The 72,089-nt window shown below is 26.3% G+C and overlaps 1 protein-coding gene across 2 annotated transcripts; it reads left to right on the forward strand.

The window, feature by feature from the left end:
* The first annotated feature begins 1,841 nt into the window (after window positions 1–1,841).
* On the forward strand, window positions 1,842–35,132 carry LOC111681581 (putative uncharacterized protein DDB_G0282133). 2 transcript variants are annotated; one of them, XM_046950699.1, is made up of 8 exons: window positions 1,842–1,995; window positions 7,496–7,738; window positions 7,842–7,967; window positions 8,920–11,973; window positions 14,573–14,707; window positions 28,064–28,222; window positions 28,668–28,951; window positions 29,141–35,132. In XM_046950699.1, the coding sequence occupies exons 1-8, from the start codon at window positions 1,974–1,976 to the stop codon at window positions 29,900–29,902; spliced, it is 4,785 nt and encodes a 1,594-aa protein (XP_046806655.1). In that variant the 5' UTR covers window positions 1,842–1,973; the 3' UTR covers window positions 29,903–35,132. The 2 variants fall into 2 exon arrangements, with proteins under 2 accessions (XP_046806655.1, XP_046806656.1); XM_046950700.1 differs by having other exon boundaries at window positions 7,845–7,967.
* The last annotated feature ends 36,957 nt before the right edge of the window (window positions 35,133–72,089 follow it).

Below are 72,089 nucleotides of genomic sequence, written 5' to 3' on the forward strand. Positions count from 1 at the left end.
CAAAATTCTAATTATTTGGATTTAAATAATGGATATAAATCAACAAATCCGTGTCTCAAAGTAATTTAGAGAAAAGCTGCATTGAGATAGCAGATGTTATTTTCTTTTTTCTGAAATCCGAAAGTGCAGTGTAATATTAATAATACGTATAAGCAAATTATTTTTTACTTAGTGATAATGGGTAATATACTTGGAGTATGCTAGACAACAAGTACTGCAGGGATATTACAAACATAAAAATTTCAGCTGAAAATGTAACTGTATGTAATGTGTTTTTATGTATAAGTATGTATCCATGTAAGTGTAGCTACAAGTGAACATTGTTGCATTTTCATGTTCATGGGTTTGGCACAATGCGTGTATGGCAACTTAAACAACTCTATAAAATTTACGATTATTACAATGTTAACTGTATAAAAAGGGGCGTTAATACGTTTGTATGGTTGGCTAAAGAATTTAATGAAACTTAAAATAGCAACAAAAAATATAAGTAGATTTATGAAACAGAAAAGTGAGTTTTAGGTTTAAATAAACTTTACACACAGGCCTATTATATTCTAAGATAAGCATACGTATTTAAATTAAATTAAAACGAAGAGGTTCTTGGTGTAGAAACCCCCAGAAAACACAGCTTTAACGTTTTTGCAAATTAAATTTTACTATACATTACCTTTTATTTCTACTTTCTCTTTGTTCGCATTTCTTTCTCACATGCTTGCTGCTTTAAATAACCTAACATGGATGAACCGTTATTATAATGTCAAACCGAAAACGGTATCACAAACAATCACTCTAACTTCCGGCTGACATGTTTGTCAACATATGTGTGTTTGTGTGGATGTATGTAACATGTTTAACATGACCTTACAATAAAAATGACAATCATGATAATCAGATCCACCACAAGTAACATTGTCATTAGGCTCAACATTGAAACCGGATGACATTAAAGAAGGCGATGATGTTTATTTTGAATGCCATATTAAAGCAAATCCTAAGGAACATCGTATCACTTGGTCACATAATGTAAGTATAATTTTCAACAATTTTCTACTCACAATCCATATATATGTATATGTACTCGTCTATCTATACTTCATACCACTGTAAAAGCCTTATAAATATTAAATAAGTTTATCTTTGATTTGAATGTGGTTGTAAGTTAATAAATACTAATGATTTTAATAATGCCAATACAGTTACAAGTATACTGTTTGCTTGCGTAGTCCAGTTTTATACACTAGATATCTTATTTTGAATTTCAATTTAGTTATCTTTATGTACATATTCTATGAAACCCTAATCATGTTAGTGGTTATACCATTTAATATTATTGCATACATATTTATATTTGAATCTAATTTGCAATACTTATACATAATATAAAGTTGTTTAGTTAAATGTATAGAAGATCGTTAATGACACTTAAGAATTAAACTAGAACTGAACCAGAACTTTACTAGAACTGAACTAGAACTGAACTAGAACTGAACTAGAACTGAACTAGAACTGAACTAGATCTGAACTAGAACTGAACTAGAACTGAACTAGAACTGAACTAGAACTGAACTAGAACTGAACTAGAACTGAACTAGAACTGAACTAGAACTGAACTAGAACTGAACTAGAACTGAACTAGAATGAGACCCATTTCAGCAAAATTCATTTATTTTGGGCACATCTAATATACATAAATTACATATGTATGTAAATGTCTTTTCCAGACACTTTATTTAAATTTACTTATTTGTAATATATTTTGTTTCGTTAAAATATATTTACTAAGTAAAACAATTTTTTATACAAAACTTACGTTTGCACCTTTTTTTCTGCAGGGCGTTCCAGTTACCCAGAATGTATCTTGGGGCATTATTATTTCAACACGTTCTTTGGTATTACAACGTGTGGCAAGAGTACATGCTGGATTGTATGCATGTTCAGCAGCAAATGATCGTGGCGAAACAACAAGTGCCATGGTGAATCTAAGAATAAGATGTGAGTTAACAAAAAGTTTTTTTTGTTATTTAACGAAAATATTTAAAAAAATAATGAGAGATATACCCGCAAGTAATTTGAACGATATATTTATTAAAGATTGAATAATTATTTTATTTTTCATATTCTATTACAAAAATTGTAATTAATTAAATATTTGCATTTTTACTTAATACATACATATATAGATATAATAATTATCTTTATTATTTCGTTATTTATTGAAACGTAAATGAGCATCGATTGTAAACATTTGCATACCGTTTTATGTTATTGGTTTATGCAAAATAACATCATGCATAATACATACATATAATCAAACATACAAAATACAATAAAGGGTGGTCCATTTGTAAAGTACTTTTATATGGAGCCCATATATGAAATATGTCATGTACTCATATGACGTCAGAATATTAATTTCTCGTAGTTCAATAATTCAAAACTTATATTTAATATTATATTAATTTAATATTTAATTTTTCACCTTAAATTAATTTTATACTGTAGCACTAGCGAAAATAAAATTTCATAAGTGTTTAAACATTCAAAAAGTTAGTCTATTCTCTACATTAGAGTAATAACTTTTTTTGGGTGGAAAAATACCACACCAATATTGTCCTGACAGTAAAAGGCCATTTTTTGATGAAAAAAACTTTCCAAACCAAAAGCAATTTCCAAAATGCTTTTGTTTGTTATTTTTACTAAAATAATTTTAATTCTTTTCTGTAACGATTATCATTATCTGTAATGTTTATTTTATTATTATTATTATTTATTATTATTATTATTATTAATTACAAGAAATTTGTTATGGATATATGTACATGTAAAAATTAGAGAAGAAAAATACTTACACATATACATATGTGTTTAGTTTTCAAAAATTTGAAAAAAAGAAAAAGTTAATATCAAAATAAAAAGATTATATTGTTAAAGAAAACAAAGAAAAAATTAATTCAAAATCAAACCAAAAATTCATAACCGTATTAATTAAAGGTTAAAATGGTAAAGGCGTTTTTGCATTGTTTTTACCTAACCAACCTTATATATAAGGAATACTTTTTGAACATTTTTGCTCCCTCTTTTTTTCGTTCGAACTTTATTGTGCTTTCAAAAGAATGACATACGGACATACTTTATTATGGAGCTGGAATACATATATACTTTGTTAACTAAACCCCATTATCTTTTGAAAAAAAATATGTTGAGATTCAAAAAGTACATTGTCGTTATAAAATCCGACAAGTAGAGTTAATAGTTATGGCAATTGTAGTGAACCATTTAATAATGATATGATCAAGCTATTCCATTCTAAAGTAGACGGAAAACATAATACATGCAACAATATTAATTTAGTAATTTTAAATTGTTAAAATTAAAAATTCACTATTCTTTATACTGAAATTTTACATACACTCATAGTTGTGTATTTTGTAACACACACTTGCATAATATATGCATTATAATAGTTGTGATAAAATTAAAAATTCATAAGTATAATTGAATTGATATTTATGGTGCTATAATTATTTATGGTTTATTAGCGATAATTGGCATAAATAGCAGCGGATATAAAATATGTAGTTTGAATATATATTTTATATTTTTTATATAGTTTAAGTACACCATATAAAAATAATTATAATACATTTATACATTAGGATTGCCAAGTTGGTATGATGTTCCCATTGAATATTAAAGTTTATACATACCATTTACAATTTTCTCCTATGCTCAATATTTGATAAACTGATAATAAAAAGTTTCTCTTTTAAGGTTTTTATATTTCATACAAGAATGATAAGATTTTATCATAACTTTTGTATAAATTTTACGTTTCATTGTTTATGGTTTATTAATTATTGGTTCCTCCTCTATTTTATAGGCCTTACAATAAGTAATTAAATCGTATAACTACAATAGTTATTATACAGTTATTATATATAAAAGAAATTTATTTTTTATGATATAAACAACTTTAATCAAATTTACATTTTCCTCAAAAATATAATATTTATTCATATTTTGTAGTCGCACATAATTGTTTAATATAATACCGAAAAATTAAGTATATTTTCTTATATTATCCATCTATCCAAATTGTCCTATATAAAACTTTCGAAAATTTTTATCGTAAAATTAAATAAGTTCTTATTTTCGGTTGGAATATTAACAATTTTAGTTTTTGGGTTTTCCTAATGTACAAACATCAAAATCACTTTGTATAGTTTTGTAGTTATATACATATACACATAGGCAAGAGAAATATGTATCGATAAAAATATGTATTCATAAATAAGTTTTGAGTTGATATATATTTGAGATTACAAAAATACTGACATTTATTAAATACTCTTTCTCTTACTTTTGTACATATTAGAGGTATAACCAATAGTAATGACCAGTTTGTAATTATATAAAGACATTTTTTAACTAATTTGAATACATATTTTATTTTATCCAGTGTTGTCAATGACATTTTAAACCCAGTAATGAGCATTAATGGGAAACTTATATGTTAACTATGGTCAATTAAGCATGGATTGTATTATAGTAAACATATTTGTTCAAGAACAACAATTGCATATAATATAGTGTTTTCACTCATTAATCTGAGTTGAGCCAAAATATTGTTATATATGTATACATATGTATATAACTAAGAAATTTTATTACTACCTTATTATTCACATGCATATACATAATTAAGTTTGTTTTCATAAATATAACAACTATGACATTCATTATTATTTTTTATAATTATTGCATTATAGTTATGGACAACAGACAGGAAGGAAATGTCAGCCATCATTATTATTTTAAATAATCATCATAAATGTAATATGAATATTTTATTATTATTAAAGATGTATATTATTTCATAGTTAGATGTTTAAAGGCAAAATACTTTTGAGAATGAGTAAATGATTATTCTTAAAAACAACTTTATTTTAAAAAGCAGTAAGATGTAAGCACGATATTTAAAAATAATGTTTTATTTAATAGCAATTGAAGATGCAGTTACGAATACATTTACGAATACATTTTCTTTAAATTTACAATTGCTCTTTAAATTTTTAACTTTAAAAACACAACTTTATCAGAAATTAAATGTTATCAATTGTTGCCAAATAATTTTTGTTCTATTATACAAATTGAAAAATATATTTATTAGAGTATTCAATTATTCGCGGTTTTGTTTTATTCGGTTTATTCGACAAATAATTATTTGAAGTTTAAAGTTGGCCGGTTAATAATCGGATAATTCAAAATTATTCGGTTAATCGAATAAAAGGAAAGTGGATGTTTTTTTTTCTACAATATTTCTTTTCTACAATATTTTTCTTCCCATAACACACAAAATTATAATTTTCAACTTCTTCAAATTCAATTCTTTTAAAGTTTGTTAATTAAATTTTTTAAAATATTAGAAATATTTTATTTTCATATGAAATCCTCTTCTATATAAAGAAATTAATTTAATTTATGTTTTTGAGATTTATCAACGAGTTCCAGAATTCATACGCTGAAGAAATTTGTGGAAATACTTTAGTAACACAACACTGTTCTCCAAAAATTAGATGTAGAAGTAAAGGCAATGTCACTATTTTAAAGATTTCTTTTTAGTAACTTCTAGAAGTAGGTAAATCAGAACAACTTATTATAATGTATTGATATAAAAATCATCCAATAAATATTCTTCATTATAGAAAAGAAATTAAGGAATTAATACATAAAAAATGTATTATAAAAATATTGAACTCTGTATAAGTATACAGTAATTTTACGGTTAAATAATAAGTTTTTCTTAATCTGTTATATGTTATTAATTATTCGGTTTATTCGTTATTTGAAATTTGGCAATTTTCTTTTATTCGAGAGATTAATCGTCAGAAATTAATCGATTAACCGATCGACGATTAATCGTTTGAATACCCTAATATTTATGTATATATGTTTTCATTCTATTATACGTTGCTACTACCTTATGTGATATTTGCTACTTTTATTGTCAACACATTATTCCAACAATATGCTGTCGGTGATGACAGCAACACATCATATGCTTGCATACACCCATTCTCATCCAAATAAATTAATTCATGATTTGTATGTTGTAGTTCTTTTCGTTGTTGTTATCTGCTGACAATACTTCAAGCGTAAAGTTTCCTTATGATTTAGTTGGGTGTTGAAATATATTCATAAGAAATATTCAAGTTGAACGCATGAAGAAAATTCGAAGAAATGAAAAAGTTAACAGTAAATATAACATTAATATTAGAAATAATTTTTTATAAATTTATAAAATTATTAAGACTTTAACCTACACAATGTAGAAAATGAAACATAAACACCGAAAAACCGGGATACATTAACTAATAATATCCCTACCGTGACGAAATTTCGAATTAAGGGCTCGTTTTTTGGCAACAAAGTGACAAAAGTGGCCCAGATTTAGATTGAATTAGTTTCACATATAATTTTTTTGGACTCGAAGCATTTGAAAGCTTTTTATTTAATTATATCATATAACTTATTCACTTCACTGTATTCATAAAATGCGAATTTGCACACAAAAGTAATATTTGCTCAAATTGTATTTTCATAAATACACAAATATACAATTTGATGTTCATATGTGTGCATAACTGTAAATGTGAATATGTATGAATGAGTGTTTATATGTATGTAGTATGTCAGTATTATATCTTACTGGTACTCATTCAATAGAAACTTAAAAACTTTTCAAATATTTTTTAATAAATTTCAAAACAATATGTTTTTTCCTGGCAATTCTGTTTTTTCACAGTAAAATGATAAAGTGTGAGAAAAAATGTATACCATATACTACCGGAAGCACTTGTGAATATATATATATATATATATATATATATAATATATATATATATATATATATATATATATATATTATATATATATAAATATATATATATATATATATATATATATATATATATATATATATATATATATATATTTTATTTATTTTTTTATTATTCATATAATAAGTTGACGAAGAGAGTGAGAAAGGGAGCATCCATAGAGGAAAAAGTATTTGCATTGTTATTTTATTATTATTGTTGGGATACATATTTTGAACATATGATCCTTCCAAAGTATTTTATGAAACGTTTGTATCTGTGTATGTATTTAAGCATCTTTTTAACGGAAATTCATTCATATATGTATGTGTGTAAAATGATTGTAATAAAAATAAGACAAAAATGAAAAGAAAAACTTATTTTTTCAAGCTCAATTGTTTAGAAATAAAATGAATAAATTCCGTTTCTTTATTGTATTTTTCTACATATATCATTTAATGTGTTCCTTTAAAGGAAATATTGTTTCTTGAATCAGGATATATGAAAAATAAGAAAAAATAGATGTCTATAAAACTATTACAATTTAATTTTGTTTAACGGCTTTGATAACCTCTAAACACTTAAGCAATTTGAAATTTTTTCCCTTCCAATAGATGCTCCTGTATGTAGCACGAATGCCGTGATTGTCATTGGTGCTTCACTAGAAGAGGCTGTACCCATACCCTGTCGCGTTAATTCAGACCCACCAGAAATTGACTTTGAATGGACTTTTTCAAGTAGTGGTGAACATTTTGAAGTACCTTCTGGACATTATGCTACAATACAAGAGGCTACTACAACCGGTGATATACATCGTACCATTGTTGAGTCGAACGACACTCATTTTGAAACTTATGGTAAATTAATATTAATTTTTATTATTATTTTTTCTCTATCATAAAGACTTGAAAAAAACTTTTAAAATTATTTTGTTTCTTAATTTTTTGTACTTCGTTATAGTAGAGACTGTTAGTGAATTGATTTATACACCAAAAGGCGAACGAGATTATGGTACATTGGCTTGTTGGGGTAGAAATTCAATTGGCAAACAATCAGAACCATGTTTATTTCAAGTTGTACCAGCTGGTAAGTTTACCAAAAAATAAAAATACACACAAACTTATAATTGAAAAGAAAGAAAATGCATAAGAATCTTTGTTAATAATTTAAAAAAGTTTAACATATTTTCTCAGCAACATTATATACGTACATGTTTTTCAAATTTATTTCTTCTTCATTAAGTTAAATTAAAGTTGGCAATAAATTTGATAGAATATGTTTAATATCTCCACCACCATCAGTGGTGATAGAGGGTATATATAAGTTTGTCATTTCGTTTGTTGCATCAATAAATATTTTTCTAAGACACAACAAAGTAATATTCCGTGGTCTTATGAAACTATAAGTCGATTTAGTTATGTCCGTCTGGCTGCCTAAAAACAGCTCACGTTAAATCTAAGCAAAGGAAATCAATTTATTTCACTAAAAATATTCATTATTTTCCTAAGCAGTTTAGCGTAAAAATCGGAAAAATCAATTGTCAAAATATCGGTATAGTAATACAAGGAAACGAAATGAGATTTTACAATTTTCGTCCGTTTTATAAAAATTTATGTATTATAATTTATCAAACTAGTATTATTTCAAAAATTTTCATCGCAAACACAATTATGCTTAAATTCTCTCTCACACACAACTAAGGCCCACTATTTAGTTACAATCTCATTATACAAACTGATACAAAAAATTTAATTCCAATAAATAAATTCCACAAAAATAAAAATCAAAATAATATCTATAGATTTTCAAACAAATTGAGTTAATAACAATCAAAATATATTCAAAGGGAAACCAAAATCATATAAAAATACATAGATTACAAATTGGTATTGATGAAATTAAATAAAAATAAAATCCAAATTATAAATAATGATAATGTTTTTACCTATTTTCACATGTCTTTATCTATCCCTAAATAAACATACAAAAACACTTAAACGCTGGAATGGAATGCTATGAATGCTTTGAATAAATGTAGCAAAACCTGGAGCTTTGCGTAACTGTACACTAAGGCCATATGTAGTGACCTCAGCATCGTTAAATTCATCGAATCAAACAACAATGCATGCCAATCAAATGATGATGCCAACACAATATGGAAGGCACGAAACAAATTTCCCGCATATGGAATATGTACGTGAGAGGAATAATGAAAAGAAACAGCAACAACAACCAAATCGAAACGGTAGTAACAATAGTAAACATGTGATCAACAACAATAATAGTAATAGTAGTAACAACAAAAATCATAACAAAATTTACAATGATGGTATTAAAGGGACAAACAAAAAATCGAATAATAATAATGGTAGTGGCAATGGTGCTGGTTCTGCTGTTGCCAGTAATAATAAACGAACTAACAACAATATTAATCAACAGCATAATATACAAAAACAGCAACATGAACAACAAAATTATAAGCAACAAATGATTGTGCAAAAATATCGCATTCCCTTAAATCCGCAACAACTGCAAAGACTAAAAAAACGTACTTCTTTTACACCCTCCCAAACATTGGCTATCATTAAACGGCAGCAGTTGGATAAGAAAAAACAACAACAACAACAGCAACAAAAACAACAGAAATCTAAAAATGCTAACAACCACGAGCAAGACGAAACTTCAGTTGCAGATGATGATGGTGATGGCAACAATCATAGTAACAACAATAATAGAAATAACAACAGCAATAATAATAGTATAAAAATGATGGGGCCACAGGCAACCGTATCAAAAGCATTTATCAATAATCAAAGTGATGGATTGTCAGTGCCAACAACAAGCAACTTAAAAATGAACATAAATACAGTAGTAACAGCAACGAAAGGAGGGACATCAGCAACAGCAACGGTATCAGCAATGACAGCAAAGAAAAAAGTACGTACAAAACGTAGTGCCAAAGATAAAAACCACATCAATAGCAAAACGGTATCTGCAACCACACCAGTATCTAAGAACGATAATGACAATGAGTATGATGACGCTGCAAGAAGTTCAATAACAACTAAGGAGAAAGATCACAAATACCGCCAGTCACAGCAGAACCAGGAAATGAAAATGAGTAAAAAACATTATCCCCAACATCAAGGACAAACCCAAAAACTTTCAAAGAGTAAAAAGGAAAAATCTAATTTATCATTGCGTTTAGAGAAGACAAACAAAAAACTAACTGCCGTTGTTAATGCAATATCAGCCACCACAAAAAAGGTATCATCAACTAGCAGCAACATAAACGACAGCGATAGGTATCACAATAAACAACATAACAAAAACACGCACAAACGTGATAAAAATACAATGAGAGTAATTCATCATCATCAGCTACAGCAGCCACAACAGCAAAAACATGAACAACGCCAAGAATTAGGAAAAGTAACACATACACCGAAAGCAATAGAAAATGCCAATAAAACAAAACAGCAAAGAGTGAGCTTAGAAAAAAACAAGCAACAGAAACGTGTGACAAAACGAGATGTTGCTGCAATAGCTTTAGAGAAAAATCAAAAACTTCCATTAATACATCAGGAACATGAATCTGACGATGAATCTGAAAATGCTTCAAGCCTACAAAGGCGAAATTTAAATGACAAAGCTAATGAAAATTATGGCTTACAAAATAGTGTAGCAAATAATAATACAAACATTAAATGTGATCATCATTATCACACTTATCAGAAAAACATCAAGCGCTCGGTTACGAAAAACAAATTGCATAATGACAAAAGACGTATACGCAAATCTCTAACTCAAAAAGAGCGTTATTTTATCAAAATAAGTAGCAACAACACACTGCATACCAATAATACTTCCAGCAACTACAACAATTTACATTTACAGTTTAATGAATCAACAATATCAAACCCTAGCAATAGTATAAATAGACAATCAAAGATACTACCCCCAAATAAACCAGAAATCACCAATAAACCTTTGCAACAGCAAGAAAATCAAAAGCAAAAATTACTAAAACAGGTGGAGACCTCTTTACAACCTCTAAAATCCTTATCTTACGAAGACTCCAGTAAAGACACATCATCAGACTCATTAACAGCCCACACCGCAGCTATAGCATCGTCATATCAAAATGAAGATGAGGACGTTGAGGTAGGAGATGATGAGAATGAAGCTGATAGTGATGACGATGAACAACAATTGGAAAATTTAGAAATATTCGAAAATAACAACTCAATATACAATCAAGCCAACAAAAATAACTACACTGATGAATTAACAGCCTTAGAAGAAGACGAAGATGACGATGATGAAGATAATGGGAGTACAACAAATTTGGAAGATGACGATTTAGATGAGGTGGAAGAGGAAGAAGATGAGGATGATGCTGACTTATTAGCCGAAATGGTTGATGATTATTCATTAAATGATTCAAAAGTCTTGGATGAAGTTATTTCAACAATAGACAATGCTTTACAAACACAAATGACTTACAATACAACTGAACAATATCCAACAGCAACACTTACACAACAGCGAAATCAATACAGCAAGATACCACAACACTCCAATAATAAGCCAGGAAATGTCGATGAAGTTCGCCACAATAATGAAATCAACAGAAACCATATCGATGATAATACTTTAGGTAATAATCATGTTGATAACGATGAAAATGGCAATGACGATATTGAAGATGATGACGACGAGGATGCTAATAATGAACCGCATTTTGATTATTCACGTATGGAATATAATTTCCATAATGGCATTGCCACCCACAGTCTTATTAGTCCGTATGGTTCTTCAGACCTAGGCAATAATGGTTACAATAATGGTGGAGTATCTGGTGGTGGTATTGCCAGTATTTTAGGTGGAACTGGTGGAGGTGGCACTATTAATTTTGATAATTATGATAATATTATTTATTCGACAATGGAATTGGAATGTATGCCAGGGTATGATGGTGGTCTGCAGCAGCAATTCTATTTGGAAGCATATGATTCGAAGACAAAGAAATTGCGCTTAAATACATCCAGCACATATGCAGATGTGCCAATATTTCGTGTGGACTTAAGTGGTAAGTACATAATTCTGTGGTAAAGAGGCGAAAGTATAAATGTAGTTTTATTATTGTACTATTCAGGATAAATTTTTAAAATTAAAAAATTCAATACAAAACTTGAGTAAAATACAATTAAAAAGTTCAATATTTTCAAAAGTTCTGATCCGATTTTTATGAAAAATAAACACAATATATAGATATGTACCTTTTCATTGTGCCACAAATTTTTTGTATGTACATGTATTTTACTTAGAATCTAAAATAAAATAATTAATTACTAGAACTAATTATAAACGAATCTTATTTATATAATTAATAATATTTCTTTAAATTTATTAAATTTATCTTGGATATACAAATCAATATTATAGTCTGAAATAAGTGTGTGTATTAATCACACATGAGTGATTTCTGTAATTTACCGATAATTACCTTTTGATTTGATTGTAAGTTGGTGGCAGTGTTCAATGATATACATTAATTAGTTGTGTAATTAGCAAAGTAAATGTAACGTCAACAAACTGAATTTCAAAAGAAAATAAAAAAGTACAATATTTACATTTATACCAGCAGAAATGGTAAAAATAACTGTTTTTTTTGTCTATGACAAACAAAAACTTTAAAATTCGCAAATAACTAATTAGTATTTGTTTTAGTAATACTTGAATACATGTAAAAATCAGCATTTTTACCAAACAATTTTTAATTACAAGATTTCATTAATCCCTCGGAAATGTAGGCTGCTGCAAAAAAGAAAACTACCTATCATCACCTCAGACTAAGAGACACTACTAGTCAAAATGTTTTTCTGCCAAAAATAAAAATATCTAGGTGTATGTAATAGTATATGTAACAAACTTTTTAGTTGGCAAAACTATTCAGAGCTTGTTAAATGAGCCAAACTTTGATTATTAAAGTTGTTTTTAATACCAATTTGTTTGTTTGCTATATATATACTTATGTATGTGCGTATATTTTTAAGGGAGTAAAGAACTCCATGAATTTTATATGAGATTTTTACTGATACTTTTTGCAAAAACATATACAATATACATCTGAGTATGTAATTACATCTGAGTATGTAATTAACTAGCTAACTAAATAAGGACTGAAGCTAGAAATTTTTTTAAACTAAATACGAAATTTTTATACAAAAATCATAATATATGGCTATTTATGTTAGCATATAAATGCCATTTTTTCAATCGAACCAATACTACAGCAAATATTTTACATTCCCTAATTAGTAGAAGTTATGTTTTGATGTTTTATTTTTTCATTCATCATAAATTTACATATGCATACATGAATACATACTTTAAATTTTGTGTATATTTGTATATTTCCAAACATTATGCTAGTTAGCTACGTGATTATGTATGTTTATATACATATTAGCAAATATATGAATAGTACCCAACAATTTTAAAAAAGACAAAATGTACCCTTTTATACACGCCTAATGAAACGAGACATATGTCAATTTATGACATATTCTGACTAATCTAATATTTAAAACAGAGAAATTTATCTTCAACAGAGCCAAATTATACAGCAATTAAAGTTAAGCAAATTATAAAACAAAATATAAAAATTCCCTTGGTAGGTGTTACACCAAATGGCAAACGAAATCGCTAGTCCTATAAAGCCACCTCGAAACACAGAGAAGTAGTCTATCAGAAATCAAATATTAATTTAAACACATACTTATACTTTCTGCTTTAAATGCATACGTAGATAAATGTTAATATGTGTGTATCTATGTGGAATTTAAGTGTTAAGTTTAATACTAATGCATCTATGTATAGATGTATATAGTATTTTTTAGCGGTTTGTTTGTAGAACGTAACGAAGCATAAAGTTACGATTAGTTAAACAAGCGCGTTAAGCTGTTTCAGCACAAATTTCAATCTATTAAACTTCCATAGTATTTTCATATTATTCTACTGCCAATAATTTCCTTATAGTTTTAACTTGTATGTGTTTTTATTGTAAAACAAGTAAATAAGTAAACGAACAAAGAGAAAATACCAAAATAAAAAAGTATTTCTAAAATAAACAAGTATTTTGTGAGTTAAGTTATATGGTACATGTACACTACCAAGTTAATTTCATGCAGATTATGGAACTTGGAATTAGTATATGAATATATGTACGTATAATTGTTATTAAACAACTAAATAAAACTTATACGTAGTGGTGTAATAAAAATGAGTAGTGAAAATCACAGAGTCGAATGTAGTCGATCGGTGTTGCAGAAATATTCTTTGTGATTTTCAACAAATTTTACTAAGAATTTAATTTTAATTTTAATTTCACCCTAAAATTTATTTTTTTAATGCAATAGAAACTGCGAAAAGAATTAAATAATCGACGTTTCAATAGAAAATAGAAAAAAGTGGAGTTTGTTGTATAAAAGATAATTTTTAATTAAAAGCATAACTTTCAGTAGAATATCATATGAATACTTTTTTACATTATAATCAAATATACAATAAAAAACATAATATTGTTAAAGGCACACCTAAAATGATTTAATCTTAACACACATTAACTCTTTCATGCCTTGTTATGTTAACTTTTAACTTAATTTTTTTGCTTTTCATTTGCACAGATTTAACACCCATGGACTATTACCCAGATCCAAATCCAGCCTTACATCTTGTTGTCTACAGTGTTAATCAAAAAGGACGCTCAGAGGCAATTGTTTTAGAAAACATACCAATTAATGAGGCAGAAAAACGTTCCGGTAAGTTTCTCTCTAACATTTATGTTTGAACTTTTACACTTTAGTTGGTTGGAAGGTAAGTAGTAGTAGCACTATAGCCAAAAGAGTCATTCGTTCATCCATCCATGTTGGTATGCACAATGTTTTATGCAAAAATTTGTGTGTATAATTTTTATATGTAAAAACAAACATCAAAGTGTAATACCTACAAATTCTGCACTAAATTTTCTTTTCTATGTTGTAAACTTCAAAATTTATAACATTGTTGAGGGAAACACAACTGGCAGCAGATAATTCGTATATATCGCATAGACAAAGGTTGTACAAAGATAAATGAATAGTTACAGATGTTCTTGTAAAATATACATATAAACAAGCACATTTATTAGGAGAACGAAGTGTAGTAAGTAAGTTTATGGCTTTTCTAAAATGTTAGGACTAAAATATTAGTAGATCAATGAAGCAATATAACATTACATTAATTTATGTAGAATAGAAATAAGTTACAGGTTTATAAGAAAATTAACATTTTACCTACTGACCTCTACTAAAAATTTTAATTAAAAAGACGCCAAACGGATAATTTTATCTACAAATGTATAAAAAATATTATGCTTTTAAATTAGAAAATCTTTAAAAAAATCCTTAAAATAGTTACTTATTCAGTTGGTCATTTTTATCAGCAATATTTTAAAAGTTTTCTAACTTAAATTCTAATCAAACCAGAGATTCCAAAAACTGTTATAATCTCATTTTATCCTATATTCTCATAGTGTTATTTCCAGTTTTTACTTCATAAAAACTTCAACGTTGCTTTAAAATTTCGAATGATTTTCTTTTCTACTTTTGTTCGTTTGTTTATATTGTTTTTTACTTTTAAAATACTGTTTTCTTTCTATCCACTTTTGTAATTTTTAGGTAATTTCCTGTCGATTAAACATCTTCTGCACAACTTAAATAGAAAAAGGCAAAATCTTTTATGGCGCAAAATATAAAAAATGAATTGAAAAAGTAGAAAAAGGATCATTTAAAGAAAGACAATAAAAAATGTTAAAACAGTAACACAAATAGTGTAATTAGGGATAAGATATTGGAGTTTTAAAGCAAAACAGTCGGTCAATATGACTAACAATAAATGAGTTAAAATAGAGGAAGTGCATACTTTTGCTAAATTGTTTTGTAAAATTATTAGAAATAGTACCAAAAAATTATTTTACTTTTCTAACGTAGTTTAAATTGTTCACATATAGGATTTGAGAAAAATTAAAAAAATGGAATATTTTGACTTTTAAAATTTTTATATCTATTTTGGTAGATTTTTTATGTTTTTCAATAATAATAAAAATTGGTTAGGTTATACTTTCTTATTTAGCCTGTAGAATGAAAACATTTTAGCATTTTTATTATATATTTAAGAATTTATAATAAGTACATCTACAAAAGAATTTGACAATTTGATCATGTTTTTAAATAAACTAAAATTTTAAAGAAATTAATTTTAGATTTTTATAAATGCACTAAAAAAGAAACTTTATAGTTTATGGTAATTTGTAATATCCATTATTGGAAGACTATATACCGTAATATTGAAGTAAAATCTATTACATTTAAACAATTTATTGTCGTCAGGCTAACTTCGGGATCTAAGAGCTAATACGAACAGATATTCATTAAATTTGCTGAATTTCATCACGGTATTATTTTTTATAACTTGATATTCAAGTATCTTTAGGAAGGTAATTTTATATGAGGGCTAGGTTCAAACAGGGATTCGACCATTACAAAACATCTCATGCTCATCAGTGTTTGTAAAAACCCATAAAACATAGTTTTGTTTTTGTACGAGGAACAGGTATATTTAACTCAAAAGATTTTTGGCAACTAGAAGAAACCATGGACCGATTTCAACATTTTCCATAGGATTTGTCCTGCCATAATTTTACAGAATGATTTTGTCCTTTTTTATCTAATGGCATTCCAGGACTTTCGAAAATTTAACCTTATTTAGCCTTATTTATTTCCACTTTCTGAGTCGATTTAGCTCGCAATGAAGTTTTCCATAAATTGCTTTAATGTCATTGTTAAACGCTCTACAGAAATGTATACGGATAGACCATATTTACCTACCGTTAATCTTTTTGGCAAAAAATTTTTTAAAATATTTCGGAAATAATGTAAAATGCTTTATTATAGTAAAACATCCACATTTTTAACATAATCACTGAAGTAGGGTATTTTATGATCTGCATGTTCTGGCCTTGTTTAATATCCGAAAAAGATGTTTATTTCTGCAGCTCGTAGTAACACTTATAAAAAGTTGAAAATGTAACAGAAATATTTGAATTTAGCCTTGCTTTTTAAGTTTGCTCCAAGTTTATCAGAAAATATAAGTTTTATAAATTATTTATATTTCTATATTTTTACTGTAATAAAATTGTGGCTTTTTCAATGAAATACATTTAAAAATAACTTTCTGAGTAGAAAAAAATACTTATGTATTCTATTAAACCACAAATATATCTTCTTAAATAAATAAAGAACATAAAAATACGTCAGTAATAGTATTTTATATAATTCTTACAAATATATACTTATGTACATAAAGTATTAGTAAATTTATGATTCTATGTATAAACAAAAATATTATTACTTGTTTATATTAGAAAGATACCTTTGTTTGACTTATATACATATGTATGTTATATTATTTTATTTCAGAATACCCTGCAGTTCGGGGTTCTTTACTCAACTTTTGCGTCTTTTTACTCCATGTAAAATTCAAAAAATAATATTTATTTGAGTATATCATTTCTAGCCACAGTAATATATGTACATACGTGTATATGTATAATATTATTTATGTACATTTAAGTATATATAGTTTAGTTAATAGAAATATACTCAGAAATATTAAGTTAAGAACCCACGTGTATATCATTTTCCTAAATATAAAGATGTATTTATTTTAAATATATATTTTCTTACTATTGATATTGTTTATTATTTTAATATTAATTTATTATGATAGACTACTTTAAAGTAAATATCTTTACAAAATTGTCTCTACATAAGGAAAAAATACATTACATACATATTTTGGAAAATGTATATACATATGAGAGAAATTGATATAACTGGAGTTTATATTAATCAGACAATTGATTAAAAGTATTTTCATAGACTGAAAACAAAACACGTTTATATATGAAATATCCACATTAATAATTGAGCCTAAAAAAAATAAAAATAACACTGAATAATCTCCAACCTAATATTTTTTTATAGTTGTCAAAGAAAAATGATCATAAATATGATTTGAAATCAACATTCTTCAGCTTTTTAACATTTTAGAAAAATAGTTTCTTTAAATTTAAAATAAGGAAAACTCAAATGCAAAATATAAATAAAACATTCATAATAAAACTTTTAAAAATGCAAATATTTTTTACAACTGCTTTCACTAACAACAATTACATACACACAAACTAACATAGAAGCAAAAAAGGCAATTACTATTGCTTTAAATTCTTTGAAACTAATGTCGTTAGTATAGAAAGCAAAAAATGTACAATTGTACTTTTGAATATTTTGTTGTTTTTTTCCTCTCTAACACTCTGTGATTTACAAGTATTTGTGTATGTTTCTCCTACAAGTGTTAGTGTTGGTAAAGTAAGTAATACCTACAATAACAAAAACAGCAGTAACCAGAATAGCAACAACAACAAAAGGTAAAAAATACAAAAACCCTTAAGAATATGCAAATACTTTAACGACTTTTTAAAGGTGAAATGAATACTCGAAACAAAAGTAGTAACAGAAAAAAAAGAAAAACATGATGATGAAAATTACATGAGAAACAAAAAGAGCTGGAGACCAGGATTTGATAGAGGCAGTCGATAAAAGGTAGGAAGAGAGAAGGAAAGAAATATGTAATTTGATTTTTCTTTGGGGAATTATAAAAATAAACGAAAGGATAAAAAAGTTGTAATAAATGGAAAAATTAATTTAATATTATTTGTTACCTTTTCGCTTTGTAGAAAATAAAGGTAAATATGTATGTAGCTACATACAATTGTTTTAAATGTGAATTAAATAATTTTCATAATATTTTTCTTTACTTAAATCAATTAGATTCATTGGAGAAATATATTAATAATGCTAATCGAGTTATAGAAATAAGAAAAATTGAAACAAAATTTAACATTGTGGACTACAGAATAAATATTTTCCAATTCATTTTTTTAATATTTACATAGTTTAAATATAGTAAAATAAGAAGAGTGTTGGAAATAAAAACTAAATTTAAATTATCTAAGAAATTTAACGCCATTTAATGATAGCATTGAAATAATAGAAATTCCTAAACTACTTAACCTACTGCAGCTGTAATTTATCAAACATAAATTACTCGTACTAAAACGCTCACACACATTTATAGGTAATGTAGAACGCAATGCGTGTATCTATAAATCAAGATGTAAAACTTACAATCTCACTCTATAAAAAAAGATTTTAGTAAAGACGACTTGCTTGTATGTGTATCTAAAGAACGTATTTTACTTACTGCTCGTACATTGTATTTGTATTTAAACTTACAATTGTAAATATGTACGTACTTATATAGTGCGAGTATTGTAAATATTTATGTTTATGGCTTTTATTCTGCTGTTCAGCTGTTATGTACACCCATATCTATTGATACTTTTAATAGGTTTATAGTTACCATTACTTCGTAATATATATGTAATAATATAGAGGCAGTTATATAGATACTTTTACTTTATCTGTTTATTTATTTGTCACCAAGGAATATTTAATAGGAAATATATGGTTATATTATGATTATCTTTATTATCATTTAGTGTATTGTTTACAGTTGATGAAGATATTGAGCTTTGAATAAAGAAAAAATAAAATATTTGGGTTGTATTAATAATTGTATAATGTCAGTTTTTATTTAAGTCTTATTATGGTCAAACAGTTTTAAGCTGTTTTTATTTTATTTTTAATATTTGTTTTGATTTGAATTATGATCCTTTAGTTGCCTGTAGGCAAAAAATATATATTTTTTATTAAATATCCGGCATCTATGTATTTATTTATGAAAGTAAAATCATCTGTTGAATTTCTCATTTATGTACACTGCACAATATTGAATTTAATAATATTTTAATATGTGTATGTTTTTATACTAGTATATATGTATATATCAGGATTGGGGCGTAATAATTGCATTTCCAATTAAAATTACATTTGAAGTAATTGCAATTGAAGCTTTACAAATTAGAATTACTATTAATTATAATTCACGTTTTGTCAATTAAAGTTATTTGTATTTGTAATTGAAGTTTTGCAAATTATAATTACTTGTATTTTTATATAATTACATGTAATTTGTTATTAGTGATACCCAAACTACAATTACAGGAAATTGTAATTGGAAAATTCAATTACAATTACAAGTAACTGTAATTGTAATTGTCAAAACTTTAAGTGCAATTGTTAGTAATTGTATTTGGATTTTGCCAAATTACAAATAATTGTAATTAAAAAAAAAACTTGAATTTAATTAACAAATAATTGTAATTGGTTATTGTTCAATAAGACATTACATGTTACTGTAAATGACCATGTAATAAATAACTCGGTGTAATCATTATATCCCATGCCTGGTATATATATTGCCTTGTTCGTAATAATTTATTGAAGGTTAATAGAAAATATGTTTTAGAAACCTTGGATAAATTGTTATGAATAATGATCATATTTTTAGAAAAATATATTTTAAAATTTTACCTGAGGTTATAATTTAATATTAGTTAAAAAATAAATAGTTCAAAACAAGTATGAATGTATAGTCGGGCGTAGCCGACCATATGATACCCTACACCAGTCAGTATGTATGTTAAAAATGGGAATTATTTAAAATAAAAAAGCATTTAGTTTGTTTTTTTAACACTATTTCGGAATATTTTTATTTTTTTTGCAAAAAAAAAGAGAGCTCAAAGGGGAGTAGGACAAAATATGGCCCTATCCTTAAAAATGTTAGTAGGGGGAGTTAAGTCTTCTTCAATATCATTTATGTAGAATTTAAAAGTGTTGTTAGTGTTTGTAAGTGAATTTTGACCTTTAAGTCATTTTCTGAAGGGGAGTTTGTATGGGGGATAGGGTCAAATGAAGCCCGATCACTACAAAAATCGGTAGTGTCATTTAAAGTTCCATAAAACTAAGTTTTGTCGACTTTTGTTAACATAATAGATCATTTAAATTAATTATAAGCCAAAAGGCCCTATTTGGGTTGTACGGTTGTATGGGGGCTAGTCGAAATAATGGACCGATTAACCATTTTCAATAGGCTTCGTCTTTGGGGCAAGAGAAGCGCGCATGCCAAATTTCATCCAATTATCTTGAAAATTGCGGCCTGTACCTTGCACACAAGGTTTACATGGACAGCCAGCCAGCCAGTCAGACGGACGGACATAGCTTAATCGACTCAGAAAATGATTCTAAGCCTATTGGTATACTTTAAGGTAGGTATAGGACGAATATTTTTGTATGTTACAAACATCAGCACAAACCCAATATACCCTCCCCACTAAAGTGGTGTAGGATATAAAAATTAACAATAAGAACTAAACTTTTGTATATTTGTATGAACTTTTATTACATTTTTAATCTGAATAAAAAAATTTATAAATATAAGTTACGAATTAAAAAATATGCGGAATATTGAATATTATGTTTGTAATACATTGAAGTAATAATGTATGTATATATGTACATTCCTAGAACATATTAAATTCAAAGACGATTTAGTCGAGAAAAGCAAGAAATTAGACATAAATTTGTCTTATTATAAGAAATTATTTTCCACAAAATAAATACATAATGGATAGGGTCACATTATGTAAGATTTCGACTAAAACGCTTTAATATTTTTTTTGAAAAATAATCGCTAATTTTCAAGAATCTCTAATGTGTTAAACACTTTGCCTCCATTTCATATACATATTAATCGTCAAAAAATAGCAAAATTAATTATACGTTCTGTAGTTCGTAGTAATGGTTTTTCTTTGTAATAATACATAATAATATAAAAATAATTTCTCATATTATTTTCATCGTAAATATTTCCTAAAATATTACAACAAATGTTTCAAAGGTGTTTTATTTATAAAATGAGATAACAATTTGAAATATTTATACATTTGTTAAATATTTTTTTCTTGCAACAAAAAATTTTTATTTAAAAATGTTCATACTTTTATACATTACAATAATCTACTGATAGATAAGCTACGACAGTAAGAAGAATTGAAAGGAAGAAAATAAAATAAAAACAAGTACAAAGATTTATTTTCTTATTATATTACATGAAATTTAAAATAAATGCAAATACAATCAATTTTGTATATTTTTGTACATTTTGTTTCTACTTGTTCTTTTTTGGAAGGAAATATCTTGTTAGACTAAACTGACATAGATTCCTATGAGATATATATTATGCACGTAAATATCTTAAACAAATATACTTTCATGTATAAAATATACATGTACATACATGGAAATAAATACTTGAATATGTATGTGAATATGAACATCATGTTTACATACTTTATTTCTTAACATGTTGTGTTTACTTTGGATAATGTATTTTAAAACAGATAAACATACACACAAGAATGTAGCGAAATATAAACGATCTCTAAATATACATTAAAACAATTTTATCTGTACAATAGGATCCCAAAAGACGGCGTATTTTTTAAATTTTTTGTACTTTTTTTCTAAAAAAATTTTACCCATGTACTGTAGAGTATCCCGAGAAAAAGTATTTTTTAATAATCGATTCGCTTTAATGCATTGAACACTAGAAAAATAAATGTTCAAATTCAAAATCCTAATCTCAGTATATTTTGTGAATAGATCCCAAAAATTAGCTAATTTTAACCTGATTACCAGAAAGAAGTTTTTCAAATTTTGTTAGCGTATTTTTGGTTTACAAAATTATTTAGTAGGCTTGAGAGCCAGAAAAATAAAAAAACAGTTATGCATTTGGATTGGACCAATTTTAAAGATTTTCATAATATTTACTTTTAAAAATTTAAATCTTAACTATGGAATTTTTGAGAGCCATTTCGAATAGTCATACATTTCAATTGATGGCAGTGAAATGAGGACATTTTCAATTTAAATTGTAACTAATGAATAAATATAGTACATCGTTTTAGAGGTATTCCTTCGAAAAATTATACCACCAGACACCCTAGTATACAGGTATTTTAAGGAATAACTTTGAAGTTATCATTTATAGCACGTCTGTAAATTTGTATGGTTGTTTGAACGAATGTACTCTTATGTATAATGTTAGCAACATATCAAGTGGTGTTTAAACATACTTAAATATTTCCTTAAATGTATAGGGATCATGTGGAAAAAGGATACAACTGAATACTTGTACCTCCAATATATATCATATATATATATATAAATATTTTTTTTTGGCTTTTTTACTACCACAATTTTTTGTTTACTTTGTATCTTTGTACAGCATGTATGTAAGTATATGAGAATGTATAGTAGTGCATTATAGTGTTTAGTTTATATATACATTGTATTATGTACAGTGAGAGACAAAAGAAAAAAGCATAGCATTGCATAAAACTTTTTTAAAAATGTACATACATATACATATATTTAGTTATATAAAATAACTTACAGATCGACTTAAATGCATTTAGCAGTTAGTTGATTAAATCCTTTCATTTAATTTTTGCCAACATTTCACTATACCTATACTATGTATATTTTCTTTCACTGCACTTCAAACGATACATTCTATACGTAGTTAACGATATTTAAGTAAGTTCATTGTTATTCTTTCAAATACAATATATCCAATAACCAGTACAAAGTAAAAATGAAATATTGTAAAATTTTTTAAACCAAATCGAAAGAAAAACATGAAGAGAAAATCTGTTAACCCCTGCATTTACATAAAACTATTCATATATATAGGTATATGTGTATGTATGTATGTATGTATGTATGTATGTATGTATGTATGTATGTATGTTTGTATGTATGTATGTATGAATGTATGTTGTTCAATATTATATACCAGATATTTTTTCCAATTCATCATATCAACTTATGACTAGTTACAACATTTTCATTTATATCACACAAGTGGGTAGCGTTAAATCGAGTTAAGATTATAAGCTGCTAACAAACATACAACCATGCACTTAACTATGTATATGAAGATTTCAGTAAATATGTACATTGTACATACATCAAAAAATTTATTTAAATATAAACAAATATACGTTGGTATATACGGATGAATTCAAAAGTTAAGTCAAAAGGTTCATAATAATTAACATGAATATACACATATAGTATATTTCATAAACAATTAGCGCAGAAAAGTTTTTACTGTATCTTTTTATTTGTACATCCAGTATTAAAAACTTTTCAGATAAACTCTATACCTTAATCCAGACTCTATTTGAAATTCACTATGAAATTACCAAATATCTTTTGGTGGTGGTTATATAAACCTAGACAAATACATATAACGCCCTTACTTGAGCCATCTAACTGCGTATAGCTGTTATGGTTACGAACTTTTATTCCATTTTTCAAATACTGATAAATATTTGAACAAGTAAGATTATCCGAATACCATTTGAAATAGATTATGTTCTTTATACTGAAAATTAAGAAACTTGTTAAAAAAAGTAATACGTTAAAATATATTATTTGTCTAAACGGTTTTGTCTAGTTTATAAGTATAAAATCCCATCAAAAACGACTTTAACGCTTTGAATTTGCTACAAAATTGCAATATAAAAAAGTCTCTCTAAAGGATTTTTGACCACACCCCCACCACGTCTTCAAAAAGGTATTAACGATTAACGATCATAAATAACTTAAAAGTACCAAAATAGTATTAAGATTCGTCATAAAAAATTTTATTGAATTTAGATTTTTTTATATGTTATGGTTATTGGTTAATTTCCAAATCTATGAAGATAAGAAATTTTACAGAAAGTATATATCTTAAAAATGTTTAATTTGTAAATACTATGCACCCTGACTGTATTAACCAATACAGTTATAGTTTTGATATTTTCTATATTATATTTATATAATCGGGGTTTCTCAATCCAAAAATATTTAGTTTAAAGAAATTTGTGTAATAAATTAGACATTTTAAGACTGCGCAGTTGAATTAAAAAGACCAATGGCTAATTTGTTGAAAATACATGTTTGTAAATTACACAGTTTTATAAATCTAGATCCTACTTTAACTTCAAAAACTGCTTACATAAATATTTTCTTTAGAAACAGATGCAGTAGTTCTAAAAATAATTGACACAAATAATTTTGTCCCCGTAGAACAACAGTGTATATTTGCAATTTAAAAAATATCTCTTTTAGTTGCATACATATTAAACTTTCGTATTTCCCTTACTCAGTGTCCTTTAATTTTCCTTGTTAAAACTTTTAAGACTTACGAAAGAATCCCTGTATTCTCCCTCCCCCTTTCAATATAATTTTATTTGAGTTTTTTCTTTATCTTAATATTGTTTGACTTATTGATAACTTTTATTTTCCAATATAACAGCAAAGCATCTTATCATCTATAAAAAACATACTTCGGTCGTAAAAACACTTACTTACTAGTATCATTTAATAAAATGAAAGTACATAAAATAATATCAAATACTAATAATAATGATACAAACAACAACAACAAGAAACGATGAATGACAAACTTATTGATGGCATATGATGATTATCTCCATAATTTTTCGCAGAATTGCATAAAATGTTTATAAATTTGATAGATACTTCTAAAAACAAGTGTTACCTATTAAATACAGACAAAGATAAAGAGAAGAGGCCCAAGATATTTGTAAATTATCTTAAGAGGTGGAGAAGATGATATAAGACTATTAAAGGTCTATAAAATGATAAAGCAAATTTAATGGATGCGTTTGACATTTTTGTAAAGATTGTGAGTTCTTAAAGTAAATGAAAGTGAGAATGGGAAAAAAAGTTTTAAAAAATAAAAAGTTAACATAAATTAATGTAATTTCTATATCCCGTAAGTTAGATAACATTTAAGTGAAAATATGCTATCTTAATGTGTTTAGTAGTATCTAATATTTTAATAACTATAAATGTGTAAATGCATTAGGGTAGTTTCTTTCCATGGAGAAGAGACGAGGTACCAATATGCATAAGTACAGTTCATCCTTTGTTAAATTTTTTTACTGGGTCAATATTTGCTTATTTGAATGAAACAAATATTTTTCAAAAAAATCTAGTTTCTTTGTTATAATATACATACCAAGATCGAAACTCTTTAATTTATGTTCCAATTGTTTTAAACTTCGTTTCTTTTTGTTTTAAACTTAAAAATTTTCACAAAGACAACAAAATACAATTCTTCTAATTTTGTTTGTCTTCCATATTGATTTTAAAGCTCAGATATAGGGTAATTAATAAATTTGTAAAACAGGCAACATTTTATTAATTTTTACAACAAAACAACCATAAATATAAAATTTCCATTGACTTTTCGTCTCTGTCATTTTGGGACTAACTAACTTGAGTGCTGATAACAGATGTGTGTTTCTTAAGATATTTATCTGTGCAATAATTACAAAATCTTAAATATGCTTTTTCTAGTTTTTCTACTTATTTACCAGAATTCCTTAAATATATTTGATTAATTACTTACACAATCCTATAATTATGATTAATGAAGTATATATGTTTTATGTCTCTGAATTGTTTTTAAGTACGGTTAAATATTTACTGGTACGTGGGTTTTACCCCAACAAGAATGGAAACAAAATATTAAGATACATACATGCTAGAGCCAATGAGAAACCAAAATGCCTTATAGGTACTATTAACAAATATTATAAAGTATTAAGACATTACTGTATAGCAACATACATACTTATGTGCATATATGTACATATAAATGATGGGTATATTTGTACATATAAAATAAGGACTATAATCAGTTAAATGGATATATATAAGAAAATTGTCAAACTCTCGTATTATGATATAATGAGAGGTAACTAAAGCCGAATATTTTTATAGGAAACAGTCATACATACATAACTTTTAACACAAAATAATAAGGGAAATACTAAAGTGACATTCAGTGTTTTATTTCTAACCAATATCACAATAGGGTTTCCAAGTTTAGTTATAGATTTACTTAGACAACTACTTAAATTCTAAAAGTTTCATAATTGAAACCAATTGTAGGTTGCCTTTTGCAAAGAAGCGCTTTTCAATTTTTGTTAGGTGATTGTTCGATTTAATAATATAGAGTTATGAAAAAAATTATAAATTCAATCACATACTTAAGTTTAACTCATCACAGTCTTAAAAATTGTGATATCTGTATAAACATAAGTGAGAACTTACAAATAGTTAAGGATTAAAAACATACAATTCATCACCGTCAAAAAACCATCTATAGAACTTTCTACCATTTATCCGTATTTAAGTGTCTGTGAGTGGGTTTGTATATACATACATATTTGAAAAGGAGTCATTAAATATCTTTATTATATTACAAAAGTCAGGGACAAATTACAAATATAACAAACAAACAGTCACAACTAACACATTAGATAGACAACCAACTACTTTATACCAAAAGGCAAAAAGTAAAATTAAATAAAAACCATATGCCACATTAAATCTTAATAGCATTTTTGGGTAAAATATTTTTTCTTGTTTTTTCTCACCCTCTATTTTAGTCTATATTATATTTTATTTTAACTTAAACAAACAATAAAACAAATTATTAAAGGACAATTTAGCAACACAATGAAACTGAAAACGAAATGTAACGTTATACATATATTTGGAAAAAAGGGAAACTGTTGATACTTAACAAAAGCAGACAAACCAACTTACCACACCAACACAACGACAATCACATTCCTTTGTGTGCGGGTCTATAACTTTCCCTTTTTTACTCTGTGCGCTTTTCCCATACATCTCTAAAATATAATCCAATTTGTTGCTAACGCTTTACAAACCCTAGTCATTGTATTAAAAAAAAAAGTTTACAAAAAATCTGTTTTTAAATGTTTTAACCATTTTCATAACTTTATTGTGCACCAAACAGGAGATTTAAAAGTAAATATTATTTTTTATGGTTTAGAAAAGTGTATTAAAGTATGTGTTTAGCATAAATAGTTAAAATATAAAAAGTAAAAAAGTGAAAACAACTTTTCCTTGTTTATATTTAAGCTTAAATTGTATTTAATTTCCTTTTCTGTATGTTTTCAAAAAAATATTTAATATTTGTTCTTTTTCTTTCATTTTCAGATGGTCGTATGGGTTTGTCCATTTTACCTATTGCTGCTCTTTTAACTGGTACACTATTTACTGTAGGCATAGCTGTACTATTTATTGTTGTAGTTGCTGTACGAAAGAGGCGTTGTCAGGGTGGTCGTAATATGTGTGATGACAAGGACAAACATTTAGGTATGTATCATTCATTGTCTTGTAAATATGTATTATATATGCCTGTATGTGAATTTTTCTATTTGCTTACAAATATTACACACATACATACATTTGAAAATTTTGAACTACATTTTTAAACTTCTATTTTATTTTCTAAAATAAATACTTTTTTAAAAAGATATTTAAATATTTTTTATCGGTTACTTAATATAATATCTAGAAAATATTAATAGCATATATGAATTTATGTTGAATTTATATTCAATCATTTGGCATTGAAAGTTGGACCAGATAGTTTTAAAGAATATTACAATTGAAATATAAATATCAAAATATTTTCTTAACATATTAATATGTTTATTATTATTTTTTTGAGACTGGAACATTATTTTCTAGATAATATTTCAACATTATTACATCCGAATTTATTTGAAAAATTACTTTAATAAAAAAATAATTTCAGGCATGGATGTTACCGTCACAGCCCCTCTAGAGACTGGACCGGGTCACCAACGTTTAGTTGTGGCGTATACTCTAAAACAAGGCATCGAAAAGCAACCGGATATATTGAGCGCTCAAAAAAATGCAACTGGTAGTGCAACATCATCGCCATTAGGAAATCGACCAAGTGGCATATTTATAGATACCAATACCAGCAATGGTGGCGTGGGCTCAAAAGCAACAAATTATGCCAATACTAATGGTGCTGTGGGTGGCGCGGGTAATAATTCATCAACAGGAAACTATGTAAGTTTTCAAATTTTTGTGAATTTTTTTTATCCAAAACATAAACATAAAACATGTTATGAACAAAAAGTATCCTCTGGAGGTTTGGAAAATACAAAATTGAAAAAATTCCCATTTTTAAAAAACAAAACAAGTATTTGCATAAATATACATTTTCTATAAATATTGTTATTTTTTTCGTATTTATAGGATTCACCTTCGCTGAACTACACTGACAACAGTTCCGATCCTTTGCAACAGCAACTTAACAGCCCTCCCTCACAATCGAGTACCCTTAAGCTAGGGCAAGATTCTAGAAAACCATATCAAACGCCTCCACTTTTATACGATGCGCTTAATCGCCATGATATATCACGCTATGATCCCCTTCCCTTAAGTATGAATTATGGCGGCAGTAATAGTACATTAAGTTCTGGTGGTAGCGCTGGCAATAATTCACTCACCAACAATACCACAGCCACAGCATCATCTGTAATGCAAAACAATTTGACCAATGGTCACTATACAAATCATCATACATTGCCACATTCAAGTACGGCATTACAACAACATCAAATGCCATCTACTCATCATACTTTAGGTCCTGAGAAACTATCCATTGCTGATTACCTCACTGCCAGCAGTTTAATTGACTATAATCTAAGTAAATCAGCAACGGGGATGTTAGCGAATGCTATGGTTGGTCCCGGTTGTGGTGTTGGTGGTGCGGGAGGTGTTTCAACAAATCCTTCGTCATCCTCGGCTACAACAGCCAGCACTATGGGTCATATGACCTTACCCAAAGGTTTAGGTTTAGGTTCTATAATAGGTGTTAATAATAGCTCAGCCACTGTACCCACATCGACTCTTACACCTTCAGCTTCCTCAAATTTATCGATGACACAAAAATCTACAGCTAATCGTAATCATATTATAACAGATACCCTACCGGGTCCTGAAAGTTGTGTTTAAATTTAAATTTAGAGTTTTAACATAAAAATTATTAACAGAAAATACTTAATCATAATTGTATATAAAAGAAATTTTTAAAAAAAGACTGCAATAAACTAAATAATTAAAAAGAAAAATATATATATGAACTAAAAAAGAAACTCTTAAAAAAGAACAAAAAATACAATATAAAGAAATATATAAAAAGTACATTAGTTGAATGCATTTTTATGTAAAGGAAACTTAATATTCCTATTAAAATGGTAGTTTTTTAATTATGAAAAGAAAGTAAAATACACAAATACAAAAGAAAACAATACTTAAAATGATCTTATTTAATACTAAAATAAATATTTATGAAAAAATTTTAACAAAAAATTAACCCAGTAGGATATTTTATGTTATCCGTTTGACGTAAATATTTAGTAAATTTTAGATTTTTTATCATAAAATGATTTAATAAAAGTTTTAAATTTTTCGAGGATTCACAACTATATCTAGGTGATAACCAAAGCCTTAATGTGATCAATTCAAAGACACACAAAAGCCTATATGGGCTAAGCTTATCAATATTACTATAACGCATTTCAGCTTCCAGTAGAAGGTAAAAATTGCAAGGAAGGTAATAAACGTTATTTGTCAGCCTTAACCAATCTTCAGAATTACCAAATAAATCCTACTGGGTTGAATTTTGTTTCATTTACACCTAAGTTCCATACACAATTACACAAACAGATATGACATAAAATGAAAATATAAAGTTTATTAAAATCTAACTTAAATTATAAAATAGAGAGTTGAATAACGAACTAAAAATTAAAGACAAATATGAAAATAAAAAAAAAAACAAATTATATAAAAATATTAAAAAATGTGTAACTATATGAAGTAATGTGAATATAATGAGAATTTTTTATTTGATTTTTAGTTTTGAAACATCAATACATACATATGTTAAATATTATATAGTCTATATAAATTAGTTGAATGTTAGTAAGATAAATGAAACCCCTAAAGGAAAATAAATAGTAAATAAATAAATTTTATTATTATGGTTTAAAAAATAAAAGAACAAAAACAAATAATAAATAAATAAAATATTTAAAGAAAGAGAACAATACAAAATTGATTTTAATTTGTACAAATATCCAGAATTACAAAAGGAAAATAAACTATTTAAACTTCCCTCCCTAAAAAGCAAAAAGGATTACGAATACAAAAACAAATTGTTTAAAAGCAAAAAACATATACATATAAATTCTTAGTTTAAGTAAAAATTTAAGTAAAAGTATTTGTACTTAAATGTAAGAATAACTTTCTCTCTTTATATGTTTGTTGTAATAACATATCTCTAAGTTGTGAACAAAAAAAAATATTGTAATATTAAATATTATAAATATTTATATAAATAAATACTATGTATATACAAAAAGAAATACAAATAAGTATACATACATGTATACAAAAAAAAACATACCTATCAACATATCCTTAGGTCATATCCATTTATTTCTTAATTCCTTATCAATTTTCAATACTTAACTTTACATTTTGAGTGTATGTATTTTGTATTCATTTTACAAGTTTTCTTGTTAATTTTTGAAATGTTCTTTTTAAATTGAACTAAAATAAATAATAAATACATAAATGAATAAAACAAGGCCTGATTTTATATACCTCTTAATTGTAAAAAAAAAACTTAAAATAATCCTTTAATATTATCCTCTTTTAAATCTAAACAATTGATACTTTTGTTCAATATATCTTAAACAAAAACTGCCTACAGCTATTTTTTTTATTCTCTTGTTCTTATTTAAAAACAATATTATATAAATTTTAAGCAGAAATTCTTTTAAGCAAATTATTTCATGTATTTTTAATCTTAGTTATTGCAAAACAAAAACACTTTTACTGCCCAATTTATATGGAACTTTATGGGGTATTTGATTTTCTTTCTTATGTCCAATGCCAAACGTCATATTCGTAATTTCAATGAAGGTTGTAAAATTTTCATAAATTTAAACAAATCAGTAAAAAATGTACAATTACAGAAAAAGTCTCTTAACTACAACTATCCTTTTTACACGATCGCCGTTAGAAATGATGTCGGTTTGAGGCGACATAATCAATAACATTATTTATGAACAGTGGTCAACTATAATGATTTTTTGTTTACGATTAATATCGTGTTGTGAAATCATAATCAATTATGTATAATAACATATTTCGTTAGTATTGCAAATTTAGTCTATTAATTGTCTTAATTGATATAACAATCACTATGTAAAATCATGTTAAGTGAGCAACGATATACGTATTAACACAATTTCTTCCATATTAAGTTAAAATGACAAATATTTTAAGATATTGTTCTTCCAAAAATTACATGTAAAGTAAAATTTCCTTTTGTATATACAAAAAAATTCTTGAGTGTATGAAAAAGGTTATTAATTTTACCCTCTTTATACCATAGATACTCATTTGTGTACTTTAGCTAATTTCGTTTTTTAAATTGTTATTTCTTATTCTTCCAGTCAAAGTTGGAAAATTTATTTCCTTAATCTCATATCTTACTTGAAAAATTCGATAAAAGTTTAATTATTTTAGAAGGATACTTAATAAACTAGAAAAAAAAACTATGTGCGGATTTGACATCTTTAAATTTAATGATATTTTCTATTTTTTTTATTTTTTTGGTTTGAGAATGCTTTGCTAAATAAAATATAAAACGTTCACTGCAATTAAAAAAATGTAACGTTGGGCATGGACGACCATATTATCCATACACCATTGTGTAGTATATAAAAAAATTTAAGACTTTTATAAAACTATGTTTTTCCGATTTTTGTAGAAATACAAGAAAATTTGACACAATTACGAGCTCAAAAGTGCTATTCAGTTGTATGGGGGCTAGTTTAAATAATCAACCGATTTCTACCATTTTTATTCAAGTTCGTCTTCGGACGGCTCAGTTACCATAGACTTAGAAAATTAATCTGAGCTGATTTTTATACTTGAAGGTGAGTGTAGGACTAATATTTTTGAACACAAACGTTATATCTTCTCTATATTGGTGTAGGGTATAAAAATAGCGTACACATTTTTGATAAAGATTTTATCTATCATTTTAATGAAAATCATGTTCGCGAGTCGTTTTGTAATGAAAATCATGTTCGCGAGTCGTTTTGTAAACATCAGAAAATATCATAAGTAGATAAGAGATAACTAAATTAAAATTTAAAAAATGTTTGTAGACTAAAAAATATGTATTTTAATGATATTTGTTTTGATTTTATGCTTTTAAGAAAATACTATTGTTTAAAAATTCTTAGCAATATTTTAAATACATTGAAAATATTTTCAAAAACACATCGTTTGAGAGGTATTTCCAGAGAAAAGTAGATCATGGGACACCCTAACAAAATGTATTAAAAAGTAAAGAATTTATAAAATCTAAAGTAAAATAATTACCTCTTGCAGTTACAAATTTTTTAAATCACAATTAAAACTATATTTTATTATTTAATTCAAATAAGTGCTATGTTAGCAAATTAAGTCCGATAAAAGGAAAATAAATATTCTCTTTAAAAACCTTCTTTCCAGGGACTGTAACAGTTATGTGTTATATCAGAAAAGTCAATTTATAACAGTTATTAAAAAAAATTTTTCAATCTAAAAATAAATATTCAAATGAAATTTAAAAAAAAAGAGTTTTATTTTTCCGTCATAAAATAAAAATTATTTGAGGAGTTTTTTCCGTCAGAAAATAAAACTTATTTTCAATAATAATGGCTTCCGAAGAAAGGAACTCCCCAAATAATTCTTATTTTGTGACAGATAAATAAAATTCATTTCTTAACTGTTTCAATAAGACTTTTATTTTCCCGGTAAAAAATAAGTGTTATTTGTGGAGCTAAGTTCGTTTTTTTTTAAATCACATAAATCATAAATTCTGAAAGAGCACTTCAATACGAGTATATTGGTATATAATAGTATAGGTATTGGTTGACTCCAACATAGAGATTTTTTTTTTTGGGTTAAAATTTTCAGAATAACAGTTATTTACAGTACCTGCTTTTTTCACATACATACATATTCTCTATCCGAAAACACTTTCGATTTTAACAACAATTATTTAATAAATTTATTACAAAAGTTCTTCATAACCAACATATTTGTCTATCGAAGCCATTTTACAAAATATATAATATTATTGGTAAAGTAAAAAATACATAATAGGAATGAGAAAAGAATATGGAATCAACAATTGTATTGAAAAAATTGTTGTAAGTATGTATATTGTTATACGTAAAGGTCAAGCCATCATAAAATTCAAAATGCATATGAAAATGTGAATTTTATGTACCCCTCAAAAACAAGCATAGTCAGGCAGCAAACAAAAAGTAATAAAAATATGAAAAAAGTCATCACAAGTACAAAGAAATGGAAAAGTACATACGCAGAACAATGAAAAAATGTTAACGATTTAACTACAAAAAAGTCCATTTAACATGAGTAGTCAATGTTCAATTTTGCTCGAAATAAAATGAAATTCAAACAAATGGGTGAGTGTAGGCTATAGTCCACTACTTATGACAATATCTTCATAAACTTTATAACAGAATGAAGGCTTAAAAAATTGGCGCAACTTATACAAAAAAAAATATATAGAGAAAAAATCAACATAAAAATCATGACAATAAATGCAAAACTTTTGAATATGCGAGTAAAGTGATTTATTTGATTTAATTCGTTTAAATTGTAGTAAATGGTAATTTGATTACAACAACATATGTGTGTACTTATTTAAGTCTATACAAACTCATACATGTACATGTTGTTCATTTATTGAATAAAATGAAAAAAATATTTTACATTTCTCTGAAAAACATTTGATTTGAACATTATGTTTTTCAAAAAAAGAAATTATAAATTGTATTTTCATAATTGTGTCATAAAATTTATAAAATTTGTATTTATTATTTATTTTATAATTATTATCCTTACACATAATACTGTTTACTGTTCTTTGAAAACCTAATTTTATTATTTACATATAGTTCAATACAAATATAGATGTCACATATACATAGTACATACATACATACATAAATATATACGTAGATAAACCATTAAAATTAAATCATTATAATTAGTGCAATAATCGTAACTTAACATGTACTTATGTATGTAAGTCAGTTTGTTTATAATTTTCTTTTAAAATATTTTACTTAATATAGGTAATTAAAAATCTATATTAATTAGTTGTAATTAATCTTGTAAATATTTAATTATTTTAATTTTCAAAGTGTGTGAAAATGAAAATGCTTAAAATTATTTGTGATAAAAGTCTAAGTTATGTAAGTAATAAAATATAAATTAAAACTAAATGAAAAAACATTAATAAGAAATAACAAAAACAAAAAATTAACTAACAATACAATGAAAATATATGATAATAAAAAGATGAAAAATTAATAATGAGAAAAAAATTTAATAAATGTGTTTTATTTAAAATGTACATACATTGCAAATACTAGTGGGAAAATGCCGTATCTAATACATGGTTTATATATAGATTTCGGCTCATATAATATTTTTTTGCTTCTAATTTTCGTCGTGTTTTTAAATCAGCCATGAACGTAAAAGTAATTTTAATACGGGGATTTGTTATGGGAGATTTATGTTGAAAGAAATCACAGTCGCCAGATGAGGCGATTTGTCCCCATATAGGGGATTTCGTGTTTTATTTGGCGATAAATTTTGATGGTAGTAATTTGGATATTTTCAAAAAAAAAATAATTTTTTATATATATATTTTTTTTGCTATTTTTGGGGATTTTTATATTTTTTAACAATCATATATTCATTCTGGTTTTTATATATATGTCGGTTTTAAATATTTTGAACAGGTTTTTTACCTTGCTCTTTTCGATTCCGAGAAATTCAAACCTACACCTACTCGTGTCCTCTCGAAATAACTCTCCAAAGCAAAAATAAAAAGACCAAAAAAATTTGTTCAAAAAGCAGCAACAAAGAAATTTGGTGATTTATTTAATTTCTATCATTTCTAAACTCAAATTTAATAGAAATTAAAACAATTATTTCATAAAATGTCGAAATTTATTATCAAACAAAAATATTAAAAATTTTTAATCGATAGAGTTTGTGTTTGTTGGGTTGTATATTTATACCCTTCATCTTCGTGAAAAGGGTATATATAAGTTTGTCCTTCCCTTTGTAATTTCTTTGATATAATATATTCTGGGTCCTTATAGATAGCAGAGTCGATTAAGCCATGTCCATCTGTCTGTCTGTTAAAATCAGTTTTTAGAGGACCCCAGATATCGGCGAGGTCCGAAACTTTAATAATTCTGTTAGACATGCATTCGAGAAGATCGCTATTTAAAATCAGCAAAATCGGTCTATAAATAAGGGAGATCTGACGTAAAGAATTCTGACAGAATCTGGATACGAAATCGGCAACATGTGCAGACTGTCGGTACGAATTTGTTACGAAATCGGCAAAGATTATTTAGTGGGAGAAGACTTTGGAGGTCCTTGACAATCACTTTTGCCTATATACTACCATATGACTGAAATTTAAAGGCAAGAGATGCCATACTGATAGTTTTAATGAGTATAATTACAGAATTGGTAAAAACATAAATATATATTTGAAAACGTCTTTTTTAATCTATCTGCCCTCTACTGTTGCGAAGTGAAATTAATGAATACTAATTCAACTATTCCACACTAGGTAACGCTGCCATTTCTTATTTATCTTAGACACATCTTGAGGGTGGGTGGCTAAGATAAACAAAATAATAAACCCTTTGCATATTGGAAATTTCCAAAATATTTTTGGAGACTTGGAAAGGATACTGTTATGCTACAGTATACACAAGATGTCGCCACATTCTCACATAGTATAAAAACATACATATGTAGTAGGTATGCCAATTGGGACTGGTAAAATTTTAAAAATTGGAATCAAGAGATTTTTCGGGATTACATGAATTTATGTATGTGTAAAGTTTGAAATGCTATATCTTCTAATATTTGAGTATACATAAATGTTGATTCGACTGTGCGAAATGAAATGCCCACAATCAAAATATTGTAATGTATTGATACTAAATGGGCATCTATGTGATTTTCACAGGAGGACCTATTTTTCTAAATTTGTAGGGTAATTGTATGAGTAATAGTAAATTTGTAGGTCGATAGTATGAGTCTCCTTACCCGTTTTTTCAATTTACAGATAAATAATGTGTATACTTTTTTGGTCTATGGCCAATATTTGCATAAATCAAAAATAAAATAGGTTGGTTATTTGAAAATTTATGGAATATATGGTTCAAAAGAGAAAATAAAAATGTATTTTTTAACAAATCCCGGGATTTATTTCGGAATATCCTAATCCCGAAAAAATCAAGAATTTATTTTTCAAATCCCGGGATTCGGGATTCACTTACCTCGAATTCAGAAAGAAAAAGGGAAAACAATTTTTAAAAATTTGTATGAAAATTATTCAGTTTCTGTAAGTGTTTTTCATATAAAATTTTAAATATTGTTTTACATGATTCTTTCTTAATACGGGCCTTAGTCGATCTATATACTTTGAGGTTGGTGTAACACAATTAAATTTTTTACTGGAATATATTTAGGTTCCTTTTTAAAAGCAAAATCGATTTTTCACTTGATTAGTAAATCAATACATACATATATTTATAAAGGCCGTTTTTTTAAATCGTAAAAACTCTTTATCTTAATTACTTTATTACTCATATTTCTTTTTCTATTCTTAAAAGTTCGTTCTCTTCCTTACCTTTGAATTTATCACTAGACATTTACAAAAAATTAAAACATAATTGCCAACATAATTTCAAGGCTTTTTGGTATAATTTTCAAAAACAGCTTATATGAAAACAGACACGCATATTTTCACACAGACATGCAAACAACAAAATTTTATTTTTGTTTTTATATAAACCCATATCAATGATAAAATGTCAAAAAATTATACTGTTTGGTTAAGGATCTTACATCAAAATGAAAACTACACCACAAAGTGGATGTGTACCTTGAAGCCCACTTTTTTGTCATCATTTTAGCTTGTTTTTCTAGACCTACAGCAATATTCGAACATATTTGTATGTATGTATGTATTTGTTTGCATTTGAGACGACAATTTTACGGTATTAAACTTAACAAAAGAAAGTAAATTTACTCTTTGGCTAAAATGTATACCAAATAAGTTAAGTTTTTTAGTCTTTTTTGTGTCATCTTTTGCTGTAATAATAAATCAAATGATTTTTTTTGGTGAGGGTTAAAATAATTGTAAGTGTGTTATTCTTCTGAGTTTGAGGTGATTAAATAGAGGTGAAGAAATAACCCATGTTAATTTTGAACGAAAATTAATATGCCTTAACAAAAGGGAATTACTATGTATTTAAAATCAAATGACCAATATGTCAAGTATTTGATAACGGATACAACAACAACTAAAGTAATACAGCAGGAATAATTTATGTAGATTATTATTTACAAACTTAAAAATGAAAACAAAAAAGGAAACAAAAAAGTATTGTACAACTAATTCGACTGAAAAATATCCTATAAGTACGAAGTGAGACATAAAAAAACAATTTATTTGTTGCCAATATTAGTTAGTTAGTTAGTTAAAAAATACTAATGACCTCCAGATTGACAAAACACTACAAACTAACCTATTAAAAGCACCTAATATTTTATAAATATATATCTGAATTTAATGACAGAATTACAAATAAGTAATTTGTGGTTAAGGTGAATGACTTCTTCACTTTTTTAAAGAATTCTAACAAATTTTTGTATAGAATGATTGATAGTTTAATTCTACTTTAGCTAGTGTAACATACTGACTGATAAATATAAAGTATCTTATGTTTGAATGTTGATCTGGAATATAATTTACAAACCAAAAAAAGGGGACAGGGATCATAAGAGAAGTGAAATAATGATAATGTGATTTTCAAGCAAAAAATGCAAATGACAAATTTTAATTGGTAACATTAAACGAGGAAATCGTATATACATATATATTGATATTATAAAGCATACGGTTTTATTTTGTTACTAACCGGCTTATAAATTTTAAAAGAGTAAAATTTAACCACTGACAGTTAAAAGGTCATGGGATATGTTAGTAAAATCTGCCATGTGTATGCATAATACTTACACATACTATGTATGTGTGTTCTTTGTCACATGTTGAATTGAAATTAAATACTCTCAGTTTTATAAATAAACAATTTAAATAAGTGTTGCCTTGAAAAGGTGCTGGAAGCATTATTCATAAAATGTAGAGCAAATAACAAAGTATTAAGTGCACTGAACACTTATTACATACATATATATTTTTCAAAAAATAAAATGATAGGCTTTTGATAACTATTATGACAATAACATTTTCAAATTATTTATAAACTTGGAAAAAATTTTATGTTTTTATGCCCACCATCAAAAAAGATATTGCTTTTGTCATTTTATTTTTAACACATATTGAACATAGATAAACAAAAGTATATGTACATGTATTGGCCTAAGACAATATAGCAATGTACATCCGGAGGTCGCCGGAAAACAATTTTAACGGTCATAATTAGTTTAAAATATTAACTTGGCTATAAAATTTCACTCAAACCAAAATTAAAATTAAACCCAACCAATACTAAAAAAGCATATATTTTATATAAAAAATAAAACTAAATCAAAAATTATTTTTTGCAACCTGTAGAAAAACTTAGTTGATCGCTTTTGTAACAATTAAAAATTGTCGGTATTGCTCATTAAAAACATCCTGTCAACATTTTTCAAGAAAAATTGCTTTTAAATTTTGAGAATTTTTTCATACATTTAATGATTGCAAAAATCAAACCCTTAATGGTATACGGTTTTCTACTATAGTAAATGAGCAATATGTTCTTCATGACTTTTACTAATGTTTAAACTTATCATCATATGGCATCAAATATTGGACATTTCTCTTAAGGGTAACTAGAAAAGCATTTTTTAAAAGAAGTCTGAAACTACCTAAAACACATACGTTTGTATTGCCTACAAGCATCGTTCCATACAAGCTTTTCATTTTGTCTTTATTCTTGTTAAAAAACACATCTTTGTGTACCTTTATAATATACACTCATAAAAAAACAAATAAATATTCTTTTTATTTTTATTTTATTTGCATTAGCTATACCTTTTATCGTATATGAAAAAAGAAATACATAAATTAAAATTTTTAATTTTATATTTAACGTTTTTGTAGAGTTTATTTTAAAGAAAAAATTACATTAAAATAAAATATTTTGAAAAAGAATTGAAATTAGAATTTTTTTCATACGTAACATTTCGTTTTATATAATGAGACCCAATATTGTTACATAGAAAAATTTTTTGAGTGTAAAAAAACAAACATTTTCGAATCTATAGGTAACTAAATACACATGTATCCTTTGTATGTTTATTATTTTTAGATACATTTTCTACACATATATATGGGTATGTTCCTACTAGCATCATTTGACTTTGATTTATGAGCTAAGAAAAAAACTAAAAATAATGAAGTCCAAGTGTCAGTCAGTGTATTTTTTATTATATAAACTTAAATGGCATTACGCACGTTGGTGATAATGATAATCATGTTGATAATAAAGATGTAGACAATAGTAAATGAACTTATTACAAAGACAAGTTATTTAAAGGTTTTTAATGAACATTCCATCTATGTTTCCTGAACACATATGTACTTTTATCCTTTTTTAAACACTACAAAAATATTATTAGGTAGGGTAGTATGTTTGTGATAATGTTTATAATCTATAAAAATATTGGTCATATACCACAACAATCATTCGCCGATTAAATTGTCAAATAATTTGGCTAAATACAATATTACATCTAGCAAAATAGGATTAACTCATTTTTTCATAATTCTAGTTGAGTTTTATATATGTATATAGACTAAAAATTCAACATAAATGATTTATTTAATATATACAACTAGTGTAGGGTATCAAATGTCTGACTAAATTCATTCATTTATTTTTAACAAAATTTTATAAAAACTTTTGAAAGAGGTAAATTATAAATTTTTGTATGACCACGTTTTCTGGTCATCGTTGTTATGAAAAATAGCCCTTTTTGGGGTCAATATTTGTTTAGAAAATTGTTTGGAAAACTTATTTATCAAAATAACACAAATATTTTATGGACACACATACACACTTAGATGAACAAGGATGCTTGCAGACAAACATATGCACGTATATATGTATATTTAGAGAGTCCCGTGGACCACCCAATTGAGGTTTCTATTCTTAGGAGAAATAGGTCTTAAAAGTATAGTAATCTTATGATTTTCGAGAGAAAATAAATTTTATTTTTTTAATTCTAGTCATTATGAGGACCAAAAAGATTACAAAATATTATATGGACCAAACCTTAATTCAATTTTAAAATTATTTTGTTATTAATCAGCTCAAAACTACGGAAAGACTGCAGACATTTTTTTAATATTAGGGAACTAAGGCCTATTTAAAAAAAGGATAAAAAAGAATTGTATTGGGACTCCCTAATGAACATAAGAATGTATATATTTAGAAACAAAATCAACTTATTTCCGGTATGACTTTTAGCTTAAAAACAAACATAATTTTCTATAAACCCTTGGTCAGACTTATACAATTAAGTATAATAGACAGACTATCGAACGGAATTATATGCAACACCCACATTGATACATATTTTTTCGTTATTGTTAAATGGTTTGAGATGAATTTTATATATAGAAAGAGTCAAGTTTATTAAAAAAAATATCCTTGTGTATCTTATGATTATGTTTGTTTTCTTATGTTAAAAAGAGAGTATGAGTGTGTTTGTGTTCTCATAACTAAGCTGAGCAACTTTTATGGTCTTATCAAATGTTTACTCATATCTTATCTTTACTTAAACTTAACGCCACTTTAAGTTTTATACTTTAGGACAATTGACAGTGGAACAAGAAAATTTCTAGAAATTTATTTTTACAAAAAAGCTATAATATGAATTTTATATTATAAGATAATTAGGTTTAATTATTTTATTCAATTTATCGAAGGTTCGAAATATGAAGCCTTTTCAAAATCGCGTTTTTTCGCATAATTATATTAAACTAACCTTTTTACATCTATTCATAATAAAATAAATTGAAAAATATAAATTTTTCGCTAAAATAGATAGTTTTAAAAGCACGATTTTAAATACTATTTATTTTTTTGGGTAAAAAATATTAGCAATTTAATGTATTTTTCTGTAAAAAATCGTATAAATTTTAATTCTAATTGAAAACCGCTTATAGCAAACAATTTTTTAAATAAATAAATAAATAACATTTATATATACTTTCAACTAAAATATATGGATATATGCCCTTATTCCATTTTAGCAAAATTTCAAGTATTAATTTTGGCAAGTTGTGACTCGAATTTTTTACTGAGTTTTAGCACAGGGATAGATGTGAGTTATATTTATGCATATATGTGAAAAAAGTAGGAAAATATGCCGATTTTAAAGTTTTATGATGTTTTTATCGTCTCCTGTAGAATTTCCCAAATGGTTTATACTCCCTTATTCGGCTCCATGCTTCATATGTTTAATCTTCTCAAAATGAAAAGTTGTTCTTTGTTTTTCTTTTAGTCCGATGGCCTCAGTGTAGTTCAGATTTAAATATATTTGTGTAACGGTATTATTATTATTCGTGATAATCAGGGCAAGGAAATTAAAAATATGCGCTTATAAAAAGCACAATAAAATAGAAAAAAATGCACTAAAAATTTTAAAAATATGAACCAAAAAATATTTCTTTGTAAATGTACATGTTAATAGATATTCAGATCTTAAGTTTTTGCCAACAAATATAGGTTTTTAAGGGTTGCTTTATATACAATAATACACTTTAACTAACTAACTAACTAACTAACTAACTAACTAACTAACTAACTAACTAACTAACTAACTAACTAACTAACTAACTAACTAACTAACTAACTAACTATAGTAGTATAAAGGGTATAAAGGGAGTATAAAGGGAGGACTTTCAATGGGGAAACTTGGCACCTTATATTTTAATTAAATACAAAACTTCGTTTATATGGGAAACTAATATAACTCGGTTCTTAAAATTTTGCACAAATTACTTTATTATTCATCTGAACATTTTTGAGGAAAAGGGCGGACTTTCATCAGGGGAGCTTGAAGCCCCCACATGAATTAAATAGAAAAGTTCGTATATCTGAGAAACTACTAAAGCTAGAATCGTCAAATTTTACATAATGAACTTTGACATTCACGTAACGGGCGACCTTGAAATATTTTGCTTGGCAACACATATATCAATTTAATACAAAATTTCGTATATTTTGGAAACTATTAGATTATTAAAATTTTTTATAGATAGATATAAATTTGCTATAGATAAAAATCTCTCATATGTATCAAAGCACACTGGGTATAGCTATTTATTAAATATTTGGTATTTATTAAATATTTGATTTATACAATTAATGAATTAATCAATGTTAAATCTTGTCTCAATTATTGACATAGCTTATTCTGATTAATTCGTTATTTGGAAAAAAATATATATTTTTTATTTTTTTACAAATTTGGTAATTGATATCATCATTTTGGGTATAAGTGCAAAACTGGCTGATACGATTATTTTGATAATTGAAACTTATTTTCAGTTTTTTCTGTGATACCAAATTTTTTGTAAAAATTTGAAATATAGAGAAAACAAAAAAAATTGTTTAAGAAAAATTACAAAATATGCTATAAAAATGTTGGAAATATGAAAAATATATGGTATTTAAAGCAAAATATGCAATTTATTCATTTATAACAAAATATGGAAAAATATGCAACAACAAATCGATGCCATTATATAGAAAATTCTTTGATTCGAAAAGTTATTTTGAGTTATTAACTACAATCATGCACTTGCATAGAATTCCTTGCCCTGGTGATAATATTGTAAAAAAGATTTACATTTCTTCTTCTTATAATATTTACATTTTATATTATTTATAAATTTTTAGAATCCTCAGCACAAACTACTGTGCAAATTAAATACATTTTTTCTTAGCTGAAAATAAAGGAAACCCTACACCATATATATAGACACACATCTGCATACACACATCAAATTATCTTTTAAACACACGCTAGGATATTTACTAGCTTTGTATGAATGGTCATTTTTGTGTGTATATGTTATTGTTTGCCCCATTTTACGCTTTATATGAATAATATCCTGCCTTAAGTATAAAATTGCATAATCTTTAATATGTTGTGTTTGATGGATTGATTGTTATGGGAATACTATTAATTACTTTAATCTCCATGGTTGCCTTTCTTAATGCCATTCTGACTGTTCTTCATCAGCATCATAATAGAACACATAATAAAAGCCCCGTATAATTTCTTAAGTAATATTTAAAATATTTTCTTCAAGCGTAATGCACATCTACCTATAATTGTTTTATAATTAAACATTTCGATAGCTTAGTAAGCAAACGTAACAAATATATTTATTTCAGCAAATATTACAGGGAAATTAAAAAAATAACAACTATTTTCATTTTTGATATCTTTAAAATCAGTAACTGAGTTTTTTAGTTTTACAAAAATAGTTATGAAACACAGGACACTTAAGACGATTTTTTCCATTCTGTAATATTCAACAGTTAATAATAAAAACATGTAGAAACTAATATACGGATACGACAAATCTCGATATCAACCATGAACATATACATCGTAAATTTGAAGTTAATTTCCGAATTTGATCCTACACAGAAAAAATATGCACAATTTTTTCTTAACAATCGTTTGCTTAAATTTAATTTCGATTTTAATAAATATTATAACATTATTATATTATCACAAAATTGTTTGATTCTCACACAGAAGGAAAATATTTTCTAACAAACACTTTATTGAAATAAATTTAATTTTCAGTAAAAAGTTTTACTGATTCAAAAAATGTTTTTGTTTGAGTTTTGTTTTTTGTCAGCATATGAAATACAACAATAAAACAAGTTTTTGAATGTACCAAAATGAATTGATATAGTTCTTATTTGGTTTATAACATTTAATGTATAAGTGTTTCAGTTTTCATAGTACAAAATATTGTACAATGTGAAACAAAATTGTTGTAAGTATATAAGTTATTTTTTACAATTTTTAATTTTATAAAATTAGTAAAATTTTTCTTAAAATTCAATATTTTTTTTACACTATTAAAGATTCAATAAGAAATTTTGTGTATTATTATTGTCAAAATACAATAAATTATTTATCTATTTCAGATAAAAAATTTGTTTGAATTTCAGTAAAAATACAAATAACTTGCGTTATTGTTTTAGTAAAATAATTTATATTTATTAATATTTTTCGTAAATAGTATATTATTTTAATAAGAAAACTCCTAAAATTTTTTTGATAAAGAATTTACAAATTTGAGTACTTGATTTTACGAATTTCGTGACAGGTCCTATATTAGTAAAATTACTTGGGTATATGAATTTTTTGTTTGATTTTGAATTTTATTTTTTTCTATGTATATAGGTACCTTGTCTTAATAGAGATATTTTTTATCACATATTACTTATTATTATTTTATTTAAATACTTCTATAAACGTCAGTTAGATTTTCAGAAAAGGGACTTTTGTGATAATTGGGTCAATTATGATGCGAGTTGAAGTAAGATTTTATTAAGGATTTAAGCATCTATTCTCTAAATAGTTCGAAATCTATAACAATTTTATCACTTATCTCATTAAAATACATTAATCTTTAATAAAAACAATATTCACGTTATTAATGTATGAACGAAACCATTATATATTAATGAAATACATATGTAACAATCAAGTATTTTATTGTTGTTTTATTTTGTATTCACAAACATATGTTAATTCATGTATTTATATATGCCAATGTATTTTTATATACATATGTAGGTATATGTACAATGAACATTAGGGATATGACTAGTTTCTGATAAAAGCGGGAGCTATCGTCACATCATTCCCACTAATATTTTAAAAACGAAAATCATGTTCGCCTTTTTGACAATATCATAAATCAGTAGGCTTTTAAAATCAGAAACAAATCTGAGATAATTCTTGAATCTACATTTTACTATTCAAATTTTTGGATTGGATTGAATCTTTAATTTAACATAAAAAGGTATTATTTACAAATATTATTAAAGAGTATAGGCCAATTAATAACCTTTTCTACTTATGTATAAGTATACAATAAATATTATTTAATATACATATAATAACATTAAAAATTAAAGAAAAAGTGCATACTATTAGAGTTGATTTTGAAAATTTTAGTTATCAAAACTAGAAAAATCTGTACTTATGTATTTCAAATATGATAAAATGTTAATAATTATTTTATAGCATTATATTTTTATTAAATATACATACATACAAATTTACATATTGTGTGAGGAAAGATCTATATTCTTTTGAACTGAATGTAATGTCTAAAGCTTCTGAGAAATATTTGAAATAAAATAAAATTCACAACTTCATTGATCGGAAAACTTTTTTCCATCAGTAATATTTGCCAAAAAAAAAATCCAAAAGTCATGACCCTAATGTACAAGCTACTTTGAAATGTAGTTTAAACACAGAAGAAGCAAACAGTCATTTGTATTTTTGTATATATATATATATAATATATATATATATATATATATATATATATATATATATATATATATATATATATATATATATATATAATATATATATATATATATGTACATACTTATACAGCACTATGTATATATTTTTATATACAGTTATTATTTATTTAAGGTTTTTGTCCAGTCATCGTTATCAGTGGAGAAATAAAAGTTAACACTACAATCTGTATTGTATCAACTTATAAATGGAGATACATATGGGCAATTCCGTGTCAAGTGATCCAACATTAGATGGTAGCCCAGATCGATCGGTCTAGAACTGTAGGACGCAGAGAGTTCAAAGTTGGACATTTTGGTCATACAGGGTTTAATATAAATGATTGTAACTTTTCACTTATTCGTCCTAGCAAAAATACGAAGAAAATAAAAAATAAATTTAAAATTTTTTCATATTTAAAAAAGACCCAATTAAAGAAAATTCGGGAATAATAAAAAGTTCCTATCTGAGCTCCTTTGGACAAGTTTTTCTTAGAGCACTAAGTAAGAAGTTAAATAAAATTAAAAGAACTGCAACGGTCCTGTAGTTCTAAACCGATATAATGGAAATTTGTGCCTACTGTCCTACTATGCATGACACGAAATGACTCATATTTATACATATGGATACATAAGTAAGTGACAAAAGGTCATCATCAACAAAAATACAACATTTACATACCTAGATCAACAAAAATAACTAATATTGAAAATATTGTTCATAATATTCAAAATATTGTGTATTATTTGTAAAAGTCGAGTATTTAAGTTAAATCATATACAAAGTACTTACAATCTGTTGATTGTGTGCTTAGAGTTGTGCAGTTATTTATTTATTTTTTGTGGTACAGTTGATTTTATTACATATTATTTCAAATTTGACAATCTACATAATTGTTTATAATCCATGATAGATTGACAGCTTTGTTTATTGTTTTAGTCTGAATGTAACCAGATATTGATGAATGAGTAGACATTTAATATGGAACAAAAAATATTTTTATATGTATTTTGTTTACACCAAATTTTATATTCCCACTGTGCGCTACTATGGAAGCTCAGTACTACTTTTTAAAAACTGATTATTTCTTTTGCTGAAAAATAGTAAATATTAAGAAGTTTTGTTACTAGTCATGTTAAACTTTACTGTTAACTGGGCTATTAAGTATTCAGAACAATATGGTATTGATTATTGCAGAAAAAATGAAAATAGTACTGAATTTTCCATTCCTGATGAATTTTAATATTTACTAGATATTATCACTTTGGCGGAAATGGTTATATCTTTAAAATTTGTAAAACTTGATACTTAATATTCACTTTTTTGTATGTGCATATGGGCTCACAATTTTTGGTATTTGCTCCATTTTCGAATTATTTAGAATATTTTTAAATTCATGGGTTTAAAATTCACTTAAGGTCATTTTCTCATTTCAAAAAACTCACTTAATTTTATTTGAACATATTGTACACCCTATTATAAATACTTAGATTACATCATAGAGTACTTACTTAGTTTACAAATGAAATATTCGTAAAAATTTCCAGAATTCATACGTTCATAAGAACTTATTAAAAATTCTAAAGAAACACAACAATGTTCCTCAAAACTGTTTACAGAAGTAAAGGCCATATCATTGTTTCCAAGATTTCTTTTCAAGAATACGAAATGCTTCCGTTTGAGTCTGTTCTAGAAGTGGGTAAATCAGAAAAAGTGGCCTCCTGTAGGTTAATTGTTAGTGTGTTAGTGTTTGATAATTCTAACTAACCAAATCAGAACAAAAAAATCTAAAATGTTTCTAAAGTGTTGTTATAAAAATCATAAAATAAATGTTCTTTATTATAGAAAAATAATTGTATTATAAAAATATTGAATTTTGTAGAAAATATACAATAGTTTTCTTATTAAATAGCTAGTAGTGAGTTTTTATACCTTACACTAACTATAGTGGGGAGGGTATTATACGTTTGTGCTGATGTTTATAACACACAAAAAATTTGGTCCAATACCCACCTTAAAGTATTCCGATCGATTCAGAATCATTTTTGGAGTCGATTAAGACATGTCCGCCCGTCTGTCCGGCTAGCTGGCTGTCCAAGGTATAGGCCCATTTTTAAAATAATTTGATGAAATTTGGAACAAGCATGAACACGAAGCCTATTGAAAATGGTTGAAATCGGTCCACTATTTCACCTAGGCCCCATACAGCCGTACATCCCGATTTGGGCTTTTTATGCTATAATTACGTCAAATATACTATTATCTCTCTAAAAATTGGCACAAATAAGTTTTATATAAGTATAAATGACACTGCAGATTTTCGTAGTGATCGGCTCTTATTTGACCCTAGCCCCCTTCAAAAAATAACTTAAACGTCTAATATTGACTGTTAACCTTTTGTATCGCATTGAAACTCAACAAAACAAACTGTTATTAAAAATTATACTCTTTTCCCAAATTTAATGAGGGTCAAACATGGGCCGACTTATTTATATTCTATATAAAGCCTCAATTAACATTTTATAAAAGTTTTTTTATTTAATACAAAAATTTTAAAAATATACTCATGGTGTACTAGTTCTTAATCGGTTAATTGATGAAAATTATTAGGTTTATTCGTTTTTTTAAGATTTGACAACTTTAAATTATTCTAGCAATTATTGTTTGTTGTTTTTAATAAAATCCTTGACATGTTAAGAAATAAATTTGTATTGTACTTTGCAGTTTACTTTAGAGAAGAATCTACATACCTATACTTAATTTAGAAAAGAAAAAAAGAAAAAGATATTTTATGAAAATAATAAAATGTAAAAAACAATGAAAGTCATCACTTAATGCACATTGCAATGTTGCTACTGTTAAGAGCAATCAAAAACAAGATGCAGTAATATATATACGTATTTTACATAAATAAGTACAAACTATGTATTTATACTGGTATTATGTTGTATATTATTTTTTATATATACATAAGTATGTATGTGTATAACGTGGGTGGTATGACAAATTCAAAAGTTTAACTAACTCTTAATGCTCGGAATAAATCTTACTTCCCAATATACTCGGAAGGATGCTTAACAGTTTTCATTCGAATACACATTACTTGAAATCATAGTCTTTCTTTAAAACTTCCAATTTAAACTTTTTAACAATTCCACGTAATAATTTTGTAACATTATTCATACAATATACTATAAATATCTAACTACCCACACACCCAACTTACACTTGTCGTTCACGTTCATTCTCACATATTAAGTGTTCAGAAATGTAAGAAGCTTTTTGCAAGGTTGCATTAATTAACATAAATACAAGATTGTTAAAGAAATTTTATAATTAAGATTGAAATTCACACATACAAATATTATAAGATGTTGTATTTTTCACTTCACAAACAAAAAGCACTTCAAAATCCCACAAGACACATGAAATCCTTACAAATACTCAAGAAACATGTAATAAGGAGGCAACCCTATTACTTGTAAGCAGTTGCTCCTTCTGTTATTATTGTTGATGCTTCTGCTATTGTTTAAAATTACTACAAAAATTAACATTTATATATATGAAATCGCGAAAAAATCACACATTTAACTGACAAAGAATATACAACAAATAAGTTTTATAAGACATTGAAATCCTTATGTTTTGATGTAAAGTTGAAAAATACAAGTGCAAGTGTAAAAAAATCATAAACATATACAAACATATTTCTTTATGAAAAAGAGGAGATTGCTGAACAAAATAATAAGCTTAAATTTACACAAAATTAACACTTAATATTACTTTAAGTATTAAAGGATAGGAGTTAAGTAGTAACAAAAGTTAAAATCGCACGGTAAAAATTGTCAAAGTTTTTCTTTTTTGCTTTCCTGGTGTGCTGAATAACTTTGATGACACTTTGAATGTTGCAACACATGTCACAAATTTATGTAAAATTAAAACATGCTCCGTATTTCTCTCTTTCTCCTATTGTTTCTCTATCTACCATCAAATATAATCATTATCGCTATATATTATTTTTGAGGTTAAGACAAGGTGACATTTGTCTATTCAAATTAAACATATTTAGGTTATAATATTTGTTTATTAACTGCTATTTATACCCATTGTGCTTTGCTACCATAAAATCAATATAAATAAAATTCCCCAATTTACGGCTTTTAAAGATTCATAAACAAAATGTTATACGAATTTATCTATTTAATTCACATGGAAGGTGCCTATCCCAAATTTGAGAATTCTAACTTTAATAGTTCCCTAGATATATGAATTTTAGCTCTAAAGGTCATTGTGCAAAAGGTAATGATTCTAACTCCAATAGTTTCCCAGATAAACGAATTCAACGAATTTCACGCCCCCTATTGCTGGTCGACCCATTTTTTGTCCTAAGCATTCATGTTGATACCAAATCGTTAATATCATTTAGGACTCCAGCTGTAATATTTTCTCAGATATAATTTAAGATTTTCTTTATATTCTCGACAGTGTAAAAATTTATTAAAAACCGGTTCTGCTTTTTAGTTCTTTTATTTTTATACCCACTACCAAAATAGATGCGGGTAGATGATTTTGACCAAGAACAAAACTAGATTTGATACTGATATGTTGTTTCTGGAAAAGCAGGACGTATACGTTATAAGGTCTAATTAAATAATCATCATACTCTCTTTATACATATTATCAAAGGCAATGTTTTAAAGAACAATATCATACCATATTCGTATAGAAATAACTTTTATACGGTCTAATTCAAATAATTACATACGTAAAGAAGTCCAAGTTTTAAGTTTGGACATCAATTAGGATATTTTCCACAAATTAGGATATTTTAAAATGACAATCTTCTTCGTTTGTGATAAAGAAAAGTTACATGTATAGATTTTCCTCATTTAATACTGTAAAAAACCTGTCATAGCTTTCATTTATCTTTTAGAGCTTAAGAAACATTCGCATTGAAAAAATATTTTTTTTCAACACGACAGGTCCAATTCTACCTCTTTCCTAACTTTTTTTTTATTCACTTAACCGTAGTACATTTAACATAATTATAACCTTATACGCCCTATTCGCTGGTACGGTTGAGAAAGTTGTTTATATAAAAAAGTATAAAATATTAAAAATCTATATATATATAAAAATGAAAGTGGATTTGTTTGTACGTTTGTGTGTATGTTTTTATGTTTTCTTTAAGTTTTTTCAGCGTATTCCTGTATGTCTGAATAGATAATAGGGTACTTTTTATTTTGAAATTTCAAATGGGCGAGGAGCCACGTCCATATTAATAAAATATAAAATCCGTATATTTGAGATAATATAACAATTAGTTATTATTTAGTATACAAAATTAAAATTTAAACTAGCATTAGGGTGATTGTTACCTCCTACATGAATTAATTACAAAAATTCGTTTATCTTGAAAACTATTACAGTTAGAATCGTAAAATTTTGCACTAATAACTTAAACATCCATGTAAACATTTTGGATAATAAATTGGCGGACTACTCATGAGAGGAGCGGCACATCCCATACTAATTAAATACATCCCATACTAATTAAAACTAATAGTACTAAATTCTTAACATTTTGCACGAAGAACGTTAATATTCATCTGAATACTTTTAAAAACGGTGGACTTTCAACTGGGGGGCATATCTGAGAAACTATTAGATCTATAATATTTATATTTTACTTGAAGAACTTCGACATTCAAATATAGAGTAAAACGGACTTTCTATGGAAGACTTGGCACTTTCCATTGGAATTAAACACATATTTTTCATATTTTACACAATTTACTTAATTATTCATCTAAAAATTTTGGAGAAAAAAGGGAGGACTTTCATCTGGGTAGCTTGGAGCCCCCGCATGAATTAAATTGAAAAATTCGTATATTTAAGGAACTATTAGAGCTTGGATCTTAAAATTTTACATGAAGAATTTTGACATTCATCTGAACACACATCTCCCATATGAATAAAATACATGGAAATGCCCATATATTGGTTATCTAGGAAAATACATTCCATTACAATTAATCTAAACATTTTGGAGGAAAAAGTGCGGACTCTAATTTGGAGAGCTTAAAGCCCCCTTATGAAATCAATCAAAAAATTCCTTCGTAGAGATAGATTTTTAAATTTAAATAATGTTAATGTAAATATTTAGAAAATATCGGGTAACACATATATGAATTAAATACACAATTTCGTATATTATTCAAAATTTTCATAGATATAGAGCTATGTAAGTCTTCAAAATCGAAGTGGGTTTTTTATATTGCTTTTAGGGTAGCAAAGCACACTGGGTATAGCTAGTAACCATATAAAATGAAATTATTTCGACAAGCTACTGCATTACTGCAAAATAAATGGGAAAACACGTGGAAAGCATAAAAAGTTGGTTGAAATATAGTATGTATATAGAAAAAATTTATGCTACATTTGATATTCAAATATTTGCACAAGAATAGTTTTGCACAAATATCTTCGTATGTAAATATGTATAAATACAATGAATTTTGCATTTTATTATATATATATATATATAAACATATATTTAAAATAAAATTATTTAAAAAGATTTTTCACTTTTTAATAGTTACAAACGTGTTTGCGTTAAACTACAAACGATACATGCATTCGTATCATTTCGCAGCATGTTTTAGCATATAAATTCTTATTTTACACCCTTGGGTCAATGTAACATCCAATGCAGTAACATTATGTTCTCTTTCACCAAACCAAACCATCATACTGAACTATACAATTCCCCAAAGATGACTTCATCCATATATTAAAAAAAAACAAAACACACACACATATGAAATTATGTAAAAAATACAAACTCTTGAACTTCTTCTCCGTGTTTTATTTTAATTTTTGTATGTAAAATACGAGGAACGGTATCTTCTACATACATGCATGATTGTACGTGTTTAAGTGACGAAAAATAGATGAAGAAGAAAATGGAATTTTTCTTGACTTTTGATGTGACGCGTTGTTACATGACGACACATATGTTCATGCCGAATTTGTTATTTTACTTGTCTGTCTGATTACTGGAAGCCAAATAGCTTTAGATTTTAAAACTGAACTGCTTTTCAAGAGAAGAAAATTTAGTGAGGTTTTTTAGTCTAGCTTCATGGACCATATGATACCCGACATACTAAATTTATAAAATAACGAAATGTAGGATTAATGTTGATGGTATTACCAATCAATATGTAAGTTTAATTAAATCCACTATTTATTTTTACTTCAATATTTTTTGTATTGCATCAAAAAATAAAAATATTTCTTTTTGTAGATTTTTGTAAAATATCAACAAAAACGCATAATACGCCCCAATATGGTGATGTAGGGCATTAAAATAAGAATAAGAAAAGTTGCGTTTCCACAAAAATTCAAAGAATATGAATTACTACCGTATTCAGAGATATATTTCAACTTCAAGATTATGTTTTTTTTATTACTAATATCTCCTTTTTGTCTTTGTTGACAACATATGGCAATTAATTTTAGTAACATTTTAATGAGTTTATATTTATTCTAGTTGCAATTTTTGAGAATTTATTCTAATATTGCTTAAAATTGGCTTAAAATGTTAAAATTGAAATTTTAAATATTTCTAAAATTATTTAAAAAAACAATAAAATAGTGGCATGTTAATAACCGCCCGACATAAATTAGTTTTGACTGCTTTCTAATATTAGATATTATAATATAAATTCGTTGTAAAATTTATTAACTTTAATAACTGTTTAAAATAAATAACGATCATTAAAAAATATTTGCTTTCATAAGACTGATTATATGAATGTGTTCCATTTAAATGTAAGGAAAAAAATGCAATGCACAATATGAAATTTTCCATTTAATTTCGTTTTACATTTGTTTGACCATATTAAATTTAATTCAATTGAATTAATACTAGTATATACAAATATAGGTATAGTACTTTCATAAAATTTTATTATGCTAACATTATAAATTTATTTCATATTGATGTAGTTAATGTATGTGAGTAACAATGATTTTGTGTTTACCCAGTGAACACTTTTATAGAATTACTAATAATATTCCTTATTATTGTTAATAGGTAAGTATGTACGAATTAATACATTAATTGCTTCAATGAAACTTTGAACTAGAATCGCTAATTCCCTGTAGGATCAGTTGCGATCGATCAAGTAATGTGTATTGAATAACGTACCTTCAAAACATATAATAAGTTGGATCAAAGAACATTCACATTTATCTATTATTATGGTGAATTAATATATTGTCAAATATTTAAAGATATTTATGAATTCCCAAAAAATGTTCACTGGATTTTTATTGGACTTAAGTAAATATGTATAAATTTTCATTTGTATCTTTGCGGATTTTAAGTAAATATATGGAAATCTACGTTTTTAAAATTTATTATTTTTTTGTAAAGACGGTTAGTAATAATAAGTAAAATATATTTTCTTCTATAAAATTACAGTAGAAGGCTAAAAATGGGTCAATTAGTTATTTCAGATCTAGTTCAGTTCCAGTTCAGTTCTAGTTCAGTTCCAGTTCAGTTCTAGTTCAGTTCCAGTTCAGTTCCAGTTCAGTTCTAGTTCAGTTCTAGTTCAGTTCTAGTTCAGTTCTAGTTCAGTTCTAGTTCAGTTCTAGTTCAGTTCTAGTTCAGTTCTAGTTCAGTTCTAGTTCAGTTCTAGTTCAGTTCTAGTTCAGTTCTAGTTCAGTTCTAGTTCAGTTCTAGTTCAGTTCTAGTTCAGGTCTAGTTCAGGTCTAGTTCAGGCCTAGTTCATTTCTAGTTTATTTCTAGTTCAGCTCTAGTTCAGTTTTATTTTGTCCCACTTCTGCAAGTTGTACTGTTGAGAAAAAAAAATATCCAAGGATTATTAAATAAATGTACTGTATGTAAATTTAATAAATTCATTTCATTTGCTGCATTATAATGAAAGTATTAATAAAGTAAAATTATCGAGTATCATGATCATGTGATACAATAAACATTAAATTTTATTTATATTTTTTTTAACATAAATCTTTTGCTTTTAAAGAAAATTTTAAGTATGATTAAAGTAATATTTGTAAAATCAAAACTGAAGTTTGCATAATAAAATTTTAAATATAATTTAATTTTTATTTTATTAGCAATATAAATTTTTCATTATTAATTTATTTAATTGTTTTTACTCAAAAACTTTGTAATATTTAGCAAATATGCCAAGGACGAAGACTACTGATATTTGTTGAAATGGATAAAATCGGTCCATTATTTCGCCTATCCCCTATACAACCGTACCCCCCAAAAAGGGCATTCTGTTCCATCATGTCAACAAAAGTCGGCAAAACTGAGTTTTATAGAACTTTTAATGACATTACCGATTTTTGTAATGACCGAGCATCATTTGACCCTATCCCCCCTACAAACAAAGGTCAAAATGCGTATATAAATATTAATAAAACTTTTAAATTCTACATAAATAACTTTGAAGTAGACGTGAATTCCTCCACCAACATTTATAATGATAGCTTAATATTTTCCCCTACTCCCTTTTAAACCCTCTTGTAAAAAATCTCTTTTTTTGACAAAAATAAGTAAAAATATTCCGGAATAATCAAATGCTTAGTTTTTTTTAATAATTCTTTTTTTAATAATATGCTGTCTAGTGTAGGGTATCATATGGTCGGTTATGCCCGACTATACATTCATACTTGTTATTTAACAACTTGATTTATATCTGTTAAATTGTTATTTTATTTTTCAGTTCTTTTATGGTTAAAAAGTTAATTCTCTCACTGTTTTCGTTTGTGACAGAAAAACAATGACATTAATTGCGTCCTAAAATGTATACTGGAGTATTTACGTATATGTCTAACAGTCAAGTAAATAAATTACTAAAGAATATAATAATTATGTTCTGAAATTTTAAGACCACCTTTTTTCGTATATATGAATTTTGCATACATAGGGTCTCATTTTTTCGCTTGTGTCTAAAACCAATTGGTTATGATAAACAAAATAAGACCCATCCATACAAAATTTATATATTTTGTGTAAATCTAATGTACATATCGTCACCTTAAGTTAGAAATGATGTATCAAACATACATATTGAATTTTTTATTTTCTTCCTTTTTTTATAAATATGACTTTCAAATTAATTTAAAATTAAGCTCTTCTAAATATTTATTTTACTTCACTTATTTTTTTTGAAATGTTGGATACATCATTTCTAAACTAAATTGTCGATATATTCATACACCTGTGCAAACATTTAGGTTTATACATATTTAAGCATACTCATACTAAAAATGTCATTTGGTATCCCATCTGTTTGTCGGTTGGTTGAGGTTTTACTTTTAATTTATACACTCATATTGCAAAGAATGTGTAATTAATTGATGTGACGGTAGGAAGTGGAAAAAGGTGGGAGATTTATTAAAAACCAATTATTTAATATATTATAACACCTGCTTTTGTTTTTATTCCTACAATCATGATGAAATATTGCACTAGTCATTCCTTTTGTAACACATCGAAATATTCATTTAAAACCAATAAAAGTATATTTTTTCCAGGTCCTTATTAGTTTGTTATATGTTTATATAAATTTAGGGATAACAAATTTCTATTCAATAACTTATTTAAAAACCTCATTAAAGACCATATTCCGAAAATTAATCTGTTTAAAAAAAATTTATGGATAATATATATGTGATAATAAAAGTATATTATACTGATTAGTTCATAAAGAACTTTAAAGTCACCTTCAAAATTCATGTTAATTTTACAGGCCAGGATTTGATGGTGGGTATATAAGATTCGGCATAGCTGAATGTAACACACTTACTTGATTTTTTCGGCAAAAAAATATAATTTGAAATTTAATTAAAACATTTGTTTAATAAAAAATATTGGTTGATACAAAAACTGACACATTTTGTTAAGTGGAAATTAAAAATTAAATACATAAAGTGATTTTTGCAAGATTTAACTATATAAAAAATATTAGCAATTAGTTAAAAGGAAAAAATCAAATAAAAGTTGTAGGTAAATTAACATATCTTTAGAAATGTTACCATTTTGTTTGTTGAACGTTGGTTGACAGTATTAATGCACGTTTAAATGCTTTATTAAAAAAAAACTAATAAATACTAAGCTTACTAAGCTCACCAAAACATACATAAATATGTATTTCATTCGTTCTACTTATTAGAATTACCATCACTGTAAATGTAAATTACAATTGTGGTTTATTTTAGAATATGTACTTAAGAACTTCAACATTAAAAAAAATCGCTGACATCTAGCTAGCACGAAATTAAATGTAGCCCACATAATAAAATTTATTTAACTTAAATATTACACTAAGTACTTGAATATTTGTGCACGTCTTAAATCTTATAGAAACCCGAAATTGTGTCAGTAAATTAAAAAACCACATTGCAAAAATGTCACAATGACTGCAATCCGTCATATGGTTGTGCAAAAATCATGCACAAACAAATAAATATACAAAATTTATGCTATACTTTTCCACTAAGTATTGCTGCAACAAACAAACAAAACAACAGTAGAAACATGGCAGTGGTAACTAATTATAAGTATTAAAACAAGGATGACAAAAACTGTTGTATAATAAAAGGATATTTCGAAAAGATGTTATTTTAAAATTGTTATAATATTTTTCATGTTTTCTTAAATTATGTATGTACAATGTTCACCTACAATAAGTTAATTTTTAACGTACTGTTTTAAAACAATTCAAATGATAAAAATTGTCAAATGAATCTTCGAACACATCCCGATTTATTTTAAATTTGACATAAATATAGCTGATGTCACTGCAATATGATTTTTAAAGAATTATATTAAATTCGAATATTTTTAATTTGTTTTAAGTGATTGATGAAAAATATGATTTTATATAATATATCCACTATCAAATCGTGAAGGATGATTTTTGGAATATATTTTGTTTTATGTAGAACTTGCTTTGGTGAATTTTATCACTTTACTTATAATCTAAAATTAGAAATAATCGTATATAAGTATCTTATATGGAATTTCATAACTGTACTCGTATTTCTAAGTTTGTGATTAGCATTAAAGTAATTTTATAAAGAATAGAGTCAATTATGGAACAATCCGCTATTGTAATTTCAAAAGTTGACCTCATTTCGTTCTGACTCTGTCGTGATTTCGTCTAAGAATTATATAAGAACCAAGAATATATGTATATATATTTTTTTAGAGTCTGTGTAATCAGCTTAAAATTGTGGAATTTTTAAGATAGTCAGTATTTTCAATCGTTGGTAGAGAACTACAACATAAGTTTTTCTTTTATAATTTCAGGGAAATGTTTTAAATTTAAATATAAAACTAATATCAATCCTCAATGCAGAGTTGAGTTAGCCCCTGGTTAAATACCATTTTCGATATTATGATTGTCTTTATGATATACCTTTTTCTACATTAAATATTCACGACACTAGGATAGTATATTTATCATATTCGACAAAGCCGAATAATACAAGCTTTGTAAGTGAATGTGTAAAACACTATTAGAAGTCCACTCATGCGTCGACAATATGAACAAAACAAAAACAGCAATTGTGGTCTATTAAATTCTTCGTTTCTGAAAATGTTACATTTTTATTTAGAAAAATAATTAAAAAATTACATACAATATGTTAGAAACTCTCGCGGTAATTGCAATCTGATTGATGTGTGAAATATCAAAAATCTATTGAAACACCCTTTTTTGAAACCCAAAGTGAATTTATGTATAAGACCTAACAAAAGTTTTTGCATTGTTGTTGTTATTTATGTATGTAAAAGTATATATTTGCAAAAATATTTCACATGTAGTGGGATTATATGCGAAGATAGGTTGATAAGTTAATAGGAAAATAAAAAATAAATATGTACATATATTACGAAAGTTATACAATTGCTTTTAATTATTTTTAATCCTATTTTTAAGCTATGAACAAAAGTTATTTTTAATTTAAAGGTAGTTAAGTAAAAAGAAAATCTTGTAAATTTTCATACAAAAACCAATTCACTTTCGAAAAATCTTGTTCTTAATTTTATGATGAATAAAAAAATTGCTTGAACATTAAAATTGAACGTTTGTGTGAAATATGTACTTATGTTCTTAAAAATTAAGAAAATTTTAATTTTCTAAAGTTCCTTTTGAAATCCCTTTCGTATACAGTAAACATTATAAAGTGGAAGCCACTACAATAGTGAAAATGTTACGTTTATAAATGCAACTAAATTCATGTACATTGTATTTTGTCAGAGACATGTCACAAACGTTTAATGTAAACGTGGCAAGGATATCCGCATAAATGTTGCTAAGAAGCAATGAATGTTATTGTTACCATATATTAGAAAACAAACACAATATCTATTATTAATAAAAATGTATGTGCGTAACATGAAATTTCTTGTTAATTATTTAAATAATTATAAATTATTCATTATATTGAATTAATTCTAAACAATTTAGGTTTAAAATTGAATTTCGTATTTTCTCTGAAAGATATAAGGGTTATCTATATTAAATATTGAAAAGCATCTTTCAATCCTATTTAATTTGATTATGTCGAATTTCATAATTTAACTTTTTGAAGGTAGTTTTCTGAAACGTACCTGACGCGTCACAACGCTAATAACTCTAAGTAGGGAGACTAGTCTGTGGTGAATTTCTTTCCAAAAGATATTATTTTAAGCAGTTAGAAGCTTTATAAGGATTTGGGATTTATTATGATCCAATTCTTATAAACCTAAAAAGGGAAATTTAATTTTGTATAAAACTTGTTCATATAAGGATTTATTCAGTAATGAACGTTAAAAGACAAATTTTTATTAATGATGGTATATAAGATTTGACATAGTCAAATGAAGTAACATATATAATAAAATATATTTACTTATTATTTATGTCTAATTTTCTACTTTTCTAAAAATCAAAATTCATTCTAAAATAACCAGTACTTAGCATTCTCTTTCTAAAATGTTTCTAAAACGTAATAAAAGTAAATTAGAATCATCTCATCAGCTATTTGTTGAAAACATGATGGTGTTAATGAAATCGTAAAATTTACAATTTAACACAATATTAAAATTTAATATCTTGGACACATACATACATATGTATGTAAAAACAATTACCCCTGTGATTCTTGATGTTATCATTAGGGTTGCTCTTTGTAACATAATGAGCTATATGACTATATATAATATATTTTTTGGACGTCATTATATTATATATAAGGTCCTATACCTATAAAAATCATGAAGAAGTCTGATTCCATCTGCATGTTATAAGCACTCAAGTAATTTTTTAAAATTTAATATGAGAAAATTCCTAAATCTGATTACCAAAAAAATCGTATAAAAATACAAAACAATTATACTTTGTTTTAATAAATAGTAACTCACTTAATGATAAAATAAATATCGGGATCAGGATCGTGCCTCAAATGGACTATTTAAAAAATTTACATCATGTAAAAATATTTTAAAAGAAAATCTTGACGCAAGACTACTTAAGCTTTCATACTTATTCAAGGGAGCAAAAAACAATATTTTTTTTCAGACCAGTGTAATGTTTAAATGAGAAAACAAAAGATAAATACATTCATATGTATGTATCTGTATTTCTCTGTATGTGTAAATTTTATTTCAACTAACTAAGTAGTACATTGTGTACTACATTGATGACCATCCCTCTTAAATCCACCATCATCAAATGAAAGTCAGTCACTCGTCATCATCATCAGCATTATAATTTTGATCATCGTCCAAACAAGTGATGATGAACTTTTTTCATTTTTTTATTTTTACAAACATTAACTTACGTACTCAACACAACAACACCACATTAATATAGAATAAATACGAGTATAAACGAACAAATACTAAACCACAAAATATAAACCATAATGTTGCTATGGCAGGCAATAAACCATCTTCACATAATTGCAAAAGATTTTTATGTCATTTCCTGTTTTTATGTGATTTCATGTGGGTTTGGCATGCGACCTCACTTCATATGTATATATAAAATATATTAACAGATATAAACAAACAAACCGACATTTGTATGTTTATACATATGTACTTGCACATACGTTATAGTTAGTAATCTGGAAAGTTCTTTCTCATTTTGTTAACTTTATTCTAATTTGTATGAAAAAACTGGATCAACATTTCCGAAATAGTTCTGAGTAGATCGCTTTGAAGTTTAGGATAAAATAAGATTTTGCATAATATTTTATGCGATTAACTCTAGTCGTAATTGATAAGCTTTATTGCCTCATTGCATCATAAGCTCAAGTCACAGTAATTATATAAAGAGTAGTGAACCTGGTCTAGATTGTGCAAATAAAATGGTTCATTGTTCCAGTAAACTTTTCCGACATCTTTCGTACTACTATTTATACTAAATAATGTTTCAAAACACGAATTTGTATTTGAAAGTTTTTAATATTATTTTAAGATTTATCAATTAACATTGTATCTGTATGTGTAAAAATGTATTATTTTATTTACTTTTGAAACTGTATACGTGTGTGCATTCATCAACACACACACATATGTTCATATGTATAAATGCATGTATTAATGTCCATCTATTTATGTGAATGTATTTTAATTATGCATTTCCGATTTATATTTTAGACAAATTAAACAATGAGAAATGTTTTCTCTTTTTTGAGTACTGGTTTATTTGTTTTAATTAAGTACAAGTAGAAAACAAGTATAAAAATAAATTGTTTGGTTTTTTGTTTGTATTAACCCCATCTTTTTTAACTAATGTACAATAAATGAAACTCATAAATCATTCGAAATTAAAATTTATTCAAATGATTTTCGTCTAAAGCCCTGTAAAATTAGATAGCACACATAACTTGAATCTAATCTAATATATATACATATTTATAGCCTACACCATTAAAGTGGGAGGGTATTATACGTTTGTGCCGATGTTTGTCACACCCAAAAATATTGGTCCTACACCCACCGTCAGTCTGTATGTCCATGTTAAGCTTGTGCGCATAGAAGAAGTTTACATGACATTACCTATTTTTGTAGGTTAAGTCATTTTCTGATATGATTTCTTTATATCGATTATTGACCGATCCTCATATTTTACAAATTTGTACATTTCGAATTTCATTGTCATCGAAGCGTTAAAGTAATATTCCGAATGGACCTTTATATGGGTGCTAGGTCAAATCGTAGACAAATATTGCGCATTTAACAGACAGGTAGGCGGATAGTCGGCTAGATCGTTTCAGAATCTAATAAGGACCCAATAATTCGATGTGTATCTTTTTTGATGGTGGATATAAAACATTTTAAGGAGCTGATGAAATGCGCACATATTTCTACATATATATCATTATAAAAGCTTCAGATATAACTTTTAAATTTACTGAGAAATTTAAAATAGGTTGAGATTGAACTAAGTTACGCAAACACGTTTTTACCCATATTTTAAGATTTTGGAGGTGTTTGGCAAGTTTAATTTATATATTTTTAACTATTCGAATAAAATCTTTTATTCGTTCGAATAATCGAGTCATGTCTAAAATTTCCTCGATTACTCCAATTAAAAAATATTGTTAGTTTTTATTCGAATAATTTTTATCACGAATATTGACAACTCTAACCCTTACCCCCATATGAGCCCTCATGTGGAAATTCTCTTTTTTTGAAAAATAAGTAAAAATATTCCGGAATTGAGGTAAAAAACAAATTTTTAACATACTGGTGTATGGTATCATATATCGGTCATGCCCTACTATACTTTCATACTTCTTTTTGATTAGAATAAAATGAAGCTAGTTTTTCATACAAAATTGTCAATCAACAATATTTTTTTCACCAAAAGTTAAATGATTAACAGTAAATGTATGTTATACTTATACTCCGTTTATTGGTCAGCTGAGACTGTCCGTCTGTCTTGTTTAAACCACGACAGATAAACACAAAAAATGCTAGGTCACTAAAACTGTTTACAAATATTCTTTATTGATTTAATTAGTTTGGTGTTAAAAATAGGATATATCTCCATACAGGCACCCCGTGGAATACAGTTTAAAGTGTCATATCTGTTTTAAATATACCAGTAGATTAATAAAATGTCATATAAATAAGTTTTATATAAACAAACATCTTTTTACCAAATTTTATTTGAATCGACTCGTAATTGGCCCTTCCCCCCATTTAAGTCCTCCTTCAGAATATTACTTTTCCGCTCAATACTGGCTTAAAACAGAAAAGAGCTTTGTTTTATAAGAATTGAAATCTCTTTAACAAATTTATGAAGATCGGTTCATAATTGACCCTTTTTTTAGTTATTGCAGTTTGCGTTTTAGTTGAATCAATGTTCTAGATTTCTTTATACCCACCATTAAAAAGAATGGAGGTATATTGATTTTGTCATTCCGTCTGTAAGACTTCAAAAAATTGATTTAGGGTCCTAAAAAAAATTTAAGATGATCTAAACGTGTCTTACGGTCCATGTGTTCTGATAGCTACCATACAAGTGAACCCGGAATACAGAACCATTGCATAAAGTATGCAAAAATAGGTAAAAAATAGCCTTCAGAATAATACTTGGCTTAGAACAACATTGGAGAATCGGTCCATAACTGAGCCTCTCCTCATATAAGATCTCCTTCATAAAATTAATTTATTTAACTCTCGTTACAGATATACGATATACAACATACTTAAGTTTTACAGGAACTAATCAAATATCTCTGCCAGATTTTATGTGAACCAGTCCGCAATTGATTCATGAATCTCCTATATAAATATACAATTTTATTAGGATCCACTTTCGAAAAAGATTTAAAGACTAGTAACAGAACACTTTTTTATGGGAACCAAAATAGCCTTACAAGGATTTTGGCAAATTTTCAGATTTTACTTGAAAATAGTATCATTTTCCAGGTTTTAGTTAATTTGGTGTTATTATGGAACAAGTAAGAATGAGACACTAAAGTGACGACTGTCTTCATTCTCGATTACAAAGAGTTTATTTGTGACGAAAGACCAAGAAAATAGGAATTGGAGTCAGCCAGGTGGTAAGATATTAATGGAACTAAAATTTAAAAATTTCAAGTGTCTACTCTCTAGAATACTATGGGACAATAATGTGACGATTGACCCGAAAGATATAAATTTGAGTCAACCAGATGGTGGCATATTAGTAGAAAGTAATAATCATTTCTTCAAAAGATGGGTAAAATAACTACTTTCGGAAGTACAACAAAAAAACTACTTTTAAGAGTATAATCTTTAGGTTACTTGATGATAGTAAAGAGACTGTCTCCGCTCTCGCTTACAAAGAGGACACTAAAGTGACGACTGTCTTCATTCTCGATTACAAAGGGTACATTCGTGACGAATGACCCGAAACATACGAATTACGATCATCCAGGTGGTTAACTATTAGTGGAAATTACTGCCTTTTTCATATGCCTTGAGTCTTTGTCGAACTGCTGGGATATAAATATTAATTATTTTTTAACTATATTTGCTTGTGTTTCTTTAAATTTAAAAGAGCCTATTGTATAAGAATACCATTTAAATGTACTAAGTCAATTATGTCAAATGAGTGTTTAGGTATATGAAAGGAGTAAATTAATACAAAAAGAAGCCGTCCATTTCTAAAGCAAAAAAAATATATATTTATATAAGAAATAAACACAAATTTAAATTGTATACAAAGTTATAATCAAATATCGCATATAATAGTAGTCTTTCTTAATATTTAACAGTTTATATAGATAAAACTGGAAGCAGCTGTGAAATTCAGTTACAATTTATAAAATGACACTCGGTACCGTTTTGTAAAAGACAAGTTGATTTATACACTGATTTAATCCAATTTAACGCTACGAATACACAATTAACTCACAAGAATATGAAATATATCTATGTATGTATGTATGTACAATATACCAACTCATACAAACTCAAGTCATATGAATAAGTTGATTTACATTCAAATACGTATACATATTTACACAATGTATATTGTATTTATATACATATGTATACAAGTAAATAAGTAATATTATTTGTGTAAGGAGTGAGATCGAAAAATTCTTAACACACGTTTTTCATTACATTTTCCAACCAAAGTATTATTTGATTTTTTTTTTGATCAAGTTACCTTTGAAAAACATGTCAGTTATTATGTGTAATGTCAATTATATTAATTTTTTTGTTAATCTGATTAAAATGAGTGACCAGAAAAAAGTGCGTACTGAAATTATTAAATATTTTCAACATAACCCAACTTGGTCTTACAAAAAGTTGGCCAAGCATACAAAGGTCTGCCGTCAAACTGTTTCCAATGTTATTAAACAGTACCGGGAGAACTTGTCAGTTGATAGAAAACCTGGTTCAGGTAGAAGGAATGGTCCACATGATGTTTCTAAAGCCAAAAAAATAGAACGCATTTTCAAAAGAGCTCCCAACACATCCGGTAGGAAAGCAGCTCGGTTAGCTCAGTGCTCGGACTATTTGGTACGAAAAGTTAAAGCTAATGCAGGTTTAAAAACATACAAGGCTCAAAAAGTTCCTGACAGGAACGCTGCTAAAAATTTAGAGACCAAAAACAAAGCACGGAAATTAAAGTCAAGTTTTATAAAAAATATTCTTGCTGCATAATGGATGACGAAACGTATGTTCTGGCAGATTTTTCGCAACTTCCAGGTCAAAAGTTTTATGTTGCTAATGCTCGAGGGAATGTTAAAGAAAAGTTTAGGACCCAAAAGCAGGCAAAATTTCCCAGAAAGTTCTTGGTATGGCAAGCAATATGCTGTTGCGGCAAAAGAAGCCAATCATTTGTTACAACGGGCTCTATAAATACCGAAATTTACATCAAGGAATGTTTACAAAAAAGGCTGCTTCCATTCATAAGACTTCATAATGTGTCCACTTATTTTTGACCTGACTTGGCATCCTGTCACTATGGTAAACAAGCCCTTGAGTGGTACAAGAACAATAATATGGTATTTGTACCAAGAGAGGCAAATCCTCCAAACTGCCCGGAGCTAAGGCTAGTGGAGAGATATTGGGCTCTTGTTAAAAGAGAATTGAAGAGTACAAAAAAGGTGTCCAAAAGTGTGGTAGATTTTAAACGGAGATGGACTACATGTTCGAGCAAAGTGACAGAAAGCACTATAAAAACGTTAATGGAAGGGTTTCCGAAAAGGGTTCAAAATTTCATCACTAGTGATTAAAACTATAAAAATATTTTTTTTTGTAAATTGTAATAATAATTTGAATCAAATAAAAAAAAAATAAAACTGTAAGTTTAGTGGTTTCTTTTTTATAAACATATATGTATGTTAAGAATTTTTCGATCTCACTCCTTATATTTGTATATTAAGAAGTCATTTCTATTGTACAACTTCTAATTGAATATGATGATGACACAATTGAAAGAATTCAAATGAATTTATAAATGTGTTTGTAAATATAAGTACCCAACGTTTCGGGGTGTGGGTCTAAAACTAATGAAGTTTATGAGTCCAGTTTGAAGTCTATATATAGGTACTGTTTTAGATTTAAAACTGAAAAAAAGTTATCCGTTAATAACTAAAGGCCTTTAAAGTTGTCATCAATTTTCAGTTTACATTATTAGGATTATATACGTGTTAAATAAATCGTATAGAAAATACATTGTCTTCTGGTAAATTCACTGGGTAAATAAATACTTATACACCGGTTTTTAATTCAGTTATAATTTTTTTCTAGATACAGTGGCTAAGTATTCGTGCATATACATACATATTTACACAAGTGTACAAAGTGTATAAAAGTAAGAAATTTTTCGTATTTATTTAGATACAATGAAATTATTTATTAAATTAAGTAAAGAATTCATGCCATTTATTCTTAGACAATTTAATTCACACATTTATTTATTCTCATGAGAAAGTAAAAATAAAAACTTTACTACAATTTAATAAAACTTTTGTCATTTGATCATTTTGGATATAATTGAAATTAAACTAGCTTTTAGAATATCTTTTATTGTATCATTGTAGAATTGTTATTTGAAAAATTATTAAATTAATATGCAATTCAATGCATTCCTTTTTTTAATATAGCAATTGAACGCTAATTATGTAATTCTTAGTTTTTTTTAGTATTAAAAATAAGTGAAGAGATTCAAAGTAATTTTAAATATGAAGGGTGGGATCAATTTATGGTCCGATTATCATAAAATTTTGTGATAAGTTTTCTATTCATATTACAGTTTTGAGTCATTTTCTGATGAATGTGGTTATTTATTTATAAAAAAAGATAAGATATGATATCGTTTATCATATTTGTTTTAATTATCGATTGTATCAAATTCTATTGTTATAATAAAATGAAGAAGTATTCCAACATGAGATGGGAAATTCTGTTTTTATTTTAGATTTTAAGAAATCAAATTTATGCATTAAATATTTCTTTCGTTTAACATATTAAAAATTAAGTAATGATGAATTTTTATTCACAGGACTTGGGAGAAATCTTCCATAAAATTTTGTCATCAAGACTCTTGACCAAAAAAATTTTATGGACGATTTCTTTCAAGCCCTGTGAATATAAATTCGTCATCACTTAATTCTTAGTATGTTGAAGTAATAAACACTTAATGTTAAAATTTCTAAAAACGGATTTAAACCAATTATTTTTTTTACAACTTTTGGATATTATGATGACGACTTACAACCGAGAAAGTCAATTCTGCTAATGTATGCTGTATACACTTGTGGAATGACTTTAGTTCGTATTTAATTGTTGTATCAATTGTAAGTAAAGAATTACGTTTTCGCAATGTGTTGATACCATTTTACAAAAATTGCCGTTTTTTGGATAAAACATAAAAATGAGAAAAATTAAAAAGGCTTAGTTTTTTCGCGAAGAAGTTAACAGCGTAACTTCAATATATAAATTGCAGTTTTAAATTTTTCATGCTAAAATTTAGCATGATAAAATATTAGAGCGAATACAAAAAAAATGCGAATTATCACTTTTTACTTAAGCGAATTTTCGCATTATAAACAAATTTTTAATACTGAATTTTATCAGTAATCAATCTTTAATAATTGTTTTGCATTAAAAAAATAATCAAGGCCTTTTGTATACTGTATACGCGGGGTTTTTTTACGCAACAAAAAACAATGAAGCACACCCAAAAACGCGCTGTTTCTTGTGTTGCAATATAATTTGACGAAGCACACCTAAACCGCTAATTAAAATTGTTAACAATAAACTTTAATCGGTAGCTGACAAAGAAGCTTATACCAAAATCGATTAGAAAAATGTACGATTTTGCATTAAAGGCATTAAAAAAGTTTGTTTATGTTTATGAAGTTTCTTTCCAAACTTTATATAGATTTTCATTTTAATGGTTTTTATATTATTTTCTCATTGAAATCAGAAATGGAAGCAGTAAATAATTTTAAACAGGTATTGGCTAACCACGAAAATATTTGCCTCAAAAGTTTTTTTTTTGCAGAAAACACTTGTTCAATTCACAATCAAGTTGTATATTGTATCTACTAAAGTGTAGTAACAGTGATTGTGAACAGATTTTTGTAGCAAGTCATAAGTTTCTGTTCACAATAAAAGAAAACAATCAAAACAATGTCAAAAGTAAAAAAACAAAGAATATTCAACTAATTAAATGAGCAAAATAAACCAAATTAATTTCATTTTTATTTAAAATTCTATTATTTTCATTATTCCACATTTTAAACTAATAAATAAACAGTTTTTAATAAAATTTTATTTTTGTTTTGGTAAACAGCTGTTTGTTTGTAATTTCTGTGTTACCACTTTATCGTTTTTTATGCCAAAATCGATTGAATTTTTTATTTATATGCTGAAATAAACAATTGACAACACTGAATTTTCTTACGACATTCGAAAAACATATGCGTTCAATTCACAATCAAGTTGTATATTGTACCTACTAAAGTGTAATAACAGTGATTGTGAACAGATCTTTGCAGCAAGTCATAAGTTTATGTTCGCAATGAAAAAAAACAATCAAAACAAATACACATAACAATGTCAAAAGATAAAAAAATCAAAAAATATTAAATTAATTAAAAATGCGAAATAAACCAAATTAATTTCTTTGTATTTTCAATTCTTTATTTTCTTTATTCCACATTTTAAACTAATAAATAAACTTTTTTTAATAAAATTTTAGTTTTTTTGAATTTGTAAACAGCTGTTTGTTTTTGATTTCAGTGTTACCACTTTATCGTTTTTTATGCTAAAATCGTTTGAATTTTTGTTTATATGTTGAAATAAACAATTGACAACACTAAAATTCTCTCACAACATTCGAAAAACATATGAAAAATTGTCGTATGAGTTGTATAGAGCTTTTGCATAGAAAATACCAACAACATTGTTATGACTATAGCAGCAGCTGCTGACATACAATGCATACAACGCTACAACATCGATTGTGAATTGAACAATGAAAAATTGTTGTAAGAGTTGTATAGAGTTTTTGCATAGAAAATACCAACTACATTGTTATGACTATTGTAGCAGCTGCTGACATACAACGCATACAACGCTACAACATCGATTGTGAATTGAACAACTATGTTTTTTTTTTTCAAGAAAAATTAATCAAATTATAAGCCGTTCGAAAAAATATGTCCATTTTAGAGTAAAAGCAATTAAAAAAATCATTCGAATATATGCACAAACAGATAAAAAAACCCAATCATTTTTAATCTATCACACATAAATTTTTAATGATTGTAAATTAGTACAAAATGGGTACTTATTTAAATTAAATTGTTGGTCCCTCGTTGTGGGATATATCCATGCTTATATTTTAGAGTTACTGGTAAAAACGTGAACTTTGAATTTTTTTTTAATTTTCTAACTTTAATTATACTACTGGATGTCAGACATGATCACACAAAATATCGTTGATGTGCTAATAAAAAAATTAAAATTTTTTAAACCAAAAAATATAAATCAAAAAGTGAAGTTCCCATATATTTATGCCTGAGTTTTGGTTATTTTAATACTTATAATTTTGTAAATACAAATAAACTTATAATTCGTCTTGTGTTTAACGATTACAAACAAAAATTTTATTTTAAATTACTTCTTTGTTAATACAATAAATTTAGAAAAACTTTTAAAAGATGCTTGGAAGTATTAGAAAAATTAAGATTTAAATAACTACAACTTATTCTAAAAATATTGTACATACATTGGCTTTTAAATTATTTTATATTTTGAATTCTGTGCTTCTTCATATATACATAGAAAAAATTCTTACCCACCTTGACGTTACCTAGATATTTAATGTAAATATTATAAATTGCATAAATATTTTGTTACAGTGACTTGTCTATTTGAAACTAGTTATATAAAATGATTCATTTTTTTCATCTCATTGTAGCAAAAATATCCTATAAAAAATAAAGTCTGACACCATTAAACCACAATAAACAATGACCCCAATAAAATAACATCAATTTGTTTAAGCAAAAGTATAAAGAAATTTACCTAAATTTTTGTTATTGTTACAAATTAAATAGAACGAAGACGAACGCACAAAAATCTTGAATTACCTACTTTTTTCATCTCCAATATAAATTCCTAATTCAAAATGTTTAAGTATCTGAGAAAATCTAAAGAAATCAACAGAAAATACCTTAATGTGAATTCAAAAATTATTTTTCAACGGAACTAAAAACAAACAAAAAACGTTTTGGTATTTTTATAAAGTTTTTGAATATGTTAAAAAAAACATACTAAATGTGTATACATAAGATGTTTTTTTTTTTTACATCAGCAAAGAATATAAGAAAAGGACATGCCAAAGCAAGTGGATATAGGTTGAAGGTCCTACACATTATGTTTTCATTTTAATTTATTTTATTTTTTTCTTAGCTTCACAACGACAACGTGCTTTAAGACGAAGGTCGTTGAGCAAAATTGAAAATATCATATTTTTTTGCAAAATATAATACATTAAATATAAATATACTACATACATAAGTGTTTCCTGTTCATTCTTGAAAGAATTTTAGTTATTTCACTTTTTTCTCTGTAAGTATTGTATGTGAAAACACTCACCCTATATGTAGAATATTTTATATGTATATTTCAACAAATGGAAATGTAACAGATTGAGGAAGTGTAAAGATTTTTTTTGAAATCTAAGGTGCTTAAAAATAATACTTACCGTTTAGATTTAACATTGAAATCATGCATTATTATTAAAAAGGCAGACACTCTTTGATTTGGCGTTTTTTGTTTAAATACATTAAAAAACGGAAGCCTCTTAAGAGGATCTTCAATTTTTTTTTGCAAATATTAAGTTATGCATTTTTAATG

This window comes from Lucilia cuprina, chromosome 4 (assembly GCF_022045245.1).
Source record: "Lucilia cuprina isolate Lc7/37 chromosome 4, ASM2204524v1, whole genome shotgun sequence".
Classification (NCBI taxonomy): Eukaryota; Metazoa; Arthropoda; class Insecta; order Diptera; family Calliphoridae; genus Lucilia; species Lucilia cuprina.

Bases quoted from the DNA above. Each gene is read 5' to 3' on its own strand.
- LOC111681581 (XM_046950699.1), top strand. From the start codon at position 1,974: ATGGTGAATCTAAGAATAAGAT. The intron at 1,996-7,495 runs GTGAGTTAACAA...CCCTTCCAATAG, and splicing joins GGTGAATCTAAGAATAAGAT to ATGCTCCTGTATGTAGCACG. The intron at 28,952-29,140 runs GTAAGTTTTCAA...TCGTATTTATAG, and splicing joins ATTCATCAACAGGAAACTAT to GATTCACCTTCGCTGAACTA.